Source organism: Neltuma alba, unplaced genomic scaffold, assembly GCF_004799145.2.
Source record: "Neltuma alba isolate B1F8T4 unplaced genomic scaffold, ASM479914v2 tig00003123_pilon, whole genome shotgun sequence".
Lineage (NCBI taxonomy): Eukaryota > Viridiplantae > Streptophyta > Magnoliopsida > Fabales > Fabaceae > Neltuma > Neltuma alba.
The window spans coordinates 150,962-211,909 of record NW_021633147.1 but is presented as its reverse complement, the minus strand read 5'-3'; the positions used below and the strand labels follow the sequence as shown (position 1 = coordinate 211,909).

Sequence of the window (60,948 nt, the reverse complement as noted above, 5' to 3'; positions counted from 1 at the left end):
AAGGTCTGCTGAATTTGAGAAATCCCAGTTTAGTCTTAAGAGACTAATTTGGCATTTATAAGTTTGCTAAAATGACCATATTGCCCTTCATTTTATTTATTGTTTTTAAAATACTAAAGCCTCCATTGGGCGACCTTTCACAGGAGCGATAATTGGTCACAGAGCTCCACCGGTCATAAACAATTTTTTTGAAAATTTTTACAATTTCAGTATAACGGTTAACAACTTTTATAACGCTATTAACAACTTTAGTATAACAGTTAACAATAAGTTTTCTGGAAAATTCAACAAGCTCTAGCGGCCGGAAACAATTTTTTTGAAAATTTTTACAACTCAGTATAACAGTTAACAACTTTTATAACGCTATTAACAACTTTAGTATAGCAGTTAACAACAAGTTTTTGAGTTTGTTAACAGCATTACTGAAGTTGTAAAAATACTACTTTTTGAATTTCCCGAACAACCTGTTGTTAACTGCTATATCGAAGTTGTTAATAGTGTTACAAAAGTTATTAACTGTTATACTGAAGTTGTAAAAATTTTCAAAAAAGAAGTAGTTGTTAAAGTTATAAAAATGCCATTTTTTTGAATTTTTAAGAAAATCTGTTGTTAAATGTTATACCGAAGTTATTAATAGAGTTACGGAACTTATTAATGACATTATTGAAGTTGTAAAAATGCTACTTTTTGAATTTTTTTGAAAAATTTGTTGTTAACTATTATACTGAGGTTGTTAATAACATGAAAAAAGTTATTAACCGTTATATTGAAATTGTAAAAATTTTCAAAAGAAAAAAAGCTGCTAAAATTATAAAAATGCCGTTTTTTTTGAATTTTTAAGAAAACATATTGTTAAATGCCATATCGAAGTTGTTAATAGGGTTACGGAACTTATTAACGACATTATTGAAGTTGTAAAAATGTTACCTTTTGAATTTCTCGAAAAATCTGTTGTTAATAGTGTTACACAAGTTGTTAATCGTTATACTGAAGTTATGAAAATTTTCAAAAAAATTATTTCCGGCCGTCGGAGCTTGTTGAATTTTCCGAAAAACATGTTGTTAATTGCTATATTGAAGTTGTTAATAACATTACAAAAGTTGTTAACTATTATACTGAAGTTGTAAAAAATTTAAAAAAATTGTTTTTGGTTGCTGAAGCTTGTTAAATTTTTCAGAAAACCTATTGTTAATTACTATACTGAAATTGTTAATAATATTACAAAAGTTGTTAATCGTTATACTAAAGCTATATAAATTTTCAAAAAAATTGTTTTCGACTGGCAGAGCTTCGTTGACCAATTGTCGGCCGATCACTGGAGCTTTGGTGACTACCGTTGTCAAAGCTTCGGCGACCGGCCGACCAGTGGAGGCTTTGGTATTTTAAAAACAATAAATAAAATAAAGGACAATATCATCATTTCAACAAACTTATAATGTCAAATTAGTTTCTTGAGACTAAATTGGGATTTCTCAAATTCAGCAGACCTTTTTGATATTATGAAGTTCATTTGTCATTTTTTTATCTTTTTCCCTAACTTTTATATGTTTTGTTGTTTTTGTTTTTGTATAATAGAGTTATTTTTTTAACTTTTAAAAATTATCATTTTTAAAAAAAATTTCAAAGTAATGGGTCATATTGTCTCAATTTTAAATTTTCAGAATAAATTTGTTCTCAAAAAAACCTTTTAGAAACCCAAAGCTCCTGAATCCTGAATAAAAACTTTCAGCACAAATTTATACCTTAACCCAATATTATTTTAAATCAAATACTATTTTAACAAATACTTTAATAGCTGTTAGGTAATTATTGAAATATTATATATAAAAATTATCATATTTGTCTTAATGATATTATACAAAAAATATTAATAATTTTGTGTTCAATAATTTCAGTATTATTATTATTATTATTATTATTGACATTATTTACAAATCTTTACACTCAATTTACCAGTTAACTTTTAAGATTTACAAAATTTTGTTCTGAGCACTCAGAGAAAGTTTTGGTTTTCCAAAAGGTTTTTTAGAAGCAAATTTATTCTAAAAATTTAAAATCATAATAATATATATTTTTTACCATTAAAAACTTTTTAAAAATTATTTTGAATAGAGTAAATTTGTTCCTAAAAAAAGATTTCACATAACTAACACCTATCACTAAAAATTTCTAGGGTTAACTCTTATATATTTATTACTCCTTTTGGCTTTAAATATAATACTTATTTTATAATATAATTTATAGGGTAAAATGAATTTTATATTTATGGATGGGACCGGTATGGTCAAACGTTGCTGTGACCAGTTAAAAACTCTCAACTCTACTGGTTGATGTTCATGATGCTTGTGGTGATTATAAGACTTGTTCAAGAACAACCCAAAAATAATCCTCACATATGACATAACACTGTCCCGCTCGGCCGTTCCTGAATTGTAGAAAACTTCAGTCCGACGACCAAGGCGCCGATCCTGCTTCGGAGACGGTGACAGGTGACGGCTGGAATTCTAATCATATTTGAGATAGTTAGTTGTGATTGTTGTAGCCGTGCTTGACCACTTTTTGTCTCTGAATCAACAAAATTTCCTTTTCCCAAATCGTAATTGCTTCTTAGATATTTTTGTTATGGTTGTTCTTCAAAGTCCCACCCAGTTCATCCTAAGCCTATGTGCAATCGTCGTGAAGGGTCACTGGGGTAATCTGTTGAAGCTAGAGAAGGCTTCCGCTCTCACTTCTTCCACCATTCACCAGGTACTTCTTCAGCTCTCTCTCCATGGCTTTCCTCCATCTCATTCCTTCTCATTCTTCAAATGGGTCGAGACAATTCCAAATTTTAAGCACTCTTTGCATTGTTCATGGTCCATGCTTCATATCCTCGTAAAGCATAAACACTTTAGAACTGCACAAGAGATGCTTGAGAAAATTGCCCACAGGGATTTTCTTTCGTCGCCTTCAGTTTTGAGAACTTTGATTGAAATTCAACATGACCCAGAAGTGAATTCGCATGTATTGAGCTGGCTTGTAATACATTATGCAAAATCAAAGATGACCGATGATGCCATTCAGGTTCTTGAACAGATGAGGTTGTATAAATTGAACCCTCATTTGCATGCCTGTACTGTGCTTCTGAATTCTTTGGTCAAGGAAAGGGTTACTAACATGGTATGGAAGGTTTACAAACAATTGGTTAAAGCTGGTGTTTTTCCTAATGTGCATATCTATAATGTGTTAATCCATGCTTGTTCCAAATCAGGAGATGTAGAGAGAGCAGAACATTTACTGAATGAGATGGAAGAGAAGGGTGTGTTTCCTGATATTTTCACTTACAATACTTTGATATCATTATATTGCAAGAGAAGTATGCACTACGAGGCTTTATCTATCCAGGAAAGAATGGAAAGAGAAGGAATAAATCTTGACATTGTTAGTTACAATTCTCTTATTTATGGATTCTGTAGAGAGGGTAGGATGAGAGAAGCCATGAGGATATTCGGCAACATCAAAGGTGCAATTCCCAATGATGTTACGTACACTACATTGATTGATGGGTATTGTAAAACAAATGACCTGGAGCAAGCTCTGAAATTGCGTGAGATGATGCAGGCTAGGGGATTGTACCCCGGCGTTGTTACTTATAATTCAATTTTGCGTAAGTTGTGTCAGGATGGCAGAATAAGAGAGGCAAATAAACTCTTGACAGAGATGAGTGAAAGAAAAATTCAGCCTGATAATGTCACATGTAACACATTGATTAATGCTTATTGCAAGATAGGAGATATGAAATCTGCGTTGAAATTTAAGAACAAGATGTTAGAGGCTGGATTGAAACCTGACCCATTTACTTATAAAGCATTAATTCATGGGTTCTGCAAGATAAAAGAGCTGGAAAGTGCCAAGGAGATGTTGTTTTCCATGCTTGATGCTGGGTTTTCCCCCAATTATTCCACTTATTCATGGATCGTAGATGGTTACTGCAATAAAGACAATGAAGATGCAGTTGTTACGCTCCCTGATGAGTTTCTTAGAAGAGGTCTTTTTATTGATGTGTCACTATACAGGGCTTTAATTAGAAGGTTATGCAAGTTAGAAAGGATACCATGTGCTCTGAAGTTATTTAATCTTATGGAAGGGAGGGGCATATCAGGTGACAGCATTGTCTACACAAGTCTTGCTTATGCATATTGGAAATTAGGGAATGCAAAGTTTGCATCAAATATGTTAGAAGAGATGACCAGAAGGAGGTTGATGATAACAAGCAAAATCTATAAATGTTTTGGTAATCATACTCTTGGTAGTGAAAACCACACTTCATGTTCATTCTGGAATTATGTGGTGGAAAGGGGCCTTATGTCAAGAAGTACAATGAATAAAATAAAGCAAATGGAGTTATGATGACTAACCATTGTATACTATAATCCTCACCCCTAGATTTTTAAGCTTTAAGAGTGGAAAATGAATTACTGGTCATGATTGCATTTATAGCTTTCTTTCTATATCTTTTCTTTATAATATATTAAAGGATAGAAGTAACTGGCTGTGACTAGAGTTTGACGATATTAACTAAGCCTGGGGAAATATATTTATATGCTAACGGATCAAAATTTACTGTATCATGCAGAGGCATAACTACTTTTCTCTGTAACTTGGGATGAAAAGCTAGCAGGTTTTCTTAAAATTCTTATGTACTTCAAATAGATCATGAATATATGAGTCAGTTTGATGCTTGTGTTTTGGCTACTGAATACTGCTGCCTACTCCAAAATCATTTTGCTTTGAGAGTCAGATTTTGTCTTGCTTGAGTATTGTGTGTAATAATTCAAGTCCAATATAGCTGTGGCTGCAGTAGCATTGGACTACTGAAGTTTCTTTTATTTCTTGATCCCCATTGCCTTCAAATTAACCATATTGCTGGAAGAGACATTTGCATTACCATTATCTATAGTACTGTAAAGTACTGAAACTTTAGGTTGTTTGGTTTCTTGTTTTGAAAACAATTTTTTGTTTTTAAAAAACAGAAAAACAAAAAAACTTGTTTGGTAATTTGTTTTTAGTTGATTGTTTTAAAAAACAAAAAACAATAACATATTTTTAAAAATAAAAAAATCAAAACAACTTTTATCTGTTTTCTTGTTTTTGTTTTTGTGTTTTTTTTATTTTTTGTTTTGAAAAATTTTGAGAAATCTTCTTTTCTTTTTACTTACTATCCATCACTTATTATTATCAACGACAACTATCACTTACCAAATATAGTTTTCTATGGTTTTTTTTTTCAAACTTGATTTTTTAAAATTATTATCCAAACAAATTCTTTTTTTTTTGTTTTCAAAACTTGTTCTAAGAAACAATTTTATAAAGTTGTTTTGAGGACAAAAAAACAAAGAACAAAAACAAACAGGCCCTTAATATTTGTTGATGATTCTCGTGGCATTAATTAAACTCACTGCTAGACCATAAGTGGAATGGATCTTATGTGTTATTACCTTATTGGCCACGAATAGAATAGGTAGCCAGAACTAGAAGTCTTTTGGCGCATATATATTTGATTGATGAAAATCGTTTAAAGAAATTTGCTATTTATACACCAAAATTGAATGAAAATCTTGTGATAAGAAAATGAATGAAAATCTTTGTCTTCAGTCAGCTACATTATATCAGGGACCCCTATTCTGCACTATCTACTCCTCCTTGCTAAGCTGTTGAAACAGGGTAGAGGAAAATGTCCTAGGGTCTATGTGTCTTCAATTTTAATTGGAAAACACCTCTAACTGCTATATTTTTGCTCTGGTTTTATCGGGTGAATGGGTTTCTTTTTCCATGTCCTTCCTTTTGTTATTGATGAATTGGTCTTCCTCTTCGTTAACTCTTGATTTCATCAAATGTGGCTTGAGCTTGTTTACATCTGACTGTTGAACAGGTTTCAGAAAAAATTCTTGAGCTCCTTCTTCTAAGCATCTGATTCAAACAAAAATTAGGCCATGTCAGATCTAAGATTCAGTCAGTTATAACCTATCTAATTTTGAAATTCTTAGTTATTTTCTTGTTATGATATTAGCTTTGGGGTTATAATTTGCAGCTTCTCTCACCTGTTGATTCTTGATGGGACATTCTCTGAGGACATAATTACCACTGGTATGTTTTTGAGAGATTCAGATCCTGCAAAATTAATGATCTTCTATTATTATGTAACCTCAGATAAATATACAACAACAACAAACCTTGTGGAATTGAAATTAGATCATCTTCTATATAAAAATAAGGCGCAATTTTTTCCTTCCATTTCTGGAAAATATCCCAAAAGCTTACCTTGATTTTTCTCAGTAGGTCATAGCCTGTCATTCCTGGCATACAGTAATCTGTTATGATCAGGTTTACTTCTAAATCCTGCAGGAACAAGTAATAGGAATTAGCTCAAAATCCATAGATCTGACCCAGATTCATCCTCCGAAAATGCTAAACCGTTAGCTGAACATGGAGAAACAATTTGAACCTGATGGCCATTAGAATAAACAGAGAATGAATCTGCTTTTCTCTGCTCATCTTCATTCAAACCAAGAAATTTCAAAGCCTTGCTTCCAGAATCCACTGCAGTAACTGTGATTGCAAAAACACATCCACATGAGTCAGATATCAAATTAAACTTGACCAAGCAAACAACACAAGAACACACACACACACACACACACATGTACATATATACATGTATATATTTAGATTAAAAAAAGTACCTTGGAAGGATGATGTTTTGAGGAGTCTCTCAATCAACATTCTGTCAATGAGACTGTCATCCACAGCCAAAACATGAAACTGGGTTTCTGCGGCCATACCCATATTGACTTGAATATTATGGTGTGGCCAAAAGCTTGATGAAGATGAAATAGGGCAACTGAGGGAGATGAAGATGATGAGGAGGGAGATGAAGATGGTGAGAGATGAGGATGGTACATTTTAAAAGGGGAGCCCATCATGGTCAAGAAGATACAAAATCGTCCAAGGAAATCTGACAGTTTGGAAAGCGAGATCCGACAGATTTCATCCAGAATCTCCAGGATCTTCTAGGTTGATTTCTAAATTGAAGAAGAAGCAAAGAAGGTGCTGTTTTACTTGCTCTTTTTTTTATAGAATCATTTCGTTTGACTCTTTTTGTTAATTTATGATTAAAGGTCACTATTCATTAGTGGGTTTGTTCTGCCTTTTCAAGAGGCTTGAAGGTCACTGTTCAATACTGTCAGCATTCCATGCACGTGCATTTGCTTTGGCAAATTATAACTCTAACTTTTATTTTATTGGAAAAATTAAATTTTGTGCCCCAAACTTGACAAAAATCATGCTATAAGATCATCAAAGTATTCATTTAACCTTTGTTTTCTTTTGGCCAACGGATTTTCAATTAACCTGTAAGAAAGAATCAACATCAAATTTTGCCAACCATATCAATCACAATTTTTGGCAATTTTTAGAGATTTTGCCAACAATATTTTTTTCCTTCAAAAAATCCTACTAAAAGTTCATATAATTTATTAATGATATTCTTTGATTGATATTCATGGTCAGAGACCTAACTATATTTTTTAGATCTTTAAACATAATTTTTATTGGGTTTATATAGTTAAACCTAACCCCTCCCCCACCTTCTTTTATCTTTCTATATCAAATGGGTGTGCTTTGCTTGTCTCAACTAACAAATTTGAAGGTCAGCTCAAAAAAATTAACAAATTTGAAGGGCCATATTCTTACTTAATATTGCTTATAAAATATTTGCTTCAAATAGTCAAGCATAGCCAATTGGCTTTTTGGAGGTTGATACACGCTAAAATACAAAAGAGAAATTATTTTTGTTGGCAAAAAAGAAGGGAAATTATTTGTGTGATAAAGCTAACATCATATCAATATTTTGTTAATATCATTTAATATTAAAACTATTAAATCTTAATGTAAGACCTATTTGAGTAAATTAATGATATTAATTAAATTAGTTAATATGACATGTTTTTCTAAAATATTTTAAACATTTTTTTAATTCTCTCTCTTCCTCTCTCTTACTTGATAATTGTTAGAGAATATCAATAGGATTAATTTGAAAAAAAAATAATAAATATGTGAAATATGTCTTATATATAAGTATCAATATCAACTCTTCAATTAGATCCTACATAGGGAGTAATAATTAAAATGATATATACTAAACATTAAGCTAATAATAATTGTCACGCATGACAAAGTTTTTAAGATCAAGTAAATAATTTATAGAAAAAATCGTAAAAAAAAAACTGTTGAAACAGAAAAATTGTAAATAGAAGTTAGGAACCCGTTACAACATTACAATAGGTTTTGACAATAATAGTATAGGTTTTGACAACAATTTTTGTGAACATGTGTCTATAATTTTTCAATTTTAGTGCTCTTTTTTTGCGCTTTTTCCTAATTTATATTATCATTTTATAATTTTCATTCAATTTGTTTTGCCTTTTGTTTTGCACAATTAAATTATTTTGATAGTAAACATTAATATCATAATTATTGTTGCCTTCAAATATCAGACTAACACTTTTGAAGCAAAATTTCAAATAGCATTTATTTATGTATGTAATATTTATTCTTATCTCATAAAAAATAATATTTAATTCTTAATTGACAAAATAAATCCTTAACATAAACTATCTGGATGGATCAGATCAAAGTCAGCATAGTTCTAGCACATCAGACAATATTCTCCAACTCTTCATTTAATTTCTTTTAATTTTCTATTTTTGTAATTATTTAAAGAAGAACAAACTGAGAACATGAGCATGTGAGCAATTGAATAATTGTTGGGATTTCATTTTCTGAATTATCGGAGCGAATCATTTAATTTATCAGAATAATCTCTCTTTTTTCCCCCCTGAGATCAAATCCCTCATGATATTATAATCATAACAGAATCAATTTCGATAAGTACAGATTAATTTCACTTAAAGTATAAAACACAATTTTTTTTGTCAAAGAAAAAAAGCTTTCTGATAATAGAACATATAAAATCATTTCTGATATCCACAGTTGGCATCATTTAAAGTAGAATAAAAATGTACAGAATCGATCATTTTTTTTTTTAAAAAAAAAGATTTATCTGACTAAAAAATCATATTACCTCATAAAGCTGCCAAAAGCCATTAGGATCGCAGGATGATTATTAAAATGATAATTGGTTTTACATTAATTATTTATATTTTATCCACTAAATCATATCCATGTAACGACTTTGTTCGAAGTACAACTAGGAGAATATTAATTAGAGTTAGAGGCATCACAGTATGATTAGCTCAATATATAAAAACTAGTCGGCAAAATATATTTTAGTTTTCTAATTTTATACAAAATTTCAGTTTAATTTCTTAATTCGTAATTTTATAAACTATATTTTTCATTCTTTAATAGTAACAAGTGATATTTTTTGCATTAATTATTATCATTTTAAAATATTAAAATTAATATATTACTATTTGTTAATATTTTGTCCATATTCAAAATTTCACTGTGGTATTTTTTTAAAAAAGGCTAACCGGCTTAGAATTTAAGAATTAAAAATAAATTAAAAACTAGGGGACTAAAATAAAATTTTGTGTAAAATTAAAGAAACAAATCTATATATACTTTCACCAAATCAGTCATATAAATGTAATTCAGGATTATTGCTCTGTTAATTCTATTAATTTTTTTTTATCAAAGTAATGTCAGAGTTCAACCATTGTGTTTAATTTTATCTGAAATAAAATAAAGATATATTTTAAATATAAAAATTAATTCATAAAGTCTTAGTTTAACACAAGACGTTATTAAGACTGCTGTAATAAAGGAAAAACATTATAAATTATGATAAAAATAAAAAAATACTACTCATAGTATATTAGACTCCTCCAATCTTTAGTATAGGAGTTAATTAGAGAGTTGATATTAGTTCTATATATAAGACTTATTTCATATGTTTATCAATTTTTTTCCAAATAAACCATTTTGATATTCCTCCAACAATAATCAAGTAAGAGAAGGAGCAAAATAATTAATAAAAATTTTAAGAGTATATTATTTATCTACTCAAATTAGTTAATTAGGTCTTATATTTAAAGACAAAAAGAATATCATTCATCAACCACATTTATGCAAGGCCTTGGATGAACATGATGAGATGCTTTTTTTTTTTTGTTGAGAAAATAATGAATAAGGCACAATTTAAAAAACTTATGTATAAGTAAAAACTCTGAATTTGTGAAAATATTTTCAACAAAAAATTTACAAAGTAAATCTTCAAGATTTTTTAAATCAAACTTCTTTTTTGGCCCACATATAAATCAAACCTCTTATAGTTACCCACAAGGTTGCTCAAGACCAGCCCGTCTCGGTCGACCCGTTTCGGTCCAGGCTTTATTGGGATAGGACAAATCCGTCTCGAAAATTTTTCGGGACGGGACAAAAAAAAGAACCAGGACGGGGTTGTCCCGTCCAGTCCTGTCCTGGTTCCCTTTTTTAAAAAATTTGTTATCCTATTTATATAATATTATTTTTTTATATTTTTTAAATATTTTAGACTATTATATGGAACTATAGATATATTTATTTAGAGTTTTTATATTTGTTGATGATTTGAGATTATTGATGATTAGAATTTTTAGCAAGTTTTTATTGTGTTAAGAGTTTTTGTTTAGAGTTTTTAATGGCTATTATATATAATATTTTGGGCTTTTATTGAAGAGTGTCCAAACAAATAAAAAATAAAATAAAAATATGTTTTTATAAGGCCTAAGCCCAAAAAGCTATAATTAAAAAAAATCATATTTTATTAAAAAAATTTAAAAAAATAACAAATATATATCAGGATGTCCCGGTTCCATCCCGGATCCGTCCTGTCCTAATCGAGACCAGGATAGAACGGATTGGGACACGTGACAGATTTTTTGTCCCATTACTGTTCATAGGACAGAACCAGGACGGGCCTGTCCCAATTCCGATCTGTCCCGTGAACAGCCCTAGTTACCCAACAACATTTTACCATGAATAACTTTTTATAATATTGATGCTTTAATATTTATAAGTCAAGCTTGACAAATTGACAAATAAAAACAGTTTTGAGAATTACATGCCAAACTTATTAATTTTACAAGTAAAAATTTTTAAAAAATTATTATTTTACTATTCATAAATTAAGTTTTTATTTACAAGTTAATTTACATAATTTTTTTTATTGATTCTTCAAATTTTACAGATTAATTTCCAAGTCAACTTCCACCGTTTACAAATTATCTCTCAAGTTTCAAGGCAGACCTAAATGTTTTTTTAGCTTCTTGAATTATAAATTTGAAATCTTGATTTATAAATTTAAGAATTTGGCTCACAAATTAATTGTAAAATTCAAATAATGAATAAAAAAATTATAGAAACTCACTCGTAAATATACAAGGTTGACCATAAAATCTAAGAGATCGATTTGTAAATATTAAAGTACTAATTTTTAAAAATATTGACTTGTAAATTTAGAAAGTTTTACTTGTGAATCTTAAAAATGTACTTGTGAAAATATGTGAAGATTGACTCGTAAGTATTAGTACTGGAACAGGTTGATTGTAGGTTTAAGAAGTTTGACTTGTAAATCTGCTTATGTCTGATTTATTAATATTAAAGTATTAATATTTTTTGCCCTACTAAAAATATTAATATCACTAAAATATTAATATTTTAGTAGAAATGTTTTTGAAAAATTGTTTTTATTAATCACCGCTGATTGGTAATCTATTGGTGTTCACAGTCAATCCGCTAACGATAGATCAATATTAGTTAAAGGCAAGGGACGCATGTGATATTTTATAAGTTAAATTAATTGCACCAAACGGTACTTTAGCAAATTCATAGGACTTACTTGTAAGTAAATTCCTTATTTGGAACTTACATATAATTCTGCTTTTTATTTTTCTTCAAGATTATTTGATAAGGAAAAAGGTTTTTATGAAAATTGAAACATGTAATAAATATTATATTATCATTTAATACTCCTCCTTGTTTAAAATATAAGTATCAAATCTTTGAAATGGTCTGTTTTCTCATAAGCATTAATCGAATCATTTAATGCATTTTTTTCATTTTTACCCATAATTAATTATATATTTTTCTCATATATTTTTTCACTCATTCTCTTTTATCTCCTTTTTCCTTTTTTTTTTGCTTGACTTTAATCTATCTTTTTTTTTTTCCTCATTCATCCTCTCTCTCACTCACCTTCTCCATAAATAAGAATGTTTTAAGAAAATAAATTATATTTTTTACATATTTATTATGTTTAATCAATTTTACTAACTGTTCAAATTGGGTAAATGAGTACTTTGATGCTTATATTTTAAACTGAAGGAGTACTAAATGATGCATTTGTATTGATTTTTTAATTTAATTAAAAATATTTTACCTACAAACTTACTTTTATATTTAATCTGATCAATTTCTGAAATGTTTGTGCGTGTGTTTTTTTGGGGAAAAAAACAAAAAAAAGAAGTTGCCTGCACATGCTTCCAAGGTCGTTTATGATGTCTTCTTCAAAAGTCAAAAACCAACGTTTGTTTTTTGGTATCTTTTGAATTTGAACGATGCATCATGAAAGCCAACCACCCATCCATCACAATGGTCTTCAACAGTCATAATTTCCCATCATTTTTAATGATGTTAAATGTTTGTTGAAATTTCAATGTTGTCTTTGGACACCGGCCTTTTCACGGTTTAATTTAAATAAATTAAAAAAATTAGTTGAGTTAGTTATTTGTGTAAATATATGTTGGTTTTCTTAAACTACTCTCTTTAATAATGTAAATTGAAACTATCTCTTGATAGAAACTTCTTACATCAACAAAAATATTTTTCAAATTTTTTTTAAATGAAGTAAATTGAAGTCTTATATTTAGAATCAAATATAATTCTACTATCAGTTCGTATATTAAAGACAAGATAGTAATAGTTTTTATTATAACAAAGAGAGGGCCTAATGATTTTTGTTGTTGAAATTTGAAGGGGTGTTTGGGATATTTTTCATAAATCGAGACAAATTCTTCTATATATTTACTTCATATACTATAAAAGCACTTTTAAAACCATTGTTTTGCTTCTACCCAAACACCTCCTGGATATTGTTTTTGGACAACTGCCTTTCCATGTTTTAATTTAAATAAATTAAAAAAATAGTTAAGTTAGTTATTTGTGTAAAACTGTCTTATTTAATCATGTGAATTGAAATTACTTCTTCATAAAAAATTCTTACATCAATATAAATATTTTAGGAAAAAATTTGAAACATAATATATCGAGATCTTATATTTAAAACCAAATATAATCCTATAACTAACTCTTATATTAAAGATGGTAGGTAGTAATAGTTTTTATTACTACCTCTGGTCCTTAATATAGAAATTTTTTTACTTTTATTTTGGTTCTAAATATAAGATTTCAATATATTTTGTCTTTTCTATTTATTTATTTAAGATAATCTTTGTGATAATAATAATTTTAGTTAATACATCTGATTAGTAAAGATATTTTTAAAAAGACAATACCTACTTATTACAAATAACCAACTTAACTAATTTTTTTAATCTACCTAAATTAGTCAACTAATTTTTATTTTAAAAGTAGAGGTAGTATAATAAAAAGTGGGCCTGAGTCCGCCTTGCATTAACATCCGTAACCATCCATACTCTAGTCTTCTCTTCAGAAGTCAAAGACCAAGGTTTGTTTTTTTGTTATCCTTCGAATGATGCATCATGAAAGCCAACCACCCTTACATTACTATAGTCTTCAACAGTCATAATTTCCCATCATTTTTAATGATTTTAGTTGTTGAAATTTGAATATTGTCTTTGCATGACTGGCTTTCCACGCTTTAATTTAAATAAATTAAAAAACTTTGTTAATTAGTTATCTGTGCCAATATATATTGGTTTTTCTAAACTATTATTTTTAATCATATGAATTGAAACTACCTCTTTGTAGAAACTTATTACATCAATAGAGATATTTTGAGAAAAAATTTAAAACGAAGTATATTGAGATTTTATACTTAAAATCAAACAAGTCCTACAACTAGTTCTTATATTAAAAATCAGATGTAGTAACAGTTTTTATTATAACAAAAAGAGGGCCTAATGATTTTAGTTGTTGAAATTTGAATATTGTCTTTGCACAACTGCCTCACCACGTTTTAATTCAAATAAATTAAAACAGTTAGTTAAATTAGTTATTGGTGCAAATGTATGTTACTTTTTTTAAATTACATTCTTTAATCATGTGAATTAAAACCACCTCTTGGTCGAAACTTTTTACATCAATAGAGAAATTTTTTTCAAAACAAAGTACTCCTCCGGTCCTTATTATAAGACCCCATTTGACTTTTTATTTGGTCCTAATTATAAGACTCCAATCCATTTTGTCTCTTATATTTATGCATTTTTTCCAAGATGATCCTCTAATGATGATAGTTTTAGCCAATATACTTAATTAGTAAGGATATTTTAGGAATGATAACACTTATTTATTATAAATAACCAACTTAACTTACTTCCTTAATTTCTTCAAATAAGTCAATTGGGTCTTATAATTAGGACCGGAGGAGTATATTAAGATCTTATATTTAAAATCAAATCTAGTCCTACAACTAGTTGTTACATTAGAGACAAGCTGTAGTAATAGTATTTATTATAACAAAGAGAGGGCCTAAGTCCTACAAAGACTGTGCTCTGCACTAATATCAGTAACCATACGCACTTGATGTTCTAGAAGTATACTGAGCATGAACAAACCAGTCATGTGGCATCATCTCTTTCATACAAACTCAAACTGAGGAAAACACAAACTCGGATACCGTGTCGTTATTAAGTTAATCAGCGAGCAATTTCGAATCAAATTCAGAAATAATAGCAGTACTCTTTAAGCCAAGATCTCAAGCAGTAAAGCCCATTCTTTAGTTTCTTTAGCGTCCAATCCATTCTCCACCTGCGTTCCTAGGCATGTCTCCACACACACTGCAATATTTTGTTGTTCCATAACAAATCCGTCTACATTACATTTAATCCATTTATCTAGTCGTCTAAATTAAGAGGTGTTTATTTTGTCTCGTTCTGATGTTTGAAACAGGATAGGACAATTTTTGCCTTGGGACCAGACGAAGTATGACATGAAATAGGGTGTCTTGATCTTGTCTCTTCTTGAGATATTATAATTTTTAACTTTATTACTTCCCCCCGTAAATCCCCAACCCTCCTAAAGATGTTTTTTTAATATAAAAAGACAAAATGATAGGATTAAATAATAAAGGTCTTACAATGAGCAAATAATAATAGGAAACGGGGAAAGTCTAAAACTGGGGGAAAAAACTACAATCAGAGCAAATTAAGGGGGTGTTTGGATGAGGCAAAACTATAGTTTGGAGATTAGTTTCTGGAGACTAGATTTTGAAGAGAATAGATTTAAAAAAAATAAATTTTCTGAAAAAGTGATTCTGATAAAGTGAGAGTGTTTAGCCAAAAAAAAAAAAAAGATAAAGTGAGAGTGTTTGGATAATTGTTGTTAAAAGTGCTTTTTGATATGTAGAAATTACTAAAAAGGACATAAGTTTAAATGATAATTACATATAAGATATATTTCATAATATATGTTTATTTGAAGTAATAAATTTGTTAATAATATATATTTTGACAACATAATAAATAAGGCATAAATAATATAAATAATAAAAAATTAATGTGTATATATTTTAATAAAATAATTAAATATGTTTTTAGGAAAATGATTTATTTTGTAAAAAAATATTATTATTTCTTAAAAATTTTAAAAATGAAATCCCATAATTTTTTTTCACAAAATTAAATAACCACAAAAAAAATTTCATATTAATTGTCTTAATAATAGAGGTTGCAACGAAATATATTTGTCCAAGTAGTTTTTTTAACAACACATTACATTATCTAAAAAGAAAAAAGAAAATAAAAAGGATATGACTATTCTTGTATATAGTAAACAATTTGATCTCTTATGGAGTCACGAAGCCGAGCCATGTGAGATAAAGATTCTATTGATGAAGGTATTAAGACCTTGTCTACATATTAACTCTCCAATTAGGTTTTACATTAATGATCGGAATAATAATCTTACATTTAAGACCAATATTAACTCTCCAATTAGGTTCTACATTAAAGACTGGAATAATAAATTTATTAATTTTTTTTGCCAACATAATAAACAATGTATAAAAACATATATTAATTACTATATCCAGTTCTAAATGTAAGAGTTAGTTGACTAATTTGAGTAGATTAAAAAAATAAGTTAAGTTAGTTATTTGTAATAAATAGGTGTTGCCTTTCCTACAATATCCCTATTAATCAAGTTTATTGGTTATAACTTGAAAAACGATAGACAAATATGAGAAATAAAGTAGATTGAGGTTTTATATTTAGGACCAAATAAAAGTCAAATGAGGTCTTATATTAAAGACATGATGTAGTAATTGTTAATATGTGTATATATAATTATAAAATATAAGATTATGTTTTTAGAAAAATAAATAATTGTTTTCAACCAAAAAAAAAATACTGTAGGGGGTAGGGGGAGAACTGTTCAAAAAGCAAATTTTTTTTGCTTATTACAAAACCTTGGTTTTGATAAGTAAACCATGGTTTTATCATAAAACCATGGTTTCAAAAAATTGATGGGTGTTTGGGTAATTTTTTCCCAAACCATAGTTTGGGCAATCACCCAAACACCCCCTACCTAAACAGAAACACTGGGGAAAATACCTGGAATTCCTTGATCTCATTACCTGACGCGCTTTCTGCACTCCCTTGAATTCATCTTAGATCCACAAACCACTCATCTGGTCTTAAATGTACTTACACTACAAAATAAATCTTATATTTAAGATATTAGAAGTACATCTTACAGCAGCAAATCAATTGTAAGTGAGGTGTAGCTTCTTGTACCTATTTGCTATTGCTCACAATCCAGATGAGAACATTCCTTACGCATTACGGCCCGTTGAAGCTCTGCGGATCAGCAAATTTTCATTTACAATTGAACTCCTGGACTGGCTTTCCCTGATGTAAGACAGTGACAAGCATTGTCACCTCCTTCTTAATTTTCTTCTTTTGCAATAAAACAGACCAACCTTTCACAGCAATAGAAATATCATTACCAAGATTATAATTCTCTTCAGAAGAAAATCAAAGTTATCTTGTGATAACTGCATTAATGTAGATTTTAACCTGACTAGGATGCAAAGTTCTGAGTAGAGGTAAGTTCCAACGGTAAGGATTCTAATTGAAAGAATTATGCAGTATGAAATCTTTGACCTTTAGTAAATTAAATACTAAAGTGGGACTTGAATGCATAGGCCACCAAAGGTAATGATTTAAAGGAATATGAGGCTAGAATTTTCCAGAAGCCCATTCCAGATTCAAGATGCATTTTAAGGTTTCAATAGCAAATTCTTTTGATAAAAATCAACATATTTGACCTCCAAAGTTGGAGCAAGCCAATTTGGTGGCTCAAGAGTACGTATTTGCCACACATTTTTAGCTAAAAGAGACTGGTTAATGCGTTTGTTTGGTCTTAACCCCAAGCCACCATGGTCAACTGGTTGAAAGAGGAAGTTTTTATTCTTTAGGTGAATATGATTCTTGTTCCCATTGGATCCCTAGAAAAAATTAAGACATAGGCTATCCGCTTTATCATGGACTTTTTGTGGTAGCTTGATGCATGATAAGACATGAAGGTTAGCTGCTGAAAGCATAGATTTGATCAGTGTGAGCCTTGAAGCTTGAAAGAGGAGTTTGATTTGGCTTTCTATTCAAGTCAATCCAATTCAGTCCAATCCATTGCTCTTGGTCACACACGCACGCGCACGCACACACGCACACACATATATATGCTTGTTACGGATTCTGAATTCATTTTCATTCCTTTCTCTTTCATTAATCTATGATTTGAAGATTTCTTACTGATCATGTTTGAATTATCGTGATGATTATTAGATCTTGTGATTTAAATATATTTAGGTCCGCTTTGATATTGATATTTTTGTTCATCAGTTCATGTAATTCATAAGTTGAATTAGTGTTGCTTGTTAATTGCACTTAAATTTTTGCCGTGAGCATTTAATCAGTGTTTAGTTTATGGATAATGCTATTTCTTGGGACCTCATAGATAATGGTAAAATCGAATTTATATGTTATTGACTAATTGGATGCGTTCTGTTGCTGGGGTATAACCTTTTTATCTTTGAGTTCAGACCCCCAAAAAAAAAAAACCTGTCTTTGATTAAAGGGAGAATTGCAATAACATTTTAAAGAAGAAATATATTTACAAAAAAGTCCCATATAACTGGCAGCTTATATTGACAAGGTCCTGAATAGGAAATAACAACTTACCTGCTAGAAAGACTAACCCAATCTATAATGATGTATAAGAAAATATAAACATTTTTGTTACTAAACCAACCATTAAGAAAGGCAAATACAGCAGGTATACCAATCAGTAAAATTGATAAAACAACAATTAATGCAAAAATAGCCAATTGAAAAACACTCCTCTAGTCCTATTTATAGGGCAGAGAGAGAAGATTTTTTTGTCCTATTTATAAGTCACTTCATTAAATTTTTACCATGAATGTATCATATTGTCTTTCATTTATTATAATATAGATAGTTATTCTTTTTGAAAGATAAATAGGAACAAAGTTGGAAAGTTATTATATTTTAATGAAAAATTAATGCAGTTTAAGGTTTTTCTTAATCTGTGTAAAACATGTTGAAAATGCCTTATAAATAGAATCAGAGAAGTAATAGTCATGTGTCTATTCCTCCAATTTATTAACAAAAGAACTATACCATTTGATCCCTTATCAAACCATTTGATCCCTTTGTCGACAACAAATTTGTAATAAAAAAATGTATCACAGCGGGTTTTACCATGAATGACCCATTACCACCCATTCTTAGGCATGGATCAAGGGCATTTTTCTTTTTCACTTGATAAAAGGGCATGCTGAATCCTGCACACGCGCATATGTAGATACAAAAATATACTCATAGGGAATATCTTTCCCATCTATAGGAAGGATATCAACTCATATGGTCATGTTCTATTCGGTGGAATAACGATAAAATAGAAATAATCTTTCAGAGAGATGACTAAGTGGTTGATAGCTCTGGTCTTAAAAACTAGTATAGTTCGAAACAAAGAACTATCAAGAATTCAAATCCTTCTTCTTTTTTTGCTCAGTGAATGGATTTTTTTTTTGTTTTATTAGTTTTGATTGGCTCAGTTGATTTTCTAAAAAGAATGGCTTGGCTAAGTGGTGGTATAGTGGAGCCCGAAAAGAAAAAGATTACATATAAATGAGTTGAAAAGAGAAGAAAATGGCATACTCTTATAATATGACATGCTCCACTCAACTCAACATCTGTAGTGAAATAAAAATTATTCCTATTTCAAACATTAATCTCATGTCTCAATTAAGAGGAGTCATGGAAAGAACATGTTCAAAATCCCTATCAGTGCCTTTTTCAAATCACGTTGCAGCTGCGCGAGCTCTTCCTATGTGCTGTAAATGACCTACCAAAAAGAAAAATCCTAGAATAAAATAGGAGGCAGCTAACCAACTTCTAAGAGATACATAAGTAGCAGCATTGATTTCTATAGCTACGTCATATACAAAATTTAAAGAACCTAAAGTACTATATTTGCCAAGATTGTATGTCCTTTTTCAATCTACTCAAATCCAACTGCTCACTTCTTATTAAGATTTTTTAATAATTATCTTCGTTTTTTAGATCTCACGTTAATTCTCCCTTGACTAAACCTCAATTGTAATTCAAATGGTCAAAGTTGAACGATGGAGAAGGCGATTGCAATTTCAGAATAAGTTTTATGTGGAACCTGCTGGCATTGGGGGTGGACTAGCTGTTTGGTGGAAAGATTCAGTACAGCTAGAAGTCTTGATGGCTGACAAAAATCTAATTCATATTAAAATTAATTCAGGTTTAGATCCAGTTACAGGATTTATGACTTTGGTATATGGCCCACCCAAGGAAAGGTTACGTAGTGCATGGTAGAGGAGACTGAAGGGGTTAAACCCTGGACAGGATACCCCTTGGATCTGTTTTGGGGATTTTAATGAGCTTCTATATGACTTTGAAAAAGAGGGGGGTAGAACACGATCTCTGCATTCTTTTGAAGACTTCCAGTCTTTCGTGACCACTTGTAATTTAATGGATCTGGGATACAAAGGCATGCAATTTACTTGGTCCAATAACCGGTTAGAGCAGAACAATGTCTGAGAAAGAATTGACAAAGCAGTTTGCAATGGTCCTTGGCATGATGCTTGTCCAAATGTTCAGGTACGCAATCTGGAACCTTTAGGTTCTGATCACTCTCCCCTTTTGATTTCTTCCCATTACTTTGGGCTTGGTAGTGACAGGAATTTTCGGTTTGAATTAAACTGGCTGGATCACTGTGACTATGACTCTCTGATTAAAAAAAATTGGGAGCATACCTCTAACTCTGTGCTGGATGTTATGTACCTGTTTAAATCAAATCTTGATCGAGTAAGAAAGGTTCTAAGTGATTGGAGCAAAAAGGCCTTTCCAAACAATCAAAAACTTCTAGCCAAGCTAATGGTTGATTTTAAAATCTGTTATGAGGGCAAATGGGACGCTGATTCTGCTGCTAAAGCTAGTAATATAGCTGCCCAAATAGAGGAAATTTGGACTAGGGAGGAAAAATACTGGTTCCAAAGGTCTAGAGTTAAATGGTTAAATTGGGGGGATGATAACTCCAAATTTTTTCATGCCACAGTTACCCAACATAGACGACGTAATAAAATTGTGCATTTGAAAATGGATGATGGAAACTGAACTGATGATTTGGATAAAATTAAGACTTGCTTTTCTATGTTTTATAGAAACTTGTTTACTGGCTGTGGTAATAGGAACTTTGATTTTGTGCTGTCTTATGTTCTCCCTGTGGTGACGAAAACTGAAAATAATTGCTTATTGACCCCTATCTCCAATGAAGAAATTAAAAAAGCTGCTTTTGACTTGGGAGGTTTGAAAGCCCCAGGTCCTGATGGTTTTCCAGGGGTGTTTTATCAACACTCTTGGGAAACTGTGGGGCCTCAGATTTGTGAGATGGTGCGTGTTTGGTTTGATAATGGTACTGAGTTAAATATGGTGAATAATACTGATCTTATTTTGATCCCTAAAATTGATGCACCAGAATCAGTAGGACATTTCTGCCCAATTAGTCTCTGCAACTTTAGCTATAAAGTCTTTTCAAAGATTTTAAGTAATAGAATGAGACCTATCATGGGGAGGGTTGTAACTGAGCAACAAAGAGCCTTTGTACCGGGGCGTTTGATCCAAGATAATATTTTTGTGGCTCATGAAGCTTTTCATTATCTTAAAAATAAACAAGGGAGGAATGTTGAAGTGGCCATCAAGTTAGACATGAACAAGGCTTATGATAGGGTAGAGTGGGATTTCCTTAAAGCAATTCTTCATAGAATGAATTTCCATCCTAAGTGGGTAAATGCTATTATGCTCTATGTTTCCTCTGTGAAGTTCAATTTAAAGGTTGAAGGTAAGACTATTGATCAAATTGCACCTAATTGTGGTTTGAGACAAGGGGATCCCCTTTCTCCCTTCCTGTTTATCCTTGTAGCTGATGTTCTGTCTAAAATGGTTAATGAACACATTGCTCTTGGTGACTTAATTGGGATTAAGCTGGCTAATACATGTCCTATCCTTTCACACTGCCTTTTTGCTGATAACTCCATCTTTTTTCTCCAAGCTAGCAGAAAGAATTGTACAGTTTTCAAGAGCATTCTTGAAGACTACTGTATGGCTTCAGGTCAAAGAATAAATCTGAATAAATCCTGTGTTTTCACTTCCAAAAATTCCCCCGATGCCATTAAGAATATGGTTAGTGAAGTCCTAGGCATTCCCAATGATAGCTCACCTGGATGCTACTTGGGTCTTCCAATCCTTTGGGGTAGATCTAAAGTTGAAGCTTTAGCTTTTGTTAGGGACAAGATTAGACAAAGAATTATGGGGTGGAATAAAAATTTCCTTTCTCAAGCTGGTAGGGAGGTGCTAATTAAAGCAGTTGCTAATGCTATGCCAACTTATTCTATGGCTTGCTTCTTGTACCCTAAAAAAACATGCCAAGAATTAGATAGTGTCATCTCCAATTTCTGGTGGGGAGAAACTGATAACAAAAAGAAAATACATTAGAAGGCATGGGATTCCCTAACAAGACCTAAGAAAGATGGGGGATTGGGATTCAAGGATTTCCAGAATTATAATTTGGCTTTAATTGGCAAACAATGTTGGCGACTTTTGGCTGAACCTTAGGCTTTTTGGGCTCATATGATTAAAGGAATTTATTATCCTAATTGCTCTTTTTTAGATGCTAAAAAAGGAGGAAGGGCTTCATGGGCTTGAAATAGTTTACTGGAAGGTAGAGCCCTTTTTAAAGACAATGTTTATTGGAGAGTTGGTAAGGGAGATAGGGTGCTGGCATGGCAGGATCCGTGGATACCTTCCATAGCTAATTTTCGACTGGTTATGGAAAGTATGCCAGATGACTGGAAGAATTGGAAGGTAGGAAATCTCAGAAAGCAAGGGAAGTGGTAGCTTGAGAACCTAAACTTACCACGTTATGTTGAGGAGGCTATTTTAAGTGTTACTTTGCCTAGAATGGAGTTACAAGATAAGCTAATCTGGACTTTGTGTCCCAATGGCCAGTATACTGTCAAAGAGGGTTATAGATGGCTCCAAACTCATAAAGGTAGAAAAAAGAAAGCAACTCCTAGCTGCTCTTCTTCAACCAAACCAGAAATATGGAGACTCATTTGGGGTTTAAAAATTCAGCCTAAACTGAAACACTTCTTATGGAAGGCATGCTCTCAAGCTCTGCCGACCAGGGAAGCCCTTTTAAAGAAAAAATGTGCTTTTTCCCCCATTTGTGTGAACTGTAATTGTAGTGTTGAAACCATTGAGCATTGTTTGCTGTTATGTAGCTGGGTCAAGAAAGTCTGGTTTGCTTCTCCCCTTGCTTTGCTTATTGATGACCTTACCATTACTCGCTTTGAAGATTGGCTTTTAAATGTCTTGCTAGAACTTAAAAATGAACCCTACTTACAAGCTTTATTAGCTTATATTTGTTGGTATCTTTGGAAAGCTAGGTGCTGTGAAATCTTTGAGCATAAGCCAGTTGATTGTTCTTAGGTTCTCAATTCTGCTTCTTCTGCGGTTCATGAACTATGGCGTGCAAAAGAGTGGTTTAATGATGACACTTCCTCATCTCATCAGAACCAAGTGCATAGAAATTGGACTCCACCTAATAACCTTTGTCTTAAACTTAATGTGGATGGCTCCTTTTCTGCAGATACAGGCCATAGTGGTTGGGGTTTCGTACTGAGAGACTCTCAAGGAGAAGTAGTTGACCTGTGCTGCCAAAAGAGTACTGCATCTTCTGCTTTTTACAGTGAAGTCGAGGCCTTGCATAAAGCAGTGTTCTCCTGCAAGGATAGAGATCTTGGGCAGCTGATCGTGGAGTCTGATTGTCTCCCTCTTGTGCAAGCTGTAAAAGGTCATGCTTCTTGTCCAGATTGGAAGGTAGAAATGCTAGTGGCGGAACTGCAATATGTATTTGCTTCTGTCCCAAATTTACATTTGTCCTATGTTCCTAGATCTTGTAATTTGGTAGCTGATTGGCTAGCCAAATCAGGTTGTAAGGGGATGCGTCCTTTAGGCTGGGTTCTTTGTCCCCCATCCCCTCTTTTTTCTCTTCTTGAGCAGGACAAGTCTAACTGTAGAGAGGGAATTGGCTAATTCCCTGTTTTTGGATTAATGAAGGTAACAGTTTTTTGACCAAAAAAAAAACCTCAATTGTAATTAAGTAAGTTTTATTGTTTTATTTTTGTTTCTTTGAAATTATATGGTTTGCCGGCCGTCTGAGCCCGTGAGCTTAAGCTCTGGAGCCTTAATTGGTCTTGTTTCCCGAAGTCGGGAAGAGTCTCATTAATTTCATATGGGCATGGCAAGCACCTTTTCTTGCTCTTAAGGCGGCTTCTAACAGAACTTGTACCATTAGGCCGAAACAGAAAAACATAACTTGTATTTTCAAGTAACATTATTGGGCTTTACTGGGTCCCGGCTATTCGTCTTCGGTATTGGGCTTTCGGCTACGGCGGGAATAGTGGAGAGAAAGTGTTGAAGCGGCGGCGAAAGAGTACCAATCAATGGATGGTGGAGATGCTTCTTCATTCTTGTAGCTATGTGTTGCACTAGGAACTACTTACTATGCTTCCGGTTCAGAGAACACAATTGTCCCTCCTCCTCATCTCAATAAGACTAACGCTGTAACAGGTTAACTTGAATGTCTAGGAAAACTATATTGCTGGTTCGTTTCACATATCTAAATATTCTTTTTGGGAAGTGATGCTGGCTGTATAGTTGATTGCTTCCCAATCAGCTTTCGTGTTTCTGTCTCTTGCTGATCAATTTTAACTTCGGCAATTGATAATGCTCAAAACCAGAGCTCACTCGCACTTGTTTTCCCGCCATCTCAGTTTGGAAATCACCCCTGTACTTCCAGGTCACTCAGAATTCCTTCCTGAAAAGCTGCTATCTCTTTTGAAAAAATGTTCATTCACTAAACCCTTTCGACAAATTCATGCCCAAATGATTGTGAATTCAATTCACAAACCCAACCATTTACTTTCGAAAAGCATTGACCTCAAAGACTTCACCTACGCCTCTATTCTTTTCTCTCAAATCTCTGAACCCAGTGACTACGCCTTTAATGTCATGATTCGTGGGTTAGCCACCACATGGCATGAGTACCCTCTTGTTCTTCACTTCTATTACCAGATGAAGTTCTTGGGCATAAAGCCCAACAATTTCACGTTCCCGTTTTTTTTCATTGCTTGTGCTAACCTGTTGGAGATTAATCACGGCCGTGCCGCCCAATCATCTGTGATTAAATTTGGGTTAAACATTGATAGTTACATAAGTCATTCATTGATAACCATGTATGCCAGGTGTAATGAACTGGGTTATGCACGAAAGGTGTTTGATGAAATTAGTGAGAAAGATTTGGTTTCATGGAACTCCTTGATTTCAGGATACTCAAAACTGGGTTATGCAAAGGAAGCAGTGGAGTTATTTGGGGAATTGAGGGATGCTGGGTTTGAACCTGATGAAATGACTCTAGTCTCCGTTCTTGGCGCCTGTGGAGAGCTAGGAAATTTAGATTTGGGGAGGTTGGTAGAAGAGTTTGTCGTGAGACACAAAATGACTGTGAACTCTTATATAGGTTCTGCTTTAGTTAGTATGTATGCAAAGTGTGGTGATTTGGCATCTGCTAGAAGGACCTTTGACAGTATGGCTAAGAAAGATATCATCACATGGAATGCCATGATAACAGGGTAAGTATTGTCATTAAACTTGTTCATTAATTAGTTCTATCATTTGGTTGGGTTTGATTATTCTCTACTTCTATCTTATTTCTAACAAACAATTTGGTCATTCACATTTTCATATCAGACTTCATGTGATTTATTCTCATCAAATGACTTGCTAGTACTTTGGCAACATTGTCTGAACAAGTAAACCAAAATCATTGCATGAGCATCAGCTTACACAGTGGTGTATGGATATGCATCTTGGACTAAATGGAGATAACATTTTATTCTTATTAATATCGTGAATTTTTATCTCAATTTTTCTATCTAATTTTTCTGCTAATTGATTGTGACAGATATGCTCAAAGTGGAATGGCAGATGAAGCGATTATGCTATTTCATGGCATGAGAGAGGAACATATTGATCCAAATAAAATCACGCTATCAGCGGTGCTGTCAGCGTGTGCCTCCATTGGGGCTTTGGATTTGGGGAAAAATATTGATGAATATGCTTCACAAAAGGGATGGCAATATGATATTTTTGTAGCCACTGCATTGATTGATATGTATGCTAAGTGTGGGAGTTTAGAGGATGCACTGAAAGTTTTTAATGAAATGCCCAGAAAAAATGAGGCTTCTTGGAATGCAATGATATCTGCTCTTGCTTCTCATGGTAAAGCCAAGGAAGCCCTGTCAATGTTTGAACTCATGGCAGGAGAAGGTGGCTCTGTGCAGCCTAATGATATAACATTTGTTGGGTTGCTTTCTGCATGTGTGCATGCAGGCCTTGTCCACGAAGGCTATAGACTGTTTGATATGATGAGCACATTGTTTGGATTGATTCCAAAAATTGAGCACTACTCTTGCATGGTGGATCTTCTGGCACGTGCTGGCCATCTATATGAAGCCTGGGATCTCATCGAGAAAATGCCCGAAAAACCAGACAAGGTTGTATTGGGTTCTGTACTTAGTGCCTGCAGAAAGCTAAAAAATGTAGAAATAGGCGAACAGGTTATGCAGCTGCTTCTGAAGTTGGATCCTCAGAATTCTGGGAACTATATTATTTCATCAAAAATATATGAAAATTCGAATAGGCGGGATGATTCTGCAAGGATGAGAATGTTGATGAGACAGAAGGGCATCTCTAAAACTCCTGGTTGTAGCTGGATTGAGATCAAGAATCAACTTCATGAGTTTCTCGCAGGTGATGGTTTGCATCAAGATTCTAATGATATTTATGACATTCTTTATTTGCTCTATGATGATCTGAAACAAGAAGGATATGTTCCAAAGATTAGTGAATAGCTGCATCAGGAGCTAGGAATGTGGCTTTTGTTTATCTTGAAGACCAAGAGGTTAGATAATATGATTTACAGGGGTGTTTAAATTAGCTTTTTAGAAGTGATTTTACTATATACGAGGTAAGTATGATGGCTTGCATAAAAACACTTTTTGTAAGTGATTGTAGAGGGTTTTCAAACTTGTTTTATCCATGGTGCTCTCGACCAAAAAATTACGGTGGACTTGTTTTATCCAGTTAGTGTGATCTGAAAACGCGTGCTACAATTAATGGTAAGCCATATATTGGATTTTGTTATGATTTTCAATTTCCTTTGACCTCAAACCGGGCTTAAAATGAGATATTTAAAGATCTAAATATCCGCCTCAGACGCCTGTTTCTCTCCCATCTTATTCAGGATCAAATGAATGTGATGGCAACAACGCGCTTTGTGAAACTGCACTAGAATCAACAATTCTATGCGAAGCTGGATTGAACAACCTCGAGATATCAGGCCCAGCTGAGGAACTCGAGGTATAAGAGCAGTAACCATTGTCATGGATATTGATTTTACTTCTGGAACAGAAGACGAAAACTGGGGCAAGTAGCGGTTGCAAACCAAAATTGTATCTTTTGAAGAGTGAAGATTTGGTAACCTGCTTTGCCGCTTTGTTCCATTACGAAAGAGAGAAAAAGGTTGAGAGGTTGGAAGGGGAAGATCATTTACGAAACAGCAATATTTTCATCTTGATGTTTATGAACGACATCGTTTATGCATGTGGAAAGGGCAAGATTTCTTGGGGAATCCTTGAAGATGCTAATGGAATTCACAGAGCTAGGCAAAAGCAAGACTGAAAGGAGATTATATTACTCGCAGCGGTACATCAGCTGATATGAACAAACAATAATGGAGTAACGTTGGTTATATTTATGCTTCAAGTGGGCAGGTATGCAATGCAGCTGTGGAGCCTAGGTTAACCCGGCATTTCAGCTTCATAAAAGCCGATTAGATGAGTGCTATATGTGATCACTTGCAACGAGTTTTCCTAGGAAAGGGACGTGGTTCAATAAACAATGGTTTAGCATGTAATGTCTTCATGTACAAGACCAGGCCAGACCACATGATATCGTCAAGCTGAAACTGGATTGAATGCTAGTACTTAGAGGAACATGTGGCAGTACGTTCTCATATTAATCTGCATTATCACCATCGTTTTCTTGTGCGGCCCTGTATAAATGGTAATAACATCATTTTTTTTTTCCTTCCTGCATTTTGGATTGTCAGGACTGAGAACCGGTTGTATGCTATTTTATACCATGATAATGGTCAAGGTTTTGTGCTGTCGAAAATGTGTACCTTACAATAACATTTGTAGTTACCGACTCTAGAGAAAAAGACATGTTCCATGACATCCCTTTGATGTATTCATTCCAGTCATTGATATGAAGTTTTCATTACTTTCTCATCACAATTTGTCTCCTCGTTGAATTATGCTATAGGGTAACCAAAGAGGGTAGCTATTTTCTCAGCATAAATCGGCCAAGCTCTAGGGTGAATTATGCTGTAATCTTCTTGCGTTGGCAATTAGCAAGATTTTATTTCTCTTTTCTCTTGCTTCCACGCACATCTGATGGCTGTTCGGTTAGTTATATTATTATTGGTCATCCGATTCTCTTTTTAAACTTAGAAAAGGTAGCGATTGAAGACCCTTGTAATGATATTCCCAACTATATTAACACCATTGACGACATTCTATACTTAATATGCATTTATTTAATTAAATTAAAATATGTATTAAATTAATAATATTAATTTAAAACTCTGCCATATAATGTGATTAATGATGTTAATAAAGTTGTGAATATTTTTATAGAAGTTGGCAATCATATTACAAGTGTTGAAAAAATCTCCATTTAGGAACTTAAAAAATATGTGATAAATGTGGTTAATGGAGTTGTAAGTACCTTTAAAAAAATTGTCATTCACGCCACGAATATTGAAAAAATCCCAAAAGGTTATTTGCTTACTAATTTTTGTTAATGACGTTACTGGAATTATAGATATCATTATAAAAAGTTGTAAATTATTACCTGCAGACTTTAATATAAAAACTTGTTTGATTTTTATTTTGATTTTAAATATAAGATTCTGATATATTTTATCTTTCATATTTATCTCGAGTACTACTTGTGGAGGATTGATTCGAAACCGAGATGGAGAATTTCTTCAGGGCTTCATTTATAGACTTGATGAAGGGGATGCACTGACGGCAGAGCTGTGGGCCGATGGCCACCGTCAAGTAATTCTGGAATCTGATGCGACAAACGCCATTGAGTTACTTAACTTGGAATTGGATGAGAGCCATCCTGACTTCAATGTTCTTAAAGAAGTTAGGGTTCTTCTTAACAGGGGCTGGAGCGTTAGAATTGAGTACGTGAATGGAGAGGCCAACAAAGCTGCGGATTATTTAGCAAAAGCAGGACTGGATGCTCTGCGTGGTTTTCATTTTATTTCTATAGCTCCCCTTGAGTTGCTTCCTATACTGGATTCGGATCGTAATATTACTATAAGCGGTCATGCAGAATGTTGACGAGGAGTCTTTTATTATATAAAAAAAAAAAATTAGTTCTAGTCAATATACTTGATTAGCAAGGATATTTTAGAAAAGATAACACCTATTTATTACAAATAACTAAGTTAACAAATTTCCTTAATCTACTCAAATCAGTCAACTAACTTTTATATTAAGGACATAAGGTAGTATATCACAAATATTTAAATGGAAAGGATGAATTATATAAAATGAGAAAATTATATTAGTATAATAGAACCTAGAGGAATGAAGAATTAATAAAACATTAATTTTATAGAGAGAATCACTGGAAAAAAAATTGAAACAATGAATAAATATCCTTTTGCAGGGTACCACTAATTAGAATTAAACGAGAAGACCCTTCAACAAATTTGTAAATGATAACATTGATGTGTTTTAAAGATGCAAAATTGTTGAGGTAACTTTCATTGATGTGTTTTAAAGATGCAAAAATGGTGAGGTAACTTTCATTTGCAAAAGGGAAAAGGATAAGAAGATTTCAATTTCACCTACATGAAAATTTGGATTTTATCATGGAAAAAAATAATAACAACTTTAAAAAAAAGGTTATATGTCTTCGAGTATTAACCTTTCTCACATTTATTAGGGGAATATAAGCACTTTTTTAAAAAAAAATAAAAACTAAAAAGGCCAAATAACACTAAAACCCAAAGATAAAGTACATCGTAAAGAAAATGTCAAAAGAAACAAAGAAAATAAATTAGCAGTTTCAAATGAGGAAGAAATAACCACTACTATATCGAAACTAGTAGATAAAGGGACAAAGGCCAAAGTATCTTCCAAGACAGCATTTCCTATGCCTATCCTTTGATTAGACACTTGAGGAAATTGCTTAAGTGACACCAAGAGTTGTAGTGATAGGGCTTCAGGAGAAAATGAGAGGGATTTAATGATTCATGAAAGAGTGGAACGAAAATACCTACAATTGAATAGATGATCATTTTTTTTGTCTTCAGGTCCATCAAAAATATTAGTGAGGTTGATCTTGAAAACACACCCAAGAATAACAAAGAAGAACACACTTCTTGCCCTTGGCTATATGTAGCAGTATGATCCAACCATTAGTATCAATGACTAGGTTCGGATGCAGCACATAGTTGCAAGAAGCCAAATGTGAATTAATCTAATCGTGACTAAGGGGGTATTTGGATATCTTGAAAAGTGCTTCTTAGAAGCATTTTTTTTGCAAATCGAGATAAACTCTTCAGATATTTACCTCGTAGACCGTAAAATCACTTCTGACACTATAGTTTGGTTTCCATCCAAACACCCCCTAAAAACTAAATTAGAGAAGGATAATAAATTCTTTATCTCTTATGCAGCATTGAGAGGATTTGAGACACACTTCTCATGTAAGGCAATATTTTTCTTCCTCCATATAAGATTAATGAGAAGAATGGTACCCTTCCATAGAGATGAGTGATTATTGTGATACAGGGTAACAAAAAGAAAAAATGACAATGGAGTTCGTCCCACTTGCTTTGAAAAAAAAATGATAAAATTATTTTGAGGACCCAATAGGTTGATGTTTACAGAGATGCATTAAGAGGGAAAAAAAATTAACTAATAAAATTGTCTAACACTAAATTGAATTTTAAAATGATAATAATAACTAAATATTTGAAATATTATTAATAATGTAAAAAATTAATAACATTAGAATTATATAAAAAAAATTTAAAAAAACAAAAAAAATATAAAAAGACTTAAAAGGGCTGGTCCACGACCTTCTTGGGCTGGTCTTTTGAAGCCCTCGGCCCTCCAAAGCTTATTTCCCATTTGAAAGGAAAAATATCAAGTCCGATCCTCATAATTTCAGGGTCTAAACAGGCTCGACCTGACAGGTTCAGCGTGTTTTTTCAACTCTATCTCGGGCTGCCTCATGGACCGTGCAATTCATAACCCAAAGCCAACGCTATCGTCTTATGGCCTCCTTGGCACTTGGTAGTGTGGATTTGATCATTGACACTTGTGAAGGCGGGGGGGGGGGGAGTCGTAAATAAATTTAATTATGTACATACAGGATAAGGAATTTAAAATAAACCAGGTTATCGTCTAGATTTTAATTTGATTTGCATGAATGATAGATTTAGAGTAAAAATAATTATTATTCGTATTTTCATCATGTACAGAAGTTAAAAAATTCAATATTCAAACTCATGTTCATTTTTTTGGGTGGAATGAGATGGCTTGCCGAATCAATAACTTGTTGATAATGTTATTTATATATTTAATAATAGGAGTATTGCAGTTTTTCTAATAAGATTAACAGCTGCATTATATATATATATATATATATATATACACTCCTCTGATTTTTAATATAGAACTTAATTATTGAATTAATTTTGATCTTAAATATATGACCCATTTTTTATATTTATCAATTTTTTTTAAATTACTCTTACGGATGCCTCTTCAACAGTAATTAAGTAGAAGAAGGAGAGAGGATATTAAGAAAAATGGTTATGATGTTTTAGGAAAAAAATGTCATATTCCTTATAATTAACTAACTTACCTAATTTTCTTAATCCAATTAAATTAATTAAATAGGTTTTATATTAAAAAATTAGTTAAATAAGCTTTATATTAAAAACTGATATTTTTTTTGGAGCTGAAAAACATTATATTTACTTGTTATCTAGTAAATAGTTTAAGGGAAAAACATCTTTAATCTCGAGAAAATAATCACAAATTAAAGTAACGGGGTAGTCTTTATTTCATCATTTGCACCAGCCTTCTTCCTCCTTGCAACCGCAAATCACCGCAGTGAGACTGAGACTGGGACTCCCAAGGTTGTGAACAATTTTCCTGCTCGCCTGTTTGAAAGTCCACTTCATCCTATCATTACATCGCTTCCATATTATCTTAATCTCCCATTCCCTTCAAGCTCTCGCCTTTCTTTCTTCTTTTTCTCCAATTTGGTTGCTTTCGCCTCTAGAGCTCCGAAACACCACTTCTGATTTTCGTTGGCAAAGAGAAACCCTATTTTATCGTTGTATGCTTGGTTTGGTTTGCTGAGAAAACTTAGATGCTTTTTCTTATTTTTGGGCCTGGGTTTTTAGCATATTTGATTTGCTTTTGATAGCTCCCGCCCTCTCTCTGTTTCTCTCTGAATTAGAATTTGGGAGCTCTGCTCCTGGAAAGTGAGAAGCTTTTGAGCATATCGTTGGTTCTTCTCTGCTGAAGAGAATTGACTTTGAATCTCTAGTATGGTAAGTTTTTCTTTCTTGTTCTTCTATTTCTCTCGGTAGAAAATAATGCCTGTGTATTCGATTTCGCCTATTGAGTGATACATTGTGGTCAAATTAAATATATGCACTGCGCAGGGCCAAATTTGTGGGGAACCTTGCTATCATTTATTCTGTTTTCAATATAGTGCAATCATGCCTTCTCATTTTGTTACTTTCAGGACGTCTTTAAAAGGGCCATACTGCAGCCTGGCCCACCTGAAAGTTTTGCTTTGCAGACTGTTCAGGAAGTGATTAAGCCTCAGGTATTTCTTCTCATCCAATCTTTCGAGTTTCCAGTTCCTCTTCTGTTAATGGAAAATAGCATTATTTTACTAACTAGATTATAGATGCCCGCCCGATGTACTTGTGATTTCAACTGGCTTTTTTATGAAAGATGCTGTTTTGTAGTTTCTACAATTAGTTATGGATTTCTTCTGGTAACTTGAATCTTTGAGGTGTGTAGCCATGCGTTGTGTTTAAAAAGATTAAATCACATAATTTAATATGCCATAAGTAAGAGAATTTTTTTTTTTGGGGGGGGGGGGGTGAGTTTGTGGAACAAACGGTAATCTTGAGAGAAAAATATCTTCATTAGTTTATGAAATAGTGATTATTTATTTGTTGTTTACAGCACAAGTTTAAAACTCCTTTTGTTTGACAGAGGCAAACAAAATTGGCTCAAGATGAGAATCAATTCCTGGAAAATATTCTACGGATGCTGCTCCAAGAGCTAGTGGTATGCCTTTCTACTGCCTTTGTTCATATATTAGTCTTTGTAGTTTCTTGTACTGATTGAATTGATAATATCCATTTGTTTTATCATTAAAAAAAAAAATCAAATCAGCATTATACCTCATTGTTTATTTTTGAGCGATATCCTAATTTTAGTATGTCATGTCAAATATATATAATAAGTACCATTGCCAGCGTTGTGGAAATTCCCTCTTTTTTTCACGTATGCTTCAAATGAATTGAAGTCTGAAGAAACTGTAGAGGTTTTCCTGTGAGAGATTCGATCATTATTTCAGTATGGAATGAATCAAAATGGGAATTAGTCAAATTTGAAGGACCTTGTAAACATCATTCCTTCTATGAAGTCCATTCAACTATATGTTGTTTGCCCTTGATCTAATTCTACTTTATTTTTATTTTTATTTTTTTTGGGGGGGGTATATTGACCTTCAATTTATATTTCCTTTTTCAGTAATATCATACGTAGTCACTTATAATCCTTCGCTTTGCTGAGGCTTATCTAGTGATGACATATTCTTTGATCAACTTGATATTAGTCACCTAGACTTGCCTCCTAGGAATTGTCTTTATTTTCTCTATTCAAGTATTAAAGTAGTCTTAGATTGTTAAATGGTTCTTTATAGCGTGTCAATGCAGAATATTTTATGCCATTGCGACACTTTGTCTACTTTAAAGTGAAGCATAAACAAAAAAAGGTTATCTTCTTCCCAAAAAAAAAATTCATGGACCTCAAGTTGTGTTGCAGATATCATTCTTCCATTTATTTGTTTACTTTTTCTTCTGCCAATATTCTTTATCATCTGATTTATGTCTATGATCTGCATTGCTCATTTGCTCTTTTTTACAGTCGTCTGCAGTGCAGTCAGGAGAGGAAATAATGCAGTATGGACAATCCATGGATGAAAGGGAGACACCTCAGGGTCACATTCCTCGTCTTCTTGGTTAGAACATGATTCAACTTTCCAAACTATTCTGTCTTATGTTTGACAACCCCCCTGTTTGTGGGCAATTTTTTTTTTTTAAATTTTGAATGGTTTAGTGTATATTTCTAAGAATTGTTTTAATTAGAACTCTAATGAGTGAATTGTAATTGAACTATGTAGTTTATCCCAAAAATGTAAATAAATAATAGAAATATGAGAGAAAACTGGCAAATAAACTGGAGAAATTTGAAATAAATAGATGCTAAATCCCAAAAAAAACTAAAAAAGCCAAGGGCTAAGCATCCTAGATTGTTTTACATATACTACATGCATGTTGAAGGATATATGATGGATTCTGCTAGTAACTAGTGTTGACAGAAAATTAAAATACTGTTGAGGACTCTAGTTAAAGTCAAAAGTTTAAATTTTTTTGTGAAGGCCCATGACTTGCTTTGTCAAATGCTGGCTTGCTCACATGAAAGCCTTTTGGGCATGTAGTGTGTGGGAAAGCCCTGGCTTATCAAAATTTATGCTGATTGAGGGAGTCAAGGATCAAAATTCTTGACCTTATGGTTATGAAGGCTGTGATATCGTGGCAAGGACTGATTCAATGCAAAAGCTTAAGCTATCAAGTGAAGGCCTCAAAATAGTCTTTATTATAATATCTAGCAATCACGTTCTATTCTATGAGCTATTTTGGTGGTTTATAAGTAGCTTATCTCTCTAATGTATCACTATTTGGAACTTTGCATTAAATGTTTCGCATGGCAAAGCCTTGTCTAATTGGCGTCCTTCACCTTGATAAACATTTCCAATTAAAAGGCATCTAGCAATGGTTATATTATTGTTTTCTTGAATGGGAGATGGATTTTCATTCACTAGAGTGCTAAACAGGATTACTAGCTTTCAAGGTTTTGAGTTGTGACCTTATATGGTAATTCGTTATCAAATATTAGTATTAGCTTCATTGCAAGGACAGTTTTTGGTCCCTGTCTTGTCCATTCCGTGATGTTGGGATGGTTGGAATAGAAAGAAGGGAAGGGGTCTAGAATTAAAAGTTTGCAGCACATTTAATACATGATCAGACATCTGTTACAGTTTTTTTTCGGGATGACTCAACTTGATGGTTCATGCTTGCTTAGCTTTTGAAAATTCCATGCATTAATCGTTCCTTGTTCCAATTTTGTTCGACTTATTTTAATGCCATACTCTTGTATTAATTGTAAAAATCTATCTTTTTGTCATCAATGTTTCTCTGTCATTTTCAGATATAGTGCTATATCTTTGTGAGAAAGAACATGTTGAAGGTGGCATGATTTTTCAGTTGCTGGAAGACTTGACAGAAATGTCTACAATGAAAAACTGCAAAGACATTTTTGGGTATATTGAGAGTAAACAAGATATTTTAGGAAAGGTGAGTGTTGCTTATATATTATATAGTTTCTTTCTTGTTTGTGACTAACTCTTTTACTTTTATAACATTTGTTTCATAGCTACCATGTTATGACCTGTATCTGTTTGGATTTTTTTATGGTTGCATCACATACAGCAAGAGCTTTTTGCTCGGGGAAAGCTTGTGATGCTGAGGACCTGCAATCAGCTTCTTCGCAGGTTGTCAAAGGTAGATTGAATAATCCTAGTAATGGTCGTAGCATGCTTAGGATTTAAAACAAGAGAGTTAATTTACTGTCTTTCAACTCTATTTTCCAGTTTCCAGTTCAATGTCTTTGTCAAAGTTTACCATACAGTTATTCCTGTAATCACTCCACTATACATTACCGACCCACATGATTAGCAAGTGAAAAATTGAGTCTAAAGTCCATTTTCCCAACCAAACAAGGTGGCCCATTCCCCTCCCCCTAAGAAACTCTGAACCAAAAACTGGGTTATTTTATGATACTTTTTTAAATTTGTGTGAAAACCAATATGATACAAGGCTTTGCGGAGCAAATTTCTGCATGAAAGCTCAATTTGAAATTATTAATTTTGATGTTGATAGGCAAATGATGTGGTCTTTTGTGGACGAATTCTCACATTTCTGGCGCATTTCTTCCCACTATCTGAGCGTTCAGGTACATATCTGTAAATCTATCTTCAGTTGAGGTTTTGTTTACTTTCCTGAGTGCTCTGTCATTTGATTTGCTCGATGAATTTTTGCAGCCTTAAATATTAAAGGAGTTTTTAACACATCAAATGAAACAAAATATGAGAAAGAACCTCCTGAAGGTGCATCCTCAACACACAATCCTAGTTTCGGGTTTTCTGATTTCTTCTTAACATCAGTGACTCAGTAAAGATTGCTCACTTGATTCCAGCTTCTTATTTCTGTTTTTTCTCTTCCCCTTTATTCCAGGTATATCTATAGATTTCAATTTTTATAAGACTTTCTGGAGCTTACAGGTAGGCCATTTCCCTGAAATATGGGTCTTGAAAGATGTGTCTTTTACTCTCCCAAATGGATAGTTTTCTCACAAACAGTATTTAACTTACGTGAATTGCAATCTAAATTGTGAAATCTGGTTTTCTCTTATAATTGCTGAATGAAAATTGTTGGCTTAGCATCCTATGTGAGTTGAGTCAGTAAAAGGTGTTTATGGCACTTCCCTTTTCCCAATATTTCAGTGTTGATGTTGATGGGTCTGAATAACTCAGTCTGATTAAGCTTGAAAACAAAAAGACGGAAGGGGTGATGAGCTGGCAGTGAGAGTGGGGGGGGGACATTTTAATGAAGTCTGACAAATATAGTGGGGACAGAGGAGAAGGCAAGGAATGGGTAGTGGAGAGTGCTAGCCTCTTGAATGCTAGTGTGAGGAAGCGTGTCTGATTTCTTTTCTGGTTTTCCTTGTCCTTTTGATTTCACTTGCAGTGACTCTAGTGCGCTGTACTGTTGTGATCAACTAAGCTAAATCATTCATTCTTACACTGATTGGAGGTTTTCTTAGTAATATTGTTAATAATGAATTCTTTCACCCTATTTGTAGCCCTAACATGAGCTGATCATGGATGAAAAGAAACTCAAACTTTGGGGCATTACATTATTCCTTCCCCATCTGCAGTATTGTACGGATTGCGTGTCCTGTCTTGTGTTAGTGTCCATGGTTCTTAGATTTACATTTAGAAGTTGACGTTCAAGTCATTAATTGAGTGGGTACAAGCATTGTTCTTTTGGTGTCCTGGCGTAGAATAATTTCTTGTGAGGGGTCTTCTAGTTTATAGATTTAGATTCTTTAACCTTTTGCTGTAGGAAGAAATCGTTGGAGTTATTTTATGTGTTTTTTAATTTCTTGTGTGCAGGAATATTTTTCTAACCCTGCTTCCTTAAGTCTTGCTCCAACAAAGTGGCAGAAATTCACATCTAGCTTGATGGTAGTCCTTTATTTTTATTTTTTTTAATGTTTGTTTTATATTGACTCTCTCTTTATAACATTCTCTCTGTTTTTGATGTCTGACGTTATATATTTTCCTGATATAAAGGTTGTGCTGAATACTTTTGAAGCGCAACCTTTAAGTGATGAAGAAGGGGGTGCTAATAATTTGGAGGAAGAGTCAGCTAATTTTAGCATAAAATATCTCACTAGCAGTAAGCTAATGGGTCTAGAGGTATGAAATTTGATGCGGAGTCAATGCTTCATGAAAAATATGTATGTTTTGATTCTTTCGGATGATGTTTTTGCTATGATTCTAAATCTTCTCTCTGTTATGTTTTCCCCCATGTTTCCTGGTGGTGGTGCCAAATAGTTAAAAGACCCAAGTTTTCGACGCCATATTCTTGTCCAATGTCTCATATTGTTTGACTATTTGAAGGTAATAATTTTCTGAAGACTACACAGTCTAAATATATTTTTACTATGTGTCAAGCATAATTTTCTCCTCAAGTCTTAAGTGAAGGCCTTCTAACTGCTCTTCACATAAAGCCCTTTCTTCGCTTGAAGAGTGGGCAAACCACTGGCACAGATCTTGTGCTGGAATTTAATTTGAAATTAGGAGATGAGTGGCTGCAAGTATCGAACTTGAGTCCTGAATACTTAGCCGTAGAAGTTCAAGGGCCATTTCATTAATGCTTAAGCTATTAAGTGAAGCCTAGAATGTTCTAATTATAGTCTCTTACTCTATGTAATCCATATTATTAGTTTCTGATTTCTATTTTACTTGCTTTTAGGCCCCTGGAAAAGGTGACAAAGATTTGCCATCTGAAAGCATGGTTAGTACAGTTTATCTGACGGAGGAGCAAAACTGTATTTCTTTAGTTCACCACTTGTTCCTTTGTTGTCTTTGCCACCTTGTGTACTGTCAAGCCTTACTAAATGAAATTGGTAGCACTTGCTGTTTACTTGGTGCAATATATTTCCTGATTTATTTCAGAAAGAAGAGATAAAATCATGTGAGGAGCGTGTTAGAAAGCTTCTTGAACTAACGCCTCCCAAAGGGAGAGCATTTCTTCATAAAATTGAGCACATACTGGAACGAGAAAAGAATTGGGTAAGCTTGCTTGTAATTCTCCTTCTCCCCGTGTCTTTTGCAGAATGGCAGAAACACTGCATTGCAATTTATGACCTAGAGTAGTTAAATATTTATATTGACTATTTAATGAAATATATGATGTTTATGTTTTAGGTATGGTGGAAACGTGATGGATGCCCACCATATGAAAAACAACCAATGGAGAAGAAAGCAGTACAAGATGGGGCCAAAAAGCGGTATGCTTATTATTTGAAAAGTTAGTTTTTATCGTAAAGTGATAAAAACTTTATGATTGAAGGTATTTTAGAACTTCAAGTAGGATAAGAAAAATAACATATGTTATCAATATAAACTATAGAGACTATGAGGAGCCACACTGTTTATAAGTTTGAATAGCTGCAGCTAAATAAATGCATGGAACCTACTCTTATTCTGACAAAAGTACACATGTATTTTATATTATAAAATACAATAAATTCAAATAAATAGAAAATAGAAAATAAAAATACATAATGCAAATATATTGTTACATTGAATTAGTAGCCAGTTAGGTGTGTTTTGTTTAGCGGAGCCCCGCACTCCCATTTGTATAAGTAGGGAGGTGAATAGATGTAGAAGGTGTGACATGGTTCAAGCATGATTCTAAATACAATAGATATTTTACCATATGTCATTTGGTATTAGAGTCGATACTTGCCACTTGGTGTTGTTGGAAAACCGGTCCAAAGTGCAATGTGAAAGACTCAATTGAACATTGCCCCTCCCCCAAAAAAAAAAAAAAAAGAAAAGAAAAGAAGAGAAAGAAAGAAAGAAAGAAACACTTAATTGAACAATCACCTTGGAGATCTTGTGCAGAGCTCCATGCAGTGATGATAATTGAGGTTGATTGTACATGACTGGCTGCGACAGGCATGAATCATGCGCTAGTGATTCCATCTGGTACGACTACCGGCTGAATCAGAAGCCAAAAAGCAAAGAGATGAAAAAGAGAAGGAAAAATCACATACAAGTCCCAAATAAGGGGCCTTATTTTATAAATGAGTCCCGCAAATTGCTAAAGTACTATCAAATACCTTTGGACTTGGTTGTAATTAATTTCTCTTCTAAAATGTCACATATGCCCCTTGCCTTTGACTATGTTGACCTGCATTGGCTGTTGACGGGTCACTACGTGATTTTGACCGGTCAAAAAATAATTTTTAAGAAATTAAAACAAGCCAAACATCGTTAATTGACGAGTTAAACTTCTAAATTTACAAGTCAACCTCTTGCAAGGTTTAATATGCACAAATCAAACTTCATAGAACAAGTCAAATTTCAGAACAAATCAAACTTCGTAGATTTGCAAGTAAATCATTAAAATTCACTAATCAACATATTAAACATACTGTTAGAAGAGGCTACTACTGAACTTGGGATTAATAATCAATATAAGCTCCTTTGTGATGAAAAGAGAAGCGATACAGCAAGGTTCGATCACACAAAGCAGCAACAAGTTCCTGTCTTTAAAGAGGCTAGTCCTCTCCTCGTTAAACTCTCAATACAAAATGATCCATGACCCTCCCTGGAGACACTGATGTCTCTAATATTACAAAAAGTGCATAACACAGTCCTCCGCATACCCCTAAAGTAACGGCTAACAGCAAGCCTAGTCTTTTATTCCTTTCTCCAAACTGGTAGGAGCTTTGACGTGAAACACTTTGACCCACACAAGGAAGGTTACCCTTTTCATGTATCTTTCTAGGGTTTCTTTTATATGTTTGGGCAGCAAAAGTGATCTTATCAATGTGTATATGACTTTGGTTAGTCTTTCCATGCTTGGATGATGCTTAGTCTTTTGGAGTTCGTGATTTTCACATTCAAAGCATATCATCATTGACGTCATTGTCATCATTTTTTCCTTGTTATTTTGATTTTCTTTTTTTGAGTGCTTGAGTGCTGGCTGATAAATATAGAGTGCTTTTGATATGATGTGCTTAGTCTGCTTACAAATTTGTTCTTTATTTGAATTTCAGTAAGCCAAGATATAGATTGGGCAACAAAGAACTTTCTCAGTTGTGGAGGTGGGCAGATCAAAATCCTGTATGTGAATCATTCCGTTTCTTTATTTCTTTCTTCTTCTTTAGTAGAGGCCAGCTTTGTGGAATCTCCACCCTAAGTATGGCTTGATAGCTGGTTATGAAGTGTGTACTTATATCCCGACTCCTGCTACATTTTATGTAGATCCATAGTTATCAAAATTGTGGGATTTGTAATTTGAATAGAAGACACTGCAGTACACAAAGCCATCAATATCAATCAGTAGATGAGTAGGAAAAGTACAGAAATGGAAGTATCGTGTGAGTTGGTGTAACTTATGGCTTTATTCAAAATGCACCGCATGGCATATGTCATGCGGTTGCCCCTTTCTCAGTAGTTCATACTTTTGTTGTTTTGTTTCACCTTATGAAAATATTACCGAGCTGGCCCATTTTCCAGGTGCGTCAATTCCCTTTGATGTGCCTTTTGCACTCTATGCATAGGTTGAATCTCAAAACCACAAGTGTATATTGTACACTTGGACTGAAATTTATTTTGACCGATTGACAAGAAAGTTGTTTCTTTGAATTAATTCCTTGCTTTTAGTCATAGCATGGGTAGACTGCTGCCAATTCAACCGATCACTTACATTATTTCATGAATTGTCAGAATGCTTTAACTGATCCTCAGCGTGTTCAAACTCCTTCCATTACGGACTACTGGAAGCCTTTGGCTGAAGATGTAAGCTGCTCATCTCCTTATGGAGTCTTAATGCGAGCATTGAGTTTTCTCTTCCAACCTTTTCCCCTTCCTTTTAACGTCAAGGAATTGGTTATAATGATTTTTCCTCTTCATATTGGGATTATATTTTTCTTTCTTTTGCACCTGAACATCAATCTTGAATCCTTTGCATTTTAAAATTACAGATGGATCCATCAGCAGGAATTGAAGCTGAATATCACCACAAGAATAACCGGGTTGGTCCCTGATTAAAACTGCATTAGTTATTTTAAGCAGTATTAGATTTGACATGCTTGTCCTGATTTTTTTTTTCTTTTTTCCTGTAAATTACTCAGATTTTCCTTGAGTTTTGTTCAAAATATGCAAAACTCCCTTCTATTTTTCAAATACCATACAATTCCTATTTTGCGCAACTCCTATTCAGCAAGATGGAATTAACAAGATTCCAATAACATGTCATTCTTGGCTGGTTTCTCAAGTGTGAACGTTATTTTCAGCTTGATGAGAATCCTGAAAGCTGGAAGGTGACAATGGCTAGTATACTGTTGGACGAGAAGGCTTTTCACTGGCACCCTTCCTTTGTTATTGCAGACCTTTAAAAGTCAAGGGTCCTTTGGAGGGTTCCCCCCCCACCCTTTCTTTTTTTTCTTTTTAGTTGGGGGCGGGGGCAGGGGCAGGGGCAGGGTTGTTTACTGATGTGTGATTTATAAATAAATTAATAGATAGGATAATTAGTTCATGACTGGTATATCTGGAAGGATGATTAGCAGATTTGTGAAAACTCAGTGACTTATGCTTAATCTGAATGAGCATCTCAGTTTTCATACCTCTGTCTTATCTCTCTGACCTCTTCTCGCTCTCTCCCCCACATCTCTCTGCCTACCACCACACAACAGTAAAAGGTTGCACACATGTTTCTGCCATTTCAAGCTGAATAGTTGTGCCCAATACTTGAATGTGCATGAGTGACTCAGATGTGGCGCTCTACCAAAGTACACAACGAACTAATTGCTTATGAGTGACTCAGATGTGCCCAATCCTTTTCCTCCTTCTTGTTGCTAGATTTCTCGTTCGTACACATCTTCTCTTTGTTTCTCAAGCCTATAGTGAGTTACAGACAGGCTTAGAGCTAGGGTACCTCAGTGATTTGGTTTGGAGATCCTAAGTTCATATTTCATCTGGAACAACAGGTGGATAAAGTTTACAGAAGGGTGATAAGCCATGCCCATTATTTAGCCTCCAATGGCCCAAAAAAGGAAGTTTCTCTCGATGTTGAAATCACATTAGTCTTCATATGATCAGCAGTAAAGCAACTACGTTGAAAACCCTTCGGATCAATCACCAATTAAGAAAAAAAAAAAAAAATCATTTTACTAGTTTAGTTGTTAACTTCTTACGCCTAGATTTCTGTATCTATTGAGATAGGAATGCCTCTTCGAAATTTCATAGAACTCATTTGTTATGCCTTTTTTTTTTTTCCCAGTGATATCATTTGGTATGTTTTTGTGGCTGCGTTATTTCATATGTGGGTTTGCCGTCATGATTTTATCATATTAGCTGTCATAAGGAGTTATGTAGATGATATAGCTATATATGATAAAATTGTTAACTATGAATTTAAAATGGTCTACTTAAATTATCATGCACTGTTAAGCATGTTAAGGATTTTTTTTGTTATTTTAAATGCAGGTTTATTGTTGGAAAGGCCTTCGTTTTTCAGCTCGACAAGACTTGGAGGGATTTTCTAGGGTAAGATAAATTACTTAACCTCCAATGTCTTAATCTGCCTAAACTTTTTAGGTTCAATGAACTAGGTTGATTTTGGTTGCAGTTTACAGACCATGGCATTGAAGGGGTCGTGCCGCTGGAACTTTTGCCCCCTGATGTTCGATCTAAATATCAGGCTAAACCAAATGACAGAGCAAAACGGGCTAAAAAGGAAGAAACAAAAGGCAATGTTCATCAAGTTGAGGAAAATCAGGTTTCTTAATCCCCATCCAGCTTCCCAGTGTTGTTTTGAAACATCTTTAGTCTAGCATATCAGACCAATAGAAAAGAGAATTTTTATCCCTGTCCGTTTTACGATGAGCATGATTCCAATTTGCAACCTGGTTACCCTTCTTGTAGTTGTTGGGGCTCCAACTGTTTAAGCAAAAGAATTTGATTCTTTCCTTTAGCATTTTGCAATGCTTAATATGTCTTCGCAATCATTACTGAGCAGTTCCCCTGTCTTATATCATCCTTTTAGTAGTTGAAGTACAAGAGTTACTTTTTATCTTCAATTCCTTTTTTTCTTTTTATTTTTTATTTCATTCAATTCAGCACTTCTAGTGGGCCATGAGAGATAACCACCTGCCAATCGCTTCTTCTCAAGTCTTCAAGTCTCTCCATTAAGAGAGCATGAATAACCTTGTCATTCAGATCCAACACCCTGCAACTTGCAAATCAGCCTCTGAAGGAACTTAGATGAATCTCATTCATTCTGGAGACGAAAAAGGGTTACAGTATAAGAAGACTGGTCAGCGATAATCATGCCACCCAATCCTCAAGATACAATGACTTGAAAATAAAAGATGCTAAAGAGATTTTATTTGATCATATAATAGGAGGGATATAATAACACAGACTGACTAGGGTTGGGTTAAGATGAGGAGAGGTAATGGGCCCATAGTTTGGGCCAGGCTCTGTTCAATAGTCTCGACCCAGACCTCCATAGTACTCTCTTGTTTACCATCTTGCTATGTGCGGTAATGCTATTCTGTATTTTATGTGACCTGCATGTATCTGCTCTGCTTTTCTCCCATTCCCCCCCCCCCCCAAAAAAAAAAAAAAAGAGTAAGGAGCAATGGTTTTATTTTAATATTTTATTGAACAGGACTTTTTGGTTAATGATTTATCTCAAGATTTGGTCATTAATAATTACAGTGGAGCCATGTGATTCATTTAGCTAACCCGGATAAAGTTTGTTGTTGTTGTTACATTTAGCTGTAACAAAGTTCAATCTCTGAATGATTCCCCCTAGTTACTTGAGTTCCTTAGTGTCAGTTTTGCCTTTCCGAATAGGTTGCTGCACCTGCAGCTGAGGCTGATGGTGAAGCTGTGAGGACTGACGCATCAACAACTCCTATGGAATATGATGCCGTTGCTGTCCCAGCTGCTCAAGGTGGAACCCCGACGCCAGATGAACTCCAGAAGCAGAGCTCTGACACTGATGTTGGTCCGGAAGCAGGGCAATTGGAAGCAGATGCTGAGGGTGAGGTAGAGGCTGGCATGATAGATGGAGAGACAGATGCAGATGTTGATTTAGAAGCAGTGGGCTGAAATTTTCCAGATCGTCATGCTAAGGAACCATGATGAAACTGAGGGTCAATGCCAGGACACTATTTTGTGGTGATAAGAATGACAACCATTGAAGCTCACGGACGGGAAGAAAGTTTTGAATTTCTTGTGATTATGACTGAGGACATTTGTACTGCTGAATGAGATGGAAAATATGTACTTTTTAAGAATACGAGTGTAATTGAAACCTGAGTTTTCTAGCAAGCTCTTGATGGAATAGACATTGACAATTTTACATCTGTCAGGGATTATCGCAAACCATATCAATTCAATTGATCTCTTGTGAGAATGCAAGAATTAATCCCCATTTTCATGGGCAAGTTGTGAATGCATCAAATATTGGGAATCAAATTGGTTTCCGTTCTTCTTGTTCTTACAATAACTTTTCACTTTCGTATCAGACTTGAGTTGTTAGTTGTTACTGACATTGACGTTCCGAGTAAGAGGTCACACGTGTGCACGTTTAAATTAGAAGGGCAGCCATGTGTCTGTGGGTGTGTAAAGTCTGATATATATATATTTATATATATATATATATATATATATATATATATGAAAACCTCTAAATCAAGAAACAAAAGAAGTTACGTCCTTTAAGAAGCCTTTTACATGTATCAAAAATTACATGTTTCTAATAATTAAATTAATTATTAATAGATCTTTTGAATTTGTAAAAATGTTCTTATTTCTTTTGGTACAATGTGAAATATTCCTATTATTCACCACTTTGACTAATGTCAACCAGCAACCGTGGACTGACAGTGACCATCATGTTGATCCATGTTGGTCCGTTAAAGTTTATCCTCAGGCCCAAAAAAAAAAGTTAAAGTTTATCCCCAAAAAAAAGATTAGTTATCCCAAAAACAAAAAAATAGGGCTAATATCATCTTTGATCTTTTAAATTTGTGTTCATCTTGATTTTAATCCCACAAGTTTTAAACTATAGATTTTGGTTCAAGAACGAAATTATCCAGGTTTTTATTAAATTATAGAAACCAATGTTTTAAATAAAAAAAACCTGAAGAACCAAAATTTATAATTTGACATTCGATGGACTAAAACGAAAATAAGGGCAAACTTAATAGACCAAAAATTGTGTTAACTCAAATGATTATTTTGAAAACATTGATATTAGATAATAATACATTCATATTTACAGGTTTTTCTTTTTTTGCTAGATTCATATTTACAAGTTAATGTCACATATTTATAAGTTAAATTTAAAATATTTACGTGTCCGGCACTCAGGCATCCTAAATTTATAAGTGGACGTAGGTAATTTTTTGCCCTTGTTAATTTGTAAATTTCGAAGTTTTCCTTTTAAATTTTAGAGGAGGATTTGTAAATTAAAATGTTGCATTTTCCTACGAAAATTCACTTATAAATATTAAAAGTTTGACATGGAAGCAAATGTGGTTGACTTGTAAATAAACAAAGCCTGAGTTCAACCTCTTAGAATTTACATAAATTTAGGTGAGAATTTGTAAATCTAAGAGATTGCCTTGTTATTCAATGTAAAAAAAATTTACATATTACACGTCAATCTCGTTTATTTTGCAAATAAATTTGTATAATTTTACATTAGTTATTGAAAATTTACGTACTCAACTACAAATCAGCCTCCATGATTTTATGAGTTATACCTAAAATTAAAAAGTCAAACTTTGAAAATTCACATGTTAAAATATTAATATTTTTGTATTTACAAGTTAACTTATTAGATTTACAACTCAAATCTCATAAATTTGTGAGTGAATCAGCCTAACTTTTAGCAGCGTGTTTAGATTGATGTTGAGGAGAACAAGTGTGGATTGAATTTGGGAGACGTGCATTAATGGCTAGTATGAGCTTGGACAAATGTTTGGATTAGTTTTTTCTCAAACCAACTTTTAGGCAAAAAGCTCATTGGAAGTAGAAGTTAATCCGTGATGCTTTTGGTGGGGAGAATGTTGAGGGAGAAAAAAAAATAGTAATGAAAATAGACAAAATTATTCTAACAAATCCACTAATTTGACATGTATAAAAGTATTTAAAGGGGGAAAAATTTAAATAATAAAATTCAAAAAAAATTAGGAAAAGTATCTCTATTAAATAGTCAATTTGTAAGAAGAACTTGATAAATTTTTATACACATGGAATATTGGTACTCTGCAAATTTTGTGCACATAAAGTACGAGTATGATATATTATATTTGTATCTTAATATAAGATCCCGATAGATTAATTTGAACATATTAATAAAGCTAAATAAATAAATTATATTTATATATTATTTATTTTTCTAAAATACTTATATATATCCTTAATCTTTTGAAATTAGTTAACTTGGTCTTATATAAAAACTCATACCCTTTCAGTTATTTTATATTTAAACTTACTTTTTCATTGTCCATTCAAACAAGATTTAACTTTTAAATTGACTTTTTATAAACATCAATCCAATACTCCTCCGGTCTTTAATATAGGACCCACTTCTTGAGTTAGTTTTGATCCTAAATATAAGACCTATTTCTCATATTTATCAATTTCTCTAAATTACCCTTATAGATACTCCCTCAACCATAATCAAGTAGAAGAGGGAGATGGGGTATTAAGAAAGATAATTATGGTATTTTAGGAAAAATGTGTCACTTTTTTTATAATTAACCAACTTACCTAACTTCCTTAATCTAATTACATTTGTTAAATGGGTCTTATATTAAGGATCGGAGGAGTATAAATCATATTATACTAACTGACTCTAACTCATGTTTGTAAAAATCAGGTAGAATAAAAGTTAGTTTTGCTACTGTTAATCTAAATACGCCCCACCTTAATTATTCAAATTTTATGTATAAATTTATGAGTCAATAAGGATAAGGTATTAAAATATCCTGAAATCTAATACGGGAAAGTTTTTTTTTTTAATTCTAAATACTCGAAAGTGTAGTTCCGAAACAAATCTGTCCCAAGTTTAACAGCCACTGACGTTGACCACCACTCCTAGATGGCATCCAATGTACTAACTCAGCTGCCTAGTCATCTCGCTTCCTTTTCCCTCTCTTCTCCACCCTGTCTCATCCTTCATCTTCCCGCTCTTACTCGCCGCCGCTATACGCTCTGATCCTCACCGTACCATCAGCGAAATCCTCAAAGACCAAAAGCGTAAGGCACTGACGCAATCCTCTCGGAGCCGACCAGTTCAACTACAAAAATCCAAAGGAGCGCACGATAGTGACCAGGTCTTAAAGCTGCATGCACGCACCGAATGCAAATTAATGGGAAATTCCTTGACCACTGATTTTTTTTTTTTTTTACTAAGATCCACGTCGCCATTCTTTTCTCAGTACACACCACTTGCTAAAGAAGCAAATTCAAAGCGCCTCAAATTGTTGAAAGGAAAAACAGAGAGAGAGAGAGAGAGAGAGAGAGTCTGCAGAAGCGCATCAGATTAAATAAAATGCTCCTAAACTCCCCCCCGGGGGGGGGGAACATTTCACAGACGGCAAAAATATTTAAACGATGACATTTCACTCGGCAAGGCGAAGCATTTACAGGTTTCTGAAAAAGCCAGGTGACTCTCTAGCCATTATGAACTTCAAGGCGGGAAGAAAGGAAGGAACAAGCCATAACTTGAAGAACCAAAAGATTGCTTAAAGCCTCTTCCTGTTTTAGATGCCAGATGCATTTAACTATAATACCTAAGTTAAAGTTCGATTCTTAAGAAACCTCCTTCAACTATCTTTTGGCCTTCGCTACTAGTCAGGAAGACGCAGAGGAATAACAATTCAGGGGGGAAAAAAGACCATAAAGAAAGGAGCAAAAGTACAGAGCAAGAAAGAGCACATGGTCACAGAAGAGAAAGAGTAATGCAAAGCGAGCAATGCTTAATGGCAGAGCAGGTGGTGTGTACTGAGAAGATGAAGGCTGAGACAATGGAGGAGAGAGAGGGGAAAAGGAGGGGAGATGACTAGGCAGCTGCGTTGGAATATTAGATGCCACTTAAAGTGTCACATCAGCATAACTAGTCACCGTCGGTGACGGTAAATTTGGGACAAATTTGCTGCAAATTATATTTCCAGGAGGTAAAAACCAAAAAAACTTTCAAATATTAAGGGGGTGTTTGGAACACTCCATGATCACTTTTCAGAAACACTTTTTCACAAATCAAAACAAATTCTTTTACATATTTATTTCGTATATTGTAAAAGCATTTATGAAATTATAGTTTTGTTCTTACTCAAACACCCCCTGAGTACTTCTTGATGCATATTTTCAGAGTATTTTTGCACCTTATCTCTAAGTCAATATCTAAACTACACGAGTCAACCTCTTACATTTACAGTTAAACTTAAGTACTTTTTTTCTTGTTAAGTTATAAATTTTGAAAGTGTAGAATAGAACTTGTAAATCTAAAGAGTTGATTTGTAAATTAATTTTTTAAAATTTGAATAAGTAATGCAAAAATTGTGAAAATTCAATTATAAATATAAGAAGTTGATTTATAAATATAAAAGCATCAAAATTTTAAGAAATTTTTTTTAAAAAAAATAGTGTAATATTGACTTCGCATTGGGCATCTTATCAACACTAGCGGTTGACGAAAGACTTGTCAAGAGACAATTTAATCCTTTTGTCAGTAGAAAAATTACATTTAAAAACTTTTGAACTTAGTTTATTTTCACAAATACATGGTACTTATGTATAAATAAATCTCCTATTTGATCTAGCAAGAAAAAAAAAATCTCTTATTTGAGATTTATGCGTAATTTTTTTTTAAGTCATACTTAGGTTAATCCAATCTAATTTTTCAAACGAAATAATGTCATTTGATTTTTTCCTTCTCTGGAATAGGCTTATGTGATAGAAAATTTGTTTTCAATCTTGATTTCTTAATTTTTATCAAAAAGTTTCAGAAAATAAGTTTGTCCCAACAAAAATATCTAAATCCTTAAATGCACTGTTAACATACGACACAAATTGACCAATCAACAAGAGAAAGAGACACCATTCTTTTTACCCCTCTTTGCTGCATAATCATACTATTGCAAAGGATGCAATTTTAGTGGTTTTCAACTTAAAACCAAATACATATTAGATTAACCGAATATATTACTACTCTCTCTACCTCTTTCTTTCTTACATAGCCCCGTCGTTGTAAAATATCTAATTCCTTAAATATATGACGACATGGTACTTAAATTGGCCAAGCGTTGAGTTTATAAATAGGAGATATGAAGTTGAATTCCGTAATTGTACTACCTCCGATTCTTATTATAAAAGCTTGTTTAATTTTTAATTTAGTTCTAAATATAAGATCTCGATTCATTTTGTCTTTCATATTTATTTATTTATTTCAAAGTAATCTTTACAGTAGTTATATATGTTAAAGGTTTCATCAAATGATAATTCTAGCTAATATATATTATTAGCAAGAATATTCTAGGAAAGGCAATATCTATTTATAACAAATAACTAACTTAACTGGTTTCTTTAATCACGTCAAGTTAATCAACCAGGTCTTATATTAAAGATCGGAGATAGTAATAGACAATTTATTTTTGGTCTTGATATCCCAATTCTTTAGGGTATGATTCCTTTTTATGTATGCTAATATGCTACTCAAGTTAAATAATGATCATGACACAGAGCTGGTAAGCCCCACGAATTTCTGTATGCCTCTCCTAACCACATGGTCCTGTTATTGCAAAAGATTGGATTCCCCAATTTCTGCTGACATGCTGCTTAGGTTAACCAAGTGCCCTACTACTTTCTCTTTTCCCCTCTTTTCTACACAATCCCGTTGTTGCAGAAGATCTAATTGTTAAATGTACGCTAACATGTTGCCTAGGCTGACTAAACCTTAAAGTTTCCACTCACATGATGCTACACTTAATCATTGGTCTCCTACTCCCTCTCTATCCCCTCTCTTTAGAGCGCAATCTCATTGGTGCAAAAGATCTAGTAATATATATTGAGATATTGACCAAAGCTTGAATTTATTAGTAAGAGACATTAAAAATGGAGGGTCTAACCACTCTCTATATTCACTTTTTAGTGCATAATTATATTATACTACTCCTTCAGTCCTTAATATAAGACCCATTTAACTAATTTGATTAGATTAAAGAAGTTAGGTAAGTTAATTAATTATAAGAAAAGTGACATGTTTTTCCTAAAATTATATTATACTATTAAAAAGAATAAGATTGGTTAAATTTTTACTTATAAGTGTGGCTTCACGTTGGAAACTATGAAAACCATCATTTTGATAGTTTGTAACAGAAAACCAAAACATGTATTTAGATTGATTGGAGTGTGGCTTCTCACCTTTGTCTTTTCTTTCCGCTGCCCTTCCCTCTTTCTATTTCAAAGTTCTATCTATACTTTAGGAAAATAAAATAAAATAAAGCAAAAGAACAGCATAATTGATTTTATTATTTTTTTTAAAAATAATTTTCTAATTCTTATCAGTTTTCTTCAATTATAACTATTGATTCCTATGCTAAAAATGTGTCAATCATAGGTAACGTGAATGGCAGGATGTGGTAGGCTATTAAGAGATGAGAAGGGCTGAGTGGCTAGGGGGCTTTGTGAATAATTTGGGAACTTGTACAGCCATGGCAGCAGAGTTATGGGGTTTGTTATCAGGTTTCCACTTACTTCGCAAAAAAGGATTTCAGGGAGATTATTGTTGAATCCAATTTTATACCAGAGTAAAAAACAAAGAAAAACCAATAGAATTAAATTTAGTAGAAGAAGCTAGTCCCTTATAACGTAATGAACCAAGTTTTGAATCTTTATTAAAAGAGATGTCCAAATTCAATGCCCAAGAATTTCTCGAACATAATTACCCCTAATAAAAAAAAATACATATACTCTTTTGGTTCTATTTATAAGTCACTTCCAACACGTTTCACACATATCAAAGAAAACCTTAAACTTCATTAATTCTCATTGAAAATTCAATAAGTTTTCAACTTTATCCTTATTCAATATATATTATACTTTATATAAACAAAATCAACACAACAATAAATAGAGGGCAAAATTTTATATCCATACAAAAAAATTCTCTCAATATCTTATAAATAGGATAAAAAAATATGTTTTTCGTCTACCTTATGAATAGGATTAGGACCCGGGGAGTACTTGGGAAAAAAAAGAGACCAGAGAAAGCGAGCGGGAGTAGCGGCAGGCAATGAAGAGTGAAGGCAGAAAAGAGAAGACGTGCCCCTTAGATTGATCATGACTCACTATTCTCTCTCCGGGTCTCTCCTAATTGCTGAATTCTATCTTTATTTAGACGATTTTAATCTTCAAACTTCAAACTTATGACAAAATCTTGACTCTTTAAACAAGGCAATCTATCCATTGAAGTTTTCCCCTTAATTAAAGTTTTAATATATGATATAAAATTCATTTTTGATACCCATCTCCCACATTTTCCACATAAAGTAGGGGGAAAATGAAAGTTTTCCATATAATTTTTTTTTTGGCTTTTAACGTAAACAGACTTCAACTAGCTAGCATAAAATCTATTTTTATTTTCATCTCACAAGAAGTGGGAGAAACAACTTTTGGAAACTGAATAAACCTTTCTATAAAAATAAGTAATTTACTTTAAACTATATCAAGTGTATTGAAAGTGTTTTCTTGAAATTTGTGTGTTAACAACTAATTAATGTGCATGTCAAATTTCAATCCAAAATATTCTTTCCAATTGGAAACTTATTGGAATAGAACTTTTTGGAAGAATTTTTCTATTATTAATGTAATTAAGTAATAATTCCTTTAAATGGAATAGAACTTTTTTTCTCCTATGTAAGACTCAAATAAAAATGATCTTTGCTTCTGTTAATACTAAGTAAATTGAAAAAATAATTAAACTAGAAACTAACAGCCTCTTAAATGTATTTGGACTTTTTAGTGATCCGATTAATTAATTACTACCTCCAGTCCTTAATATAAGATCCTATTTAATTTTTATTTTGATTCTAAATATAAGATATATATAATTAGTAAGGATATTTTAGAAAAGACAACACCTATTTAGAACAAATAACTAACTTAATTTATTTTTTTAATCTCCTCGAATTAACCAACTGATTTTTATAATTATAATTAGAACCGGAGGTAGTATTAATTATTATCCCTGTGAACTGATTTACAGATGAGACTGCCCGTACAGTAATTTTACCGCCAACATGAGAATGAATTGCTCAAATAGGAAAGGCCAGATGTGGGGCCCAGCCGATCTCACAGGAGTCACGTGGGCCCCACTTTGCCGTTACCGAGATAAGAGCCGCAGCCATGGATTTTAGGATCTCCGTCATAACGCCGTAACGGCGACCTCCCATTCAAGGGAATCTCGTAACGGCGGGAATTTTGGCGGTAAAAACACCTGCTTGCATGACGTGTCGGATCACCATTGGTTCTTGATGCATCCATGTATGCCGGGCATGGTACTCATACCATCATGATCCATGTTATTTTTCCCGCGCGACAACACGGAGGGTTTCACAAAGAGGGCCAAATTTAGAGAGAGAAACAGAAGGTGAGAGGAAAAAGTGAAGCAAAGATAGGGCTCAGAGCTGCTTCAAAAACCCTTGTTTGGCCGATTCGATCCAAGATTACGTCGTTGTTTTCTTGGTTTCTGTACTGGATCTGCTTGGAGGTGAGAGTTAAGGGATCGGAGTGTAATTGTTGTTGGTAAACTGCTACAAGTCTTCTTTTTTTATGTTTAAGTTTTCTTTCTTCTTTCCAGTCTTTGGGAAATCTTGTTCCGGCAAATTATATTTTTGAAATGGGGTTGATTCAGACAATTTGTCATATTTGTAAAGTTGTAAACCTGCGGCTTGATTCACTTTTGAAAAAAAAAAAAATGAAAACTTTGCCTCGAGTGTGTACACTGGGCGGTGAATTTACTGGCCTTCTATTTATTTGAACTATGTTCACAATATTTTGCATTTTGGGTTTCTGGGTCAATGTCGCTTGAATTTGGGTTTGCACTTGCGGGTATAACGGTACTGAGAATTTTTTTCTTCTTATAATTGGTGAAGAAAATCCAATTTCTGGGACTTGGAAAGGTTTTGATTTCGGGGCTTGTATTCTGTGCCGTACAGGTGTGATCTGCGTCGACAGTGGCTTAACTAGGGTTTCCATGAGTCCACCTGCTGAGGAGAAGATGGAAGATGTTAAGCCATTAGCCGCCTCAGCCAACAGCTCACAGGGCGAACATGGTGACCCTGCTGACTCTCGATTCACTGAATTCTGCAAGGTTCCTGTCATCTTACTCTGAAGGCAGCTCGTATCTGCGTCATAGCTGTGTTTGTTTATTTTTTCCTTTTGAAATATTTTGTAACCAGTTTCTTGGTTTTTCTGGCTTGTAATTTTTGTTTTCCACTATGTTATCAAGAATACGAGTGTCCTTTTGTATTTTTAATTATTTCCTATATTTTGTCATAACCGAGGGAAAAAAAGAGCGCAGCAAGAGGAAGGGGAGGAGAAAACAGTAGCTGTAGTAGAGTTTTTCTTTTTTTTTTTTTTTTAACCGGGGAGTGGTGCAATGGATGAAGATGTTAACTGAGCCCTCCAGGCAATGCTGAAACGGGAAAAGGAGACTGTTACACATACAATGGCTTTTGAAATTCTTTTGTGATTAATGTTAGAATTAGCTATAAATAACATATGCTACCCACACATATCACTCGTGCCACATTACACGCCACATCACGCACGCACACACGCCCACACACAGGGGTCATCAAACACATACAGGAGTCATGTGGGGCCCAATTTAATTGAGATTTTGTAGCCATTTCCTTGCACATTTATGTGGCTTTCGCCCCTTTTTGAGAAGACACATTGATGGTGTGGTTTTTGACGGCAGAATGGATTGTCATTGGATGATGAAAGTTGCAGACAGGCAACGAAGCTGTTCACCGAAACCAAACACCTTCTACAGACCAATGTATCATCTCTCGGGAATGGAACGGTACAAAATAATTCTTCTTTAATAAAATCGAACTTGTCATGAAGTCTTTCTGTGCATTTTTTTATATTTCATATCTCTGTTTCAGTATGAAGAAGCAGAACGGTATTGGTTTTCCTTTGTCTTGTACTCTGTTAAGAGATTGGCTGATAAGCATACGGACAGTGAGAAGGAAGTGACTGATAGCAATGGACTTACCTTGTGCCAGATATTGAGAAAGGCAAAGTTAAAGTATACTACTGGTCCTCCCTAGTTCATGTGTTTGTAATTGGTTCTTTTATGCTATGTTGTCATGTATCTTGTATTCTACAGCATTGTGGACTTTTTCAAAGAACTTCCTCAGTTTCTTGTTAAGGGTGGTCCGATTTTAAGTAACTTATATGGCACAGATTGGGAAAACAGGCTTGAGGTATTGACTAAGCAGATATTCATGCTTTCTATTTTGCTTTTTTTGTTCAATTTTGTTCACGTGTCCCTTTTTATTTATTACTTAGTAACATTTCTCCTTTGGACTTTTCCTTTCATATTTCTCTACAAGGCAAAGGAGTTGCATGCAAACTTTCTTCACTTAAGCATTCTTAGCAAGTGAGTGGTTTCTCTTTCAGCTGTTGTCTTAAATGCGTGCTGCCAAGTTAACTTGAGATGTAATAATAATTTCTCTTGTTCACTGTTTTACTTCGTCCTATCTATTGAAGTGAGGTCCCTGTTATTTTTTTTATAACTTCTACAATCCTGAGAATTTTTAATTACTAAGTTATTGGATCTGCTTGTATAATCTAGAATTCCGGAAGAAGTCTTCTTGATTTTTTTAATTTCAAGGCCATGTTTGGTAGTGGGAAAGCTTTTCTAGGGGAAGGGAGAGGAGGGGAGAGAAGTTGACAGAGGAGTGGTGGGAAGAAAGAGGGAGAGAAAGAAGGCTTATTGTCTTGCACTTGTGTGTCAAATGTAATTACTTCTGAAGAAAAGGCTGTGTGTTTTAGTTGGTTTATTGGAAATTAAACATTTAATTTGGCAAATTAAATGTTTCTCTGTGTACTTATAATTTATACTACTGTTCAGCGTTCAAGGAAAGCGCATGCGCAATGGTTTCATTTATTTGGTCATCTTATAACTTTAAGATGTTTCTTTGCTGTATAATTGTGAGCAATAACATTATTCTCTGAGCATCCCGTACAGCATGCAATTTGACATTACATCTTTTAAATTTGATGTCGCTAGGTATTACAAACGTGCATTCGGGGAGTTCTTCTTGGTAAATGATGCTACTGAAAAAAATTCAGCTGCTTCAAGGGCTGGTGATTATGCATCTCAATATCATCGATTTGGATGGTTGGTTTTTTTGGCTCTTCGAGTCCATGCTTTCAGCCGATTTAAAGACTTGGTGACTTGCACCAATGGTTTAGTTTCTATATTGGTTAGTCACATTCGTGCACTATTCTTTTTCTATAATTTGGGTCTCCCTGAACATATTGCAAATCGTTTTCCTGTAATTCTTTTTTACACTTCAGAATATTCATCATAATAGCCATATAATACGAATTCTAATTTTTTGGCCAAGTCTATAATACAAATTCAATTACTTGGATAACATTCATATGATATAGTTTTTAATGTTTGCCTAGTAATCATCATGTCAAAAGGAAAGATGTAGTTTCTTATTTGCTTGGTTTATCTTTGGCAGGCTATCTTGATTATTCATATTCCTGCTCGCTTCAGAAATTTTGACATTCATGATGCGTCACGCTTTGGTAATGCTCTTTCTTCTATACCACTTTTGTTTTGAATAATCTGTTCTCAAGTAATCTTGCTTCTTCACATCAATGCAAGCTAATGCTTGTGCAGACACAAATGGATATTCCTTTTTGGGTTATTTCGGACTTGAATTTAAATTTTGGTACTTGTATCTGCCCTAATTCAATGTAATGTGAATTTTAGTTAAGAAGAGTAGCAAAGGTGTGGACATCATAGCATCACTTTGCAACATGTATGACACTTCAGAAGATGATGTGAGAAAAACTATGGAGAAAGCCAATAATTTAATTGCAGATATATTGAAGAAGAAGCCTTGTCTAGCATCTGAATGTGAAACCGCAACACTTGAGAATATTGACAAAGGTTCTCTTTAAACTGCTGTGTCTGTTATTCATACCTATCAATGTTGTTATCCTTTATTGATGATCCTTTCATTTGCAGATGGTTTGTTCTACTTTAATGATCTTATGGAAGAATCATCTCTACCATCTTGTTTAAATATCTTAGAAAAGGATTATGATGATGCCATTCGTAACAAGGGTGAGCTGGATGAGAGGTTATTTATCAATGAGGAGGACAGCTTATTAGCTTCAGGAAGCTTGTCTGGAGGTTCAATGTCTGCAAGTGGTGTCAAGGTATGATTGAATTTGAAGTTTCTTCTCAAGTCTACCATGTTGTGTAAGAGAATACTAATAAACATCTTTTATCCTTCTCTATAGAGGAAATTTGATTCATTGGCGTCACCTACAAAGACGATTACAAGCCCACTCTCTCCCCAATGCTCTCCTGCATCTCATCATGCAAATGGCATTCCAATTAGCACAACTTCAAAGATGGCTGCCACTCCTGTAACCACTGCTATGACTACTGCTAAGTGGCTTCGTACTGTCATATGTCCACTTCCATCAAAGCCTTCTCCTGAGCTGGAGAAATTTCTGGCATCATGTGATAGGGATGTCTCAAGTGACGTAGTGCGCAGGGCACAGATTATATTGCAGGCTATATTTCCTAGTAGTCCTTTGGGAGAGCGATGTTTAACTGGAAGCCTTCAAAGTGCAAACCTCATGGACAATGTTTGGGCAGAACAACGGAGACTGGAAGCCCTGAAGTTATATTATAGGGTCCTGGAGGCAATGTGCAGAGCAGAGTCCCAAATACTGCATGCAACCAATTTAACGTCATTATTAACTAATGAGAGGTTCCATAGATGCATGCTTGCATGTTCTGCAGAATTAGTGCTGGCAACACATAAGACCGTAACAATGTTGTTTCCTGCAGTGCTAGAAAGGACTGGAATTACAGCTTTTGACCTTAGCAAGGTGATAGAAAGCTTCATAAGACATGAAGATTCTCTCCCAAGAGAATTGAGGCGACATCTGAATTCATTGGAAGAACGGCTTTTAGAGAGTATGGTATGGGAAAAGGGTTCCTCGATGTATAATTCTTTGACAGTTGCCAGACCTTCCCTCTCTTCTGAAATAACTCGTCTCGGATTGTTAGCTGAACCAATGCCATCATTAGATGCAATTGCAACGCATATTAATTTCTTGTGGGGGGCTACCTCCTGGGCCTTCCTTGCAGAAGCCTGAGACTTTACCAAGTAATAATTCTTTCTGTTCGAGCTTTTTAGCAGTGTTTGCTTACTTCCAGTATAAGTCATTGTCTATCATATCGTAGTCTGTAAATTTTGTTGTTCATAATGAACCAAAATTTTTAAAGCCGCCTTACTCCTCCCAAAGGAAAACTTACATGGTGTAGACATGTTTTTCAGCTTAGCTGACATTTCTGTCAATGCATTTCAGGTCAAAATGGGGATATTAGGTCTCCTAAACGACTCTGCACAGAATATCGGAGTGTGCTAGCAGAACGAAATTCCTTTACCTCACCAGTGAAGGATCGACTTCTTCCCTTCAGTAACCTTAAGTCAAAGCTACCTCCTCCTTTGCAGTCAGCTTTTGCAAGGTATAGAATTTCTGAGCTTAGAGCGCCAATCATATTTATTTGGTACTCTGCATTGAATAACCTTTTTCTTCTTCTTTGCAGTCCAACAAGACCAAATCCAGGGGGTGGGGGGGAGACTTGTGCAGAAACAGGGATCAATATCTTTTTTGGAAAGGTATTGCCTCATAATAATATGGTGAAGCTGTTGTCTGAATTTCTTGTGTTTGGTCAAGATTTGTATTATCTATTTTTCAGCTTCATTTTGTCCTTGTATTTCTTTATTAAGCTGACATCTTGTGTGAACTTGTGTCTCCCAGATCGTTAAGTTGGCAGCAGTCAGAATAAGTGGCATGGTTGAAAGGCTCCAATTGTCTCAACAGATAAGAGAGAATGTGTACCGTCTTTTCCAACAAATACTTAATCAAAGGACGTCACTTTTCTTCAACCGCCATATTGATCAAATCATTCTATGTTGTTTCTATGGAATTGCAAAGGTGATTTCGAAAAAATGTTGGGTTTTGTATCCTGTTCTTCAGTTATTTATTACTTTGTCCTTATTCAATTCCTTTTGCAGATTTCTCAACTGAACTTAACTTTTAGGGAGATCATTTACAATTATAGGAAGCAACCACAATGCAAACCACAAGTTTTTCGCGGTGTATTTATTGACTGGTCATCAACGCGCCGCAATGGGGTATGTAATCTGATTGGACTCCCCCCTTGCTTTATGAAAAGTCTGACCTTATAATGATTTTGGAACAGAGAACCGGACAGGAGCATGTTGATATCATTACATTTTACAATGAAATATTCATCCCCTCTGTAAAAGCTCTGCTGGTTGAGCTTGGTCCTGGGGGAACAACTACAAAAGCCAACCGGATACCTGAAGCCAACAACAGCAGTGATGGTACAATTTTGGCTTAACAAGTTCTTTTGAGTTTTATGCCTGGCTTTTTCCGCTGTGTTTTAGGCAAACCACTGACTAGTATACCTCTTCTTCAGACCATTTAGCTCAGTGTCCTGGATCTCCTAAAATTTCACCTTTTCCTAGCCTTCCTGATATGTCCCCGAAGAAAGTATCTGCATCACACAATGTGTATGTCTCACCATTGCGATCAGCCAAGGTAGTTGTTTCCCTTTTTGTTTCTGTAAAATTTTTGTCTCTATTTACTCATGTTAGTTCGCTGCAATCAAATGACAACAGGACTTGCTTTGTTTGACTTCTAAGGGCTGTTTCACCCTTGGTCTAAGCTATTGCACTTGTCTTTTTTCCTCCTCTTTTATAATAATAGACAGCAAATGTTACCCCATAACATGATCTCAATGCATGAATTCACACTTGGACTGAAACACATTCTATTTTCACTGAATATGAGCTTTGTCCTTTTTTTATCTTCTCAGATGGATGCCCTAATATCACATAGCTCAAAAAGCTACTATGCCTGCGTTGGGGAGAGCACTCATGCATATCAGAGCCCTTCAAAAGACCTGACCGCCATCAATAACCGTTTGAATGGGTATGCTTTTTCTAATCTTAAAATTTTCAAGGTTGAAATATCTTCTAACAAATATTCCAAGGGAGACCCACTCAAGCAGAAAATAATGCAGTTGGTCATGGGTCATAAAAATGTGTGTGGGGGCGCGTGCATGTTATGCCCAAAATTTCAATAAAGCTTATCTCTAGCATACTTATGGCCACATATATAAACTTGATTCAACTACTAGACTTTTTAAACAAATCTACTAAAACATCCTGCTCACATATCATCTGCTTGCATTCTATGTTTAGCAAAAATAAGTTTCTAAATCATGAATGAACATGTCAGATTTACTGTTTTGTAGGATTTATATTCGCTGTACTTGCATATTTTGTATATGCTCGTTCTTGATTTGTTTTTCTCAAGATACCAAAGCTGATGTTACTATGTGCTCTCATTCTCTATGTTCAGCACCCGGAAGGTTAGAGGACCTCTCAACTTTGATGATGTTGATGTTGGCTTGGTCAGTGACTCCATGGTTGCAAACAGTCTCTATCTGCAGAATGGAAGTTGTGCGTCCTCATCTGGAGCACCAGTGAAGTCTGAGCAGCCGGACAGTTGAATGTTAACGTAGAATAGTTATTCCATGTGTATATTCTTTTTAGTCCTGATTCTTCATACAATGTTGTTCATAGCAGTGAGTTCATGACACAGGTGGGTATAGAATGAGCGGTGAGATTGTAGAATGCCGCCACTTCCCACCCTGTGCTTTGTATGTTAGGTATTGGAGTGGAAAATGTAGGCCTTTTGTTAAATTTATCAAATAAAAGTTTCTTCCTCATGTTCAATTTGGTTTTTCTTTATTTGTCCGCCTTTTTTCGGTTCAAAATTTTGGAAGTTAATCCTCCTCTCACCTGGATCTTGTGATAACCATTTACATCGTACACACTACAACCAGAATCGCCAGAAACGATCATGC

General features: G+C 33.8%; 5 protein-coding genes across 7 annotated transcripts; 4 read left to right on the top strand and 1 right to left on the bottom strand.

Moving 5' to 3' along the window:
• Positions 1-2,421: 2,421 nt before the first annotated feature.
• Positions 2,422-5,014, top strand: LOC114740359 (pentatricopeptide repeat-containing protein At5g38730). Its single transcript, XM_028928503.1, has one exon. It carries the CDS (start codon positions 2,623-2,625, stop codon positions 4,387-4,389), a length of 1,767 nt encoding a protein of 588 aa, XP_028784336.1. The 5' UTR covers positions 2,422-2,622; the 3' UTR covers positions 4,390-5,014.
• Positions 5,015-5,356: 342 nt separating this feature from the next.
• Positions 5,357-7,298, bottom strand: LOC114740360 (two-component response regulator ARR9-like). 2 transcript variants are annotated; one of them, XM_028928505.1, is made up of 5 exons: positions 6,723-7,298; positions 6,485-6,588; positions 6,301-6,378; positions 6,081-6,169; positions 5,357-5,949 (listed from the first exon to the last, which is right to left on the bottom strand). In XM_028928505.1, the coding sequence occupies exons 1-5, from the start codon at positions 6,823-6,825 to the stop codon at positions 5,766-5,768; spliced, it is 558 nt and encodes a 185-aa protein (XP_028784338.1). In that variant the 5' UTR covers positions 6,826-7,298; the 3' UTR covers positions 5,357-5,765. The 2 variants fall into 2 exon arrangements, with proteins under 2 accessions (XP_028784338.1, XP_028784337.1); XM_028928504.1 differs by having other exon boundaries at positions 5,875-5,949; positions 6,081-6,150.
• Positions 7,299-24,444: 17,146 nt separating this feature from the next.
• On the top strand, positions 24,445-28,011 carry LOC114740354 (pentatricopeptide repeat-containing protein At2g34400-like). Of its 2 annotated transcripts, XM_028928496.1 has the most exons (3): positions 24,445-25,486; positions 25,819-26,666; positions 27,160-28,011. In XM_028928496.1, the coding sequence occupies exons 1-3, from the start codon at positions 24,582-24,584 to the stop codon at positions 27,279-27,281; spliced, it is 1,875 nt and encodes a 624-aa protein (XP_028784329.1). In that variant the 5' UTR covers positions 24,445-24,581; the 3' UTR covers positions 27,282-28,011. The 2 variants fall into 2 exon arrangements, with proteins under 2 accessions (XP_028784329.1, XP_028784330.1); XM_028928497.1 differs by lacking the exon at positions 27,160-28,011 and having other exon boundaries at positions 25,819-27,011.
• Positions 28,012-32,118: 4,107 nt separating this feature from the next.
• On the top strand, positions 32,119-44,954 carry LOC114740355 (THO complex subunit 1). Its single transcript, XM_028928498.1, has 22 exons — positions 32,119-32,363; positions 32,478-32,571; positions 32,769-32,852; positions 33,251-33,325; positions 34,190-34,283; positions 35,534-35,679; positions 35,815-35,886; positions 36,265-36,337; positions 36,426-36,491; positions 36,619-36,665; positions 37,560-37,631; positions 37,740-37,865; positions 38,004-38,069; positions 38,425-38,466; positions 38,628-38,744; positions 38,880-38,962; positions 40,742-40,808; positions 41,415-41,486; positions 41,672-41,722; positions 43,176-43,235; positions 43,318-43,467; positions 44,550-44,954. Exons 2-22 carry the CDS (start codon positions 32,569-32,571, stop codon positions 44,805-44,807), a joined length of 1,824 nt encoding a protein of 607 aa, XP_028784331.1. The 5' UTR covers positions 32,119-32,363; positions 32,478-32,568; the 3' UTR covers positions 44,808-44,954.
• Positions 44,955-53,332: 8,378 nt separating this feature from the next.
• LOC114740361 (retinoblastoma-related protein) lies at positions 53,333-60,808 on the top strand. The gene is given in 20 exon segments (XM_028928507.1): positions 53,333-53,481; positions 53,930-54,084; positions 54,697-54,801; positions 54,887-55,029; positions 55,111-55,207; positions 55,337-55,383; positions 56,017-56,212; positions 56,480-56,546; positions 56,734-56,913; positions 56,992-57,185; positions 57,270-58,115; positions 58,117-58,150; positions 58,353-58,512; positions 58,594-58,666; positions 58,809-58,985; positions 59,066-59,185; positions 59,254-59,398; positions 59,494-59,615; positions 59,893-60,008; positions 60,441-60,808. Coding segments are annotated over 19 exon segments (3,090 nt in total). The 5' UTR covers positions 53,333-53,481; positions 53,930-53,967; the 3' UTR covers positions 60,592-60,808.
• Positions 60,809-60,948: the final 140 nt, after the last annotated feature.

Coding starts and splice junctions, on each gene's coding strand:
- LOC114740359 (XM_028928503.1), top strand. CDS start 2,623: ATGGTTGTTCTTCAAAGTCCCACCCAGTTCATCCTAAGCCTATGTGCA.
- LOC114740360 (XM_028928505.1), bottom strand. CDS start 6,825: ATGGGTATGGCCGCAGAAACCCAGTTTCATGTTTTGGCTGTGGATGAC. Junction 6,589..6,722: donor CAAAACATCATCCTTCCAAG/GTACTTTTTTTA, acceptor TTGCAATCACAG/TTACTGCAGTGGATTCTGGA. Junction 5,950..6,080: donor GTCCCATCAAGAATCAACAG/GTGAGAGAAGCT, acceptor TGTTTGAATCAG/ATGCTTAGAAGAAGGAGCTC.
- LOC114740354 (XM_028928496.1), top strand. CDS start 24,582: ATGCTCAAAACCAGAGCTCACTCGCACTTGTTTTCCCGCCATCTCAGT. Junction 25,487..25,818: donor TGGAATGCCATGATAACAGG/GTAAGTATTGTC, acceptor TGATTGTGACAG/ATATGCTCAAAGTGGAATGG. Junction 26,667..27,159: donor ACTTCATGAGTTTCTCGCAG/GTGATGGTTTGC, acceptor CATCTTATTCAG/GATCAAATGAATGTGATGGC.
- LOC114740355 (XM_028928498.1), top strand. Junction 38,070..38,424: donor TATTGTTTGACTATTTGAAG/GTAATAATTTTC, acceptor ACTTGCTTTTAG/GCCCCTGGAAAAGGTGACAA. Junction 40,809..41,414: donor GGTGGGCAGATCAAAATCCT/GTATGTGAATCA, acceptor ATGAATTGTCAG/AATGCTTTAACTGATCCTCA.